The sequence below is a fragment of the Triticum aestivum genome, chromosome 1A (assembly GCF_018294505.1).
Source record: "Triticum aestivum cultivar Chinese Spring chromosome 1A, IWGSC CS RefSeq v2.1, whole genome shotgun sequence".
NCBI lineage: Eukaryota > Viridiplantae > Streptophyta > Magnoliopsida > Poales > Poaceae > Triticum > Triticum aestivum.
In genome coordinates, this window is record NC_057794.1 from 425,201,643 (window position 1) to 425,273,731 (window position 72,089).

A 72,089-nucleotide genomic window follows, 5' to 3' on the forward strand; every position below is an offset into this window, starting at 1 on the left:
GACGGAATTCATCCCAGGTAATCACACGTCCACCTCTGGAATCCTTGTACTGCTGGAACCACTCTGCAGCTTGGTCTTTGAGTTGGAAGGAAGCAAACTTGACAAAGTCCTCAGGCCTGACGTTACTACACTTGAAATGCTTGCACAGATCCACGAGCCAATCGTCAGCATCAGTTGCCTCAACACAATTGCTGAAAGTCTTTGGCCCGTTAGCAAGGAACTGCTTGAGTGTAGCAAAGTGATTCTGATTGTTGCCTTGGTCGCCTTGGTTCGATTGATTGTGCTCTTGAAGAATTTGCATGATCAACTGCGTGTTTGCATTGGTTGCGGCCATCACAGCTTGCCATGCCTCCGGAGGAGGTGGAGGTGGTGGCGGATCAGGATTCGGAGTCGTGCGCGTTGGAGGAGCCATCCTAAAGAGGTTGACATCCATTAGCACATTGATAGACAAATATTGAAGCTGAATCCAACGGAATGAAAATTGCAACGTATAGTCTTCATATCCGAACAAAATGAACGAATGCATTCCACTTGAAATGGTCACATATCCATAAATTGAGAAGCCACTAGGAATTTAGGTAGAGAAATAAATCAACAAGTTACGGATCAAGAACGAATACTCAATATGAAATCCCAATCTCAAACCAAATATCCGTGGAAGAAGAACTAGAGCTACAAGAATTCCCACCTATGAAACTCCCGAACCTTTCCGGTTATGCAATCAGGTGTTGGGGATACAGGGGAAGCATAATATCTCACCCAAATCTAGCAATTCCTACATCCAGCTGTATCCATCCTTCAACACATAACCGAGAAAAACTTTGGAAACCATCTACCTCAACCTTCGAAAAGCATCCGTTATACAAGTTATGGCAATACTCCCGAACTCCCGCCCCAGTACTGGGTGGCGTCGAGGTTATCTCACCAACGAACTGCATAAAAGAGATTTTCTATGTCGGCGTACTAAACTCAGGTATTCCAGAACTGCAACGACAAAATTGTGATGACAACACCTCGGAGCTCAACTCCCAGGAACAGGAGGCACCAAGAACAATGTTCTCGACACAAAACCATCGAAAAGATTCCAAGATACCCGCGTGATCCTAATTTTTTTAGTGAAATTTGAGAAGAGAATAGTCAAAACTCTACGTCAGGAAGCCTTACCAGAGCGATGAGGAGACTGGGAAGTAAAAAGAATTCCTAAACTCTCCGATATATAATTCCTAAATGACTCAAAACATTTTTCTAGACTCAACTCGGTCGCTAGTAAGGATCAAGCAATGGGGCTCCTAAGGTCGGGAAGGCTCTGATTACCAACTTGTAACGCCCTCGATGCGGCTATATCTCCTACGTGTCGAGGCACGACTTAGAGGCATAACCGCATTGAAAGCAATGTCGCAAGTTAGGCAATCATCACAACATCCATGTAATACATAATAAGGGGATAAGTAACATAGTTGGCTTACACTCGCCACGTCACACAAAGTACATAAATAGCATTACATCAACCAATCACTCATGGCCCGACTACGGCGCCAAAATAGAAGATAAACCCAACATACGACACGGTCCCGATCACCCCGACTGGGCACCACTACTGATCATCAGGGAAAGAAACATAGTAACGGCGTGAGTCCTCGTCGAACTCCCACTTGAGCTCTAATGCGTCATCTGGAACGGAGTCGTCTGGCCCTGCATCTGGTTTGGAAGTAAACTGTGAGCCATAGGGACTCAGCAATCTCGCACCCTCGCGATCAAGACTATTTAAGCTTATAGGAAAAGGCAAGGTAATATATGTGGATCTGCAGCAAGCGACTAGCATATATGGTGGCTACCCTGTTCGCAAAAGAGAGCGAGAAGAGAAGGCAAAGCGCGAACGAATAACTAGAGAACAACCTGCGACAAGTATTAGTCCAACACCGTGTTCACTTCCCGGACTCCACCGAGAAGAGACCATCATGGTAACTCACACAGTTGATTCATTTTAATTAAGTTAAGGTTCAAGTTATCTACAACCGGACATTAACAAATTCCCATCTGCCCATAACTGCGGGCACAGCTTTCAAAAGTTCAATCCCTGCAGGGGGTCCCAACTTAGCCCATGACAAGCTCTCACGGTCAACGAAGGAATAGACCTTCTCCCGAGACATTCCGATCAGGCTCGGTATCCCGGTTCTACAAGACACTTCTACAAGTTAAAACCAATCCAGCAACACCGCCCGAATGTGCCGACAAATCCCGATAGGAGCTGCACATATCTCGTTCTCAGGGCACACTCAGATTGTCCAAATTTTCGGTAGGCCAGCCCAGAGTTGCCCCTGGTAGCCACCGACGGCTGACGAGGTGGATCAACACTCAGAGGAGCACTGGCCCGGGGGGGTTTAAATAAGATGACCCTCGGGCTCCGGAAACCCAAGGGAAAAAGAGGCTAGGTGGAAAATGGTAAAACCAAGGTTGGGCATTGCTGGAAAAGCTTTATTCAAGGCGAACTATCAAGGGTTCTCATTATCACCCAACCACGTAAGTAACGCAAAATCCGGGAACATAACACCGATATGACGGAAACTAGGGCGGCAAGAGTGGAACAAAACACTAGGTGAGAGGCCGAGCCTTCCACCCTTTACCAAGTATATTGGTGCATTAAGATAACATGGCAATATAATGATATCCCAACAAGTAAAGTAGTGTTCCAACAAGGAACGGTCTCCAATCTTCACCTGCAACTAGCAACGCTATAAGAGGGGCTGAGCAAAGTGGTAACATAGCCAATCAACGGTTTGCTAGGACATGGTGGGTTAGAAGTTTGACATGGAAATTTGGGAGGCATGGTAAGAAAGTGGTAGGCATCGTAGCATAGGCATAGCAAAAGAGCAAGCATCTAGCAAAGCAAAGATAGAAGTGATTTCGAGGGTTTGATCATCGTGCCTGCTCGTTGTCAGAGTTGACTGGATCCTCGAAAGAAAACTCAACGAGCTCCTCGTTAGTGAACTCGTCTCCCGGCTCTACCCAAACAAGACAAACAAGCAAGAGGAATGCAATCAACCATGTGCACAACTCAAACAACATGATGCAAAGATGGTATGCTATGCGGGATGCGATGCGGGATGCATATGCAAGATTTGACAAGAGATGCATGAACCTGGCCTCAACTTGGAAAACCAAGTGTGCCAGTCGAAAGGTGAGATGAAATCGCTTGAAAAAGATATAAAGATCACCGGAATCAGAGTTACGGTTTGGAAATGGCAAGCAATTCAAATATGGCCACGTTCTGCGATTTACAGCAAGTAGCCAACTAAATGCAACAAGATGAACATGCTACAACACCCAAACATGGCATCAAAATGCATGGCAGGGATCCATTCATGATGCTTAACAAAAGACTAGCACTGAGCTACGGCCAATTCATCCATTAACAGGTTCAAACAAGCATGGCAAAAATGCATTTGGCAAACAGATTTCAGACTTAGTGAAATTAACACTTGTCTGGAATTTCAGATCAGATAGCACACTTTGGAGCAACAAAACTATATGCTACAGGACCTGAACATGGCAAAGTAAAGCATGGCATGGAGCTACTCAAAGAGATTAACAAAAGTCCCTTAGTGACCTTGAGCCAAAAGGGATCAGAAAATACATTTGCAAGCATGTGAATATGGCAAAAACATAATCAGTTCTCAGACTTAATGAAAACTGGGACATGCAAAACAGATATCAAGTAGGCATGTTTACGAGCTCGATGCACTCACTACACAGCATATCATGACAATCTAATCATACACCCATCAAGAAAACACAAAATACAAGCTAGACATGGCAGGAACAATAACATAGCATGCACGGATCAACTACAACATCCTCGGCAAAATCGCTAACAAGTAGACAATCTGCCCAGATTCATGAAATGGCAAAAGTAGAGCTTGATTGACTCAAGCTAGGGTGCTCCATAATTGCAAACAAAGACATGGATGGATAGAGCACTACAAGATTAACAAATCATCCTTACTGATCATCCTCAAAAGAGGCACGGATCACTAGGAAACAACATGAACATATGGCATAATGAGATAAACAGACCAAGGACTTTGTGGAAATGCTAAGTCCCTGAAATCAGCATTAACAAGTGCACCACTTTGGAAGCTTGTGCTAGTCACCACACACATCATAAAAATACATGGATGGCACCACTTCAAAGATGGCAAAACCTATAACAAAACATATGTAGAGCTCATGGGCATAACATGCACACAATAATCATGGCAAAAATGACAAATATCTAAATGGAGCAGCATATCTGACAATTATCTCAACCAGCATACTTCTAACAGCATTTCGGGCATCAAGATGAACTCAAATGAAAATGATGCAGTGATATGAAATGATGTGCTCTCTGAGACAAACATTTTGATATGCTATATGCCCAAAACGAAGCTACGGATGAGGAGTTACAATGCGATGAACATAGCCAAAATAATTAGGGACTTGGGGAAAAAGAGAGAGGTCAACCCCTAGGGTTTCAGATCTGGATCCATATCTGGTCGCACGGGTTACGAGGTTTGCCGGAGAGGGACTTGAAGCTCGTCGGAGTTCGTCGGGGAAGAAGGCCGGGGCGAGGGTGGCCGGAGCGGGGCGCTGCTCGCCGGGGCCTTGGCTGGCGTGGAGGAGGTGCGTTGTCGGTGGCGAGGCCTCAGGGAGGCGGCGGCAGGCGGCGTCGGGTGGTGAGGCGAGGAGGCGCGGCGGCCGGCGACGAGGTGAAGCAGGGCGGCGGTCGGCGGACTTGGGCGGCGGAGTCGGGAAGACGAGGCGGCGCGTGCGGGAAGCCGGTCGGGTCGGTCGGGCGACGGGGAGGGCCGGCGCTGGGCCTTCAGGCCCGCGTCGGTGGCGGCGGTGAAGTGGGGCACCCGCTGCCACGTGGCACGCCCCGGTTGGCGGCGGCGGTTTTGTCCGGTGGGGGTCGGACGTGTCCGGCGGTGGCGGTGGATGGATCTAGGGTTAGGGGGAGAATGGAACCGTGAATTTTGGAGGGTGGTCTTTAAATAGGCATAGGAGGAGCTAGGTGAGTCCAAATGAGGTGCGGTTTTCGGCCACGCGATCGTGATCGAACGCTCTAGATGATGGAGAAGGTTTTGGTGGGTTTTGGGCCAAATTGGAGGGGTGTTGGGCTGCAACACACACGAGGCCTTTTCGATCCCTCGGTTAACCGTTGGAGTATCAAACGGAGTCCAAATGGTACGAAACTTGACAGGCGGTCTACCGGTAGTAAACCAAGCCCGCTAGGCAAGTCTCGATCCAATCCGGAAATGTTTAATCCCCACACACGAAAGAAAGGTAGAAATGACCACCGAAGGAGAACGAAGCACCGGGATGCAAAACGGACAACGGGGAAAATGCTCGGATGCATGAGATGAACACGCATGCAAATGCAATGCACATGATGACATGATATGAGATGCATGACAACAACAACAACAACACATGGAGACAAAAAACCTGAACCCGAGAAAATAAAATAACTTAACGCCGGAAACGGCAAGAGTTGGAATACATAATGGGTAAATCATATCCGGGGTGTTACAACACTCCACCACTACGAAAGGATCTCGTCCTGAGATCTAGGACTGAAAGAACGCCGGGTACTCAGAACGGAGGTGATCCTCGCGTTCCCAGGTGGCTTCACGGTCGGAATGGTGTGACCACTTGACTTTGAGGAAGTCTTGCATTCAGTCTCTTCAAGAATAGCAACGCGGTGCTCACGATAAGAGAGATCTTCTTGGAGCTCAATGTCCTCGAAGTTGACGGTGCGGTCAGGAGTCTTGAAGCACTTGCGGAGCTGAGAGACATGGAACACGTCATGAACATTTGCAAAGTTTGAAGGAAGCTCGAGTTGATAAGCGAGATCGCCTCTCTTGCTGACAATCTTGAAAGGTCCCACGTATCTGGGGGCAAGCTTCCCTTTGATAGCAAAGCGACGAGTACCTTTCATAGGAGAGACGTGGAGGTAAACATGATCTCTGATCTCGAAAGCCAAATCACGGTGCTTACTATCATAGTAGCTCTTCTGGCGCGATTGGGCTACTTTGAGGTTATCTCGAATGACTTTGCACATTTCCTCTACCTCTGTGATTAAGTCATTTCCCAAAAGCTGACACTCACCGGTTTCAGACCAGTTGAGAGGGGTACGGCACTTCCTACCATATAGAATTTCAAATGGGGCCTTGCCCGAACTTGCTTGAAAACTGTTGTTGTATGAGAACTCAGCATATGGAAGACAATCCTCACACTTCATGCCGAAGGAGATCACACAAGCCCTGAGCATATCGTCAAGAATCTGGTTGACACGCTCGACTTGACCGCTAGTCTGACGGTGGAAAGTTGTGCTGAAGCGGATGTTGGTACCCATGGCCTTCTGAAAAGAATCCCAAAACTTGGAGGTAAAGATGCTGCCACGGTCTGAAGAGATCACTTGTGGAATACCGTGTAGATAGACAATCCGAGAGGTATAGAGCTCCGCCAATTGAGCTGCCGTGATAGACTCTTTGATAGGAAGAAAGTGAGCCACTTTGGTGAGTTTGTCGATGACAACGAATATAGCATCATTGCCATGCTTGGACTTTGGAAACCCAGTCACGAAGTCCATCTCAATGTGGTCAAACTTCCATTCTGGAATGGCAAGAGGTTGGAGGAGACCAGCTGGCCTTTGGTGTTCTGCCTTCACTCTTCTGCAGACATCACATTCATTCACGAATCGAGCAATCTCGCGCTTCATTCGAGTCCACCAATAAGCCTGCTTGTGGTCCTGATACATCTTCGTGCTCCCAGGGTGGATGGAGAGGAGAGAACTGTGAGCCTCGTTCGTGATCACTTTACGAAGGTCACCTTTGGGCACAACAATACGATCCTCGAAGAAGAGAGTGTCCTTTTCATCAAGGCGGTAGCACTTGTACTTGGGTTGACTCTTGGCAATCCCAATCTTCACCTTCTTCACCATAGCATCAAGAAGTTGGGCTTGGCGAATCTGATCTTCCAAGGTAGGAGAGACTTGAAGGTTGGCGAGGAAACCTTGAGGAACAACTTGCAGATTAAGTTTGCGGAAAGCTTCACAAAGCTCGGGTTGATAAGGCTTGACAATCAGACTGTTGCAGTAAGCCTTCCTTCTCAAAGCGTCAGCAATCACATTAGCCTTGCTTGGAGTATACTCGATACTCGGATTATACTCTTGAATCATTTTGACCCATCGAGTCTGCCTGAGGTTGAGATTAGGCTGAGTGAAGATGTACTTGAGACTCTTGTGGTCAGTGAAAATGTCCACTTTTCTTCCCAATAACAGATGTCTCCAAGTCAAAAGAGCATGCACAACTGCCGCCAACTTGAGGTCATGAGTGGGGTAGTTCTTCTCATTGGGCTTCAACTGGCGAGAGGTATAAGCAACAACTTTCTTCTCTTGTATCAAAACTGCACCAAGACCTTGGAGAGATGCATCACAAAAGACCTCATACGGTTTGGATTCATCAGGGGGAGTCAGAACTGGAGCAGTGACCAATTTCTCTTTCAAAGTGTTGAAAGCAATGTCACACTCCAGAGACCAAACGTACTTGATGTACTTCTGGAGAAGAATAGAGAGAGGCTTCGCGATCTTAGAAAAGTTCTCCACGAACCTTCTACAATAGCTTGCGAGACCGAGGAAGCTACGGAGTTGCTTCACGTTCTGAGGAGGTTCCCAATTCACAATTGCAGACACCTGCTCAGGATTCACCACAATGCCCTTGGCAGAGATGATATGACCAAGATAAAGAACTTGGCGTGGAACTGGTGTTCCCTGAGCTTATCAAGCATCAAACGCAAATGCTTGGCATGATCTTCCTTGTTCTTCGAGAAAACCAGAATGTCGTCGAGATAGACCAAAACGAAGTCATTGGTGTAGGCGTTGAAGATGAAGTTCATCATGCGAGAGAAAGTCGGAGGAGCGTTGAAGAGGACAAAAGACATGACAGTGTATTCATATGAACCATAGCTTGTCCTGAAAGCCGTCTTGGGAATATCTTGTTCACGGATTCGAATCTGGTGATAACCCATACGGAGATCAAGCTTGGAGAATACTTGGGCACCTTTGAGTTGTTCGAACAGCTCATTGATGTTGGGAAGTGGGTACTTGTTCTTGATAGTCTTCTTGTTCAATGGATGGTAATCAACACAAAGTCGGTCCATTCCATCCTTCTTCTTCACAAAAAGAACACCACAACCCCACGGAGAAGAACTAGGTCGGATGAGACCCATTCTCTCTTGAATATCGAGTTGCTTCTTCAGCTCCTTCAACTCTTCAGGTCCGAGCTTGTAAGGACGTTTGCAAACAGGTTCCGTGCCAGGCTCAAGATCGATGATGAATTCAACTGGCCGATGCGAAGGCATTCCTGGAAGATCTTCTGGAAAGACGTTTGATATTCGCAAACGACTGGAATTTGCGAGATGGCATCCAGTTCACCCTTCTCATTGAGAGAAAACAAATGGATGGTATTATCACGAGCGGCAAAGACAATCACATCCTCAGACGAATGAGTTAATTGAATCTGCCTGGCTGCACAATCAAGCTGAGCCTTGTGCTTAGAAAGCCAATCCATCCTGAGAATAAGATCAATATCCGAGTTACCACGGACCATTGGAGAAGCTAGAAACTTGAAATCAGCCATCATGATAGAAATATCTGGGAACTCGTGGTTAGCGAGCAAACATTTACCCGGAGAGACAACTGCTAACGGTTTATGCATAACTTGGGAAGTCAACTCATGCTTAGATGCAAAAGGTTTCGAGATGAAGCAATGCGATGCACCAGTGTCAAAAGGAACAATTGCGGGAACATCGTTAACAGGAAGGTTACCCATGATGACATCTGACGAGTCCTCTGCCTGGGCTGCATTCATCAACTTGACCTTGGCGTGCTTGGGGTTATGCTTGACCACAGCTGTACTTGCCGATCTCACAGGAGGAGGAGGAGGAAGACGCCTCTGATTGAAGCATTTGTTGGCATAGTGACCCTTCTGTTGGCACTTGTTGCACGTGACCTCTGAAAGCGGACGGTGGTACAGAGCACTCGATCTTGGAGCTTGAGACAAAGTCTTGTTCAGAAAGCCAGGGTTGGGTGGGTGGGAAGATCCACTGCCACCTTTGCTCTTCTGATACGACTGACGAAACGGAGGTGGAGCAAGCCAATACTTCTGCTGCTTGGCCACTTGAGTAGAGGAAGACGGAGTATCATCCCGGACTCGCTTCTTGTATGCATCACACCTCAGTTGAGCAGCTCTTGCTTCAATGCCATGTTGTAGAATTCGTCGTACCTCAAGGGCTCAAAAAGAACAAGAGCTAGCTGGATTTCTTCTCTGAGACCACCCCTGAACTGGTATATCATGCTCTTCTCATCAGGGACGTCCTGCTTAGCAAAGCGGGCGAGCTTTTGGAACAACTTGTTGTAGTCATAGACAGACAAAGAGCCTTGCTTCAGGTTGCGGAAGTCCTGACACTTGCTTTCAACCACGCTCTGAGGGATATGATGAGCTTCTAAATCTTGATGGAATTCATCCCAGGTAATCACACGTCCACCTCTAGAATCCTTGTACTGCTGGAATCACTCTGCAGCTTGGTCTTTGATTTGGAAGGAAGCGAACTTGACAAAGTCCTCAGGCCCGACGTTACTACACTTGAAATGCTTGCACAGATCCACGAGCCAATCGTCAGCATCAGTTGCCTCAACACAATTGCTGAAAGTCTTTGGCCCGTTAGCAAGGAATTGGTTGAGTGTAGCAAAGTGATTTTGATTGTTGCCTTGGTTGCCTTGGTTCGCTTGATTGTGCTCTTGAAGAATTTGCATGATCAACTGCGTGTTTGCATTGGTTGCGGCCATCACAGCTTGCCATGCCTCCGGAGGAGGTGGAGGTGGTGGCGGATCAGGATTCGGAGTCGTGCGCGTTGGAGGAGCCATCCTGAAGAGGTTGACATCCATTAGCACATTGATAGACAAATATTGAAGCTGAATCCAACGAAATGAAAATTGCAACGTATAGTCTTCATATCCCAACAAAATGAACGAATGCATTCCACTTGAAATGGTCACATATCCATAAATTGAGAAGCCACTAGGAATTTAGGTAGAGAAATAAATTAACAAGGTACGGATCAAGAACGAATACTCGATATGAAATCCCAATCTCAAACCAAATATCCGTAGAGGAACTAGAGCTACAAGAATTCCCACTATGAAACTCCCGAACCTTTCCGGTTATGCAATCAGGTGTTGGGGATACAGGGGAAGCATAATATCTCACCCAAATCTAGCAATTCCTACATCCAGCTGTATCCATCCTTCAACACATAACCGAGAAAAACTTTGGAAACCATCTACCTCAACCTTCGAAAAGCATCCGTTATACAAGTTATGGCAACACTCCCGAACTCCCGCCCCAGTACTGGACCTTAACATGGCAAAGTAAAGCATGGCATGGAGCTACTCAAAGAGCTTAACAAAAGTCCCTTAGTGACCTTGAGCCAAAAGGGATCAGAAAATACATTTGCAAGCATGTGAACATGGCAAAAACATAATCAGTTCTCAGACTTAGTGAAAACTGGGACATGCAAAACAGATATCAAGTAGGCATGTTTACGAGCTTGATGCACTCACTACAGAGAATATCATGACAATCTAAGCATACACCCATCAATAAAACACAAAATACAAGCTAGACATGGCAGGAACAATAACATAGCATGCACGGATCAACTACAACAACCTCGGCAAAATCGCTAACAAGTAGACAATATGCCCAAATTCACGAAATGGCAAAAGTAGAGCTCGATTGACTCAAGCTAGGTTGCTCAATAATTGCAAACAAAGACATGGATGGATAGAGCACTACAAGATTAACAAATCATACTTACTAATCATCCTCAAAAGAGGCACCAATCACTAGGAAACAACATGAACATATGGCATAATGAGATAAACAGACCAAGTACTGTGGAAATGCTAAGTCCCTGAAATCAGCATTAACAAGTGCACCACTTTGCAAGCTTGTGCTAGTCACCACACACATCACAAAAATACATGGATGGCACAACTGCAAAGATGGCAAAACCTATAACAAGACATATGTAGAGCTCATGGGCATAACATGCACACAATAATCATGGCAAAAATGACAAATATCTAAATGGTGCAGCAGATCTGACAATTATCTCAACTAGCATACTTCTAACAACATTTCGGGCATCAAGATGAACTCGAATGAAAATGATGCAATGAGATGAAATGATGTGCTCTCTGAGGCGAACATTTTGATATGCTATATGCCCAAAACGGAGCTACGGATGAGGAGTTACGACGCGATGAACATAGCCAAACTAATTAGGGACTTGGGGGAAAAGAGAGAGGTCAACCCCTAGGGTTTCAGATCTCGATCTAGATCTGGTCGCACAGGTTACGAGGTTCGCCGGAGAGGGACTTGAAGCTCGCCGGAGTTCGTCAGGGAAGAAGGCCGGGGCGAGGGTGGCCGGAGCGGGGCGCTGCTCGCCGGGGCCTTGGCCGGCGTGGAGGAGGCGCGTCGTCGGCGGCAAGGCCTCGGGGAGGCGGCGGCAGGCGGTGTCGGGCGAGGAGGCGAGGAGGCGCGGCGGCCGGCGATGAGGTGAAGCAGGGCGGCGGTCGGCGGACATGGGCGACGGAGTCAGGAAGACGAGGCGGCGCGTGCGGGAGGCCTGCCGGGCCGGTCGGGTGACGGGGAGGGCCGGCGCTGGGCCTTCGGTCCCGCGTCGGTGGCGGCGGTGAAGTGGGGCACCTGCTGCCACGTGGCGCGCCCCGGTTGGCGGCAGCGGTTTTGTCCAGTGGGGGTCGGACGTGTCCGGCGGCGGCGGTGGATGGATCTAGGGTTAGGGGGAGAATGGAACCACGAATTTCGGAGGGTGGTCTTTAAATAGGCATAGGAGGAGCTAGGAGAGTCCAAATGAGGTGCGGTTTTCGGCCACGCGATCGTGATCGAACGCTCTAGATGATGGAGAAGGTTTTGGTGGGTTTTGGGCCAAATTGGAGGGGTGTTGGGCTGCAACACACACGAGGCCTTTTCGGTCCCTCGGTTAACCGTTGGAGTATCAAACGGAGTCCAAATGGTACGAAACTTGACAGGCGGTCTAACCAAGGCCGCTTGGCAAGTCTCGGTCCAATCCGGAAATGTTTAATCCCCACACACGAAAGAAAGGTAGAAATGACCACCGAAGGAGAATGAAGCGCCGGAATGCAAAACGGACAACGGGGAAAATGCTCGGGTGCATGAGATGAACACGTATGCAAATGCAATGCACATGATGACATGATATGAGATGCATGACAACAACAACAACACATGGAGACAAAAAACCCGAACCCGAGAAAATAAAATAACTTAACGCCGGAAACGGCAAGAGTTGGAATACATAATGGGTAAATCATATCCGGGGTGTTACAGCGGCCTTGTTGGTGTGGGGCAAGTTGCCCCGGCAAGAATCTTGCCGGGGCCATGAAGGCCACCCCGACAAGGGCCTTGCCGTGTGAGTTTCACCTTGGCCCTATGCTTCTTGTGCCTCCGGCTTGGCGCTCCTCTGGTAGTCTTGTGTCTTTGCTTCCTCCGCTCCGCCAAGCCTGGCCATAGGTGTGTGGCTGTGACTGCCCGCGCACAAGTAAAGAGGTACAAAAGGGACCCCTACTTTTGTACACCGACAAGAGCCCCCGGGCCTGGGCCACATACAAGCATGGAGCGTTATTGGGCCAGGCCCAGAATGGTGCGCGGGCATGCATGCGGTGGAGTTTTACCATAGTAACTCCCTCACTAGTGGCGCTTCCCCACGACCCGCATTGAATGCATGATGTGGGGGTCGCGCGTGGGGCAGTTTGTACACGCCCGCGTCACATCATGGTAAATGATAAAGTGACAGCCCGCGCCTTCCCCATAAAAAGAGGAAAACGCAGGGGTGTGGCTCATTTACCCCCTGTGCCTTCTCCAATCTCGGAACCGCCGCTCCCTTCTTCCTCTTCAAGCTTTCGCCTTTGCTCGCCGCCATCGCGCCCTCACTTCCCTTAATCCTCCATGCCCTCTCAGTTTCCATGGTACGCAAGACGGGCAGAGGCAAAGGGGTGGCCAAGGACATCGGGGAGAAAAAGGCGTCGGAGAGCGAGTTGGCGGTGTTGCGGACGCAGCACGCCTATTTCCCCCCCAACGGTCGATGCGGTCCACCTCAGGGACTACTTCAAGCCCCTGTGGGGGAGGAAGATGATGGGGCACTCTTCTACGCACATCATCCCTGCCGATTTCGCCAAGGCTGGCCCAGAGCGGTACCCCTTCGTCGATTACTTTTCTTGCAGGCTCTGCCCCCCTTTCTCTGATTTCATCAACGAAATCATGCATACCTTCGGCTTTCACCTCCTCGACTTTGCGCCGAATGCCATGGCATGCATGGCCCTCTTCGCCCATCTCTGCGAGGGATTTGTTAGAGTGCTCCCCAGCAGGGCGCTCTTTCGCCACTACTTCTATCCTCGCATCCAGCCAGGGGACGCCATTTCTAGGTGCATCACCTGGACCCCGAGGACCCAGGAGAAGGGCACGTACCCGGAGGGTGCCCAGAAGGAGAGGTGGGACGAGTGGCGGGCTTGATGGCTCTTGATCAAGGAGAAGGATCCGCAGGAGTTCTGCCAAGTTCGTCAGAGCCCGCCAACCCGCCGCAAGGACTAGAGCAACCTCGATGTGAACGACAAGAAGCTCACGGTCGCCACCACCAGCATCCATCGCCTCACCATGGCCTGGCTCACCCTTGAGATGATTAGGGCCTATTTCATTCGTCACCGAATCGTTCCGCTGCACAGCAAGGGGAGGCCGGCCTGGGACTTCAGGAATGCGGCCGATGTCATGAGGCTCCGGCCTAGCCTGAAGCATAACTCATGGTGCTGGGGCATGCCAATTTTTGCCAGAGGCTCTTCTAGCTCAATGTGGATGACAACGGTAGGGCTGAGAGGACCAGCAAGGCCGTCAAGGGGCCCTTGTTTGGGATGCTGGCGGGAGTGGTCCCACTGAGCAACAACTCTCGCCAGTCCGCCATAATCGCCATGATGCCGGACTTCAACACGCACGGTGTTGACCCGGCCTGGGCTAAGCCATCAGCAGAGAAAGTGCAGAAGTTTTTCAACAACTTATCGGAAGGCTATGTCTGCGACGAGCCGCTACTCATCCGCGACACCACCAAGGAGGAGCTAGACTACATCGCTGCCAGGGCGGCGGAAGCGGCGCTTGCCAAGGAGGTAGGCAGCGCCGGCGCCGTGGAGGATGAGGCTGATACATCTCCAATGTATCTAATTTTTATTGTTCCATCCTATTATATTATATGTTTTGGATGTTTATGGGCTTTATTATGCACTTTTATATTATTTTTGGGACTAACCTATTAACCGAATGCTTAGTGCAAATTACTGTTTTTTTGCCTATTTCAGTGTTTCGCAGAAAAGGAATATCAAACGGAATCCAAACAGAATGAAACCTTTGCGAGGATCTTTTTTGGAACAAACGCAATCTAGGAGTCTTTGAGTGAACGCCAAGGAAGCAGCGAGGCGGCCATGAGGTAGGGCAGCGCGCCCCCACCATCGTAGTCCCCTCGCAGCTCCACCGACCTACTTCTTTCGCCTATATATACTCTTATACCTTGAAAACATCCGGGGGAGCCACGAAACCACTTTTCCACCGCCGCAACCTTCTGTATCCGTGAGATCCTATCTGGGAACCTTTTCTGGCGATCTGCCAGAGGGGGATTCGATCACGGATGGCTTCTACATGACCTCCATAGCCTATCCGATGATGTGTGAGTAGTTTCACACAGACCTTCGGGTCCATAGTTATTATCTAGATGGCTTCTTCTCTCTCTTTGGATCTCAATACAAAGTTCTCCTCGATATTCTTGGAGATCTATTCGATGTAATTCTTTTTGTGGTGTGTTTGCCGAGATCTGATGAATTGTGGGTTTATGAATAAGATTATCTATGAGCAATATTTGATTCTTCGCTGAATTCTTATATGCATGATTTGATATCTTTGCAAGTCTCTTCGAATTATCAGTTTGGTTTGGCCTACTAGATTGATATTTCTTGCAATGGGAGAAGTGCTTAGCTTTGGGTTCAATCTTGCGGTGTCCTTTCCTAGTTACAGCAGGGCAGCAAGGCATGTATTGTATTGTTACCATTGAGGATAAAAATATGGGGTTTATATCATATTCCTTGAGTTTATCCCTCTACATCATGTCATCTTGCCTAATGTGTTACTCTGTTCTTTTGAACTAAATACTCTAGATGCATGCTGGATAGCGGTCAATGTATGGAGTAATAGTATTAGATGCAGAATCATTTCGGTCTACTTGACACGGACGTGATGCCTATGTTCATGATCATGCCTAGATATCATCATAACTATGCACTTTTCTATCAATTGCCCGGCAGTAATTTGTTCACCCACCGTAATATATGCTATCTTGAGAGAAGCCACTAGTGAAACCTATGGCCCCCGGGCCTACTTTACATCATATTATTTTCCCGTAAACTAGCTATTTTTGTGGCTGCTTATTTTGCAATCTTTACTTTTCAATATATACAACAAAAATACCAAAAATGTTTATCTTATTTTCTCTATCAGATCTCACTTTTGTAAGTGACCGTGAAGGGATTGACAACCCCTTTATCGCTTTGGTTGCGAGGTTCTTGTTTGTTTGTGCAGGTACTAGGTAACTTGCGCTACTTTGCTACATCACCCTTTCCTCTTCAAGGGAAAACCAACGCATGCTCAAGAGGTAGCAAGAAGGATTTCTGGCGCCGTTGCCGGGGAGATCTACGCTAAGTCAAGGCATACCAAGTACCCATCACAAACTCTTATCCCTCGCATTACATTATTTGCCATTTGCCTCTCATTTTCCTCTCCCCCATTTCACCCTTGACGTTTTATTTGCCTCTTTTCCGTTTGCCCTTTTTCCATTTGTCTCTTTTTGCTTGCCTCTCGTGTGTTTGTGTGTTAGATCGTTTGTTTCATCTTGATGGCGAGCCCTTCTTCTCTTCCTTTGTCTCCCGATTTTGAAATTCTTCACTTCAAACAAAGACAAGGAGAAAACTTAAAGGATGCTTGCTACCGGATGATAGAATCCTGTCGTAATTGCACTATAGGGGGAATTTCAAGATTTTGCTTAGCAATTTTTATGTTGGGCAAACCATGTCCCATAGACAACTCTTGGACTTTTCTGCCAAAGGGAGTTTTATTGACGTTGATCCCAATACTGCGTATGAGATTATATAGGGAATAGTAGGAATACTACCCCCACAAAAGGGACTCCATCATACTCAAGAGGGAACCCAAGTTGTTGAGAAAATATGCGAAGTGACTAAAATTTTGCAAAAATCTCTCGAACCCGTTAAAAATTTTAGTGGGAACCTTCATCGCATGAATATGTTGATCACTCTTTGTAATAAGCGGTTGGATGCTCTAGATATAAAGATCTCCGGGTATGAAGGGAAACGTAAGGAACCTCCCAAATCCGAGCAAAACCCTATTAAAAAGACCAAAGATGATAATACCTAGATCTATTCTTGCTTTTATGCCTAGCTCGGGGCGTTAAACGATAGCGCTTGTTGGGAGGCAACCCAATTTTATTTTTGTTCCTTGCTTTTTGTTCCTGTTTAGTAATAATTAAATCATCCATCTTCTATTATGATTGTGTCTTTAATGTTTTAATTAGTGTTTGTGCCAAGTAAAGCCTTTAGGATCTTCTTGGATGATTGTTATTTGATCTTGTTGGAAAAAACAGAAAGTACGCGCCCACGAGAATAATTTTCATTTTTAACAAGAGAGTGATAAAATACTGATTCCAACTGCATTCGATCAATATACAAATTATTTAGGATGTCCTAATTTATCATGATTTTTGGAGTTACAGAAGTATTCGAAACCTACAGATTGCTACAGACTATTCTGTTTTTGACAGATTCTGTTTTTTGTGTGTTGTTTGCTTATTTTGATGAATCTATGACTAGTATCGGGGGGTATGATCCATATAGAAGTTGGAATACAGTGGGTTTAACACCAATATAAATAAAGAATGAGTTTATTACAGTACCTTAAAGTGGTGGTTTGTTTTCTTATACTAACGGAGCTCATGAGATTTTCTGTTCAGTTTTGTGTTGTGAAGTTTTCAAGTTTATGGGTAAATATTTGATGGATTTCGGAACAAGGAGTGGCAAGAGCCTAATCTTGGGGATGCCCAAGGCACCCCAATGTAAAATTCAAGGACAACCAAAAGCCTAATCTTGGAGATGCCTGAGGGAGTCCTGGACCAAGGGGTCCTCGGGCGTCCGGTCTGTTATTTATGGGCCAGACTGATGGGCCGTGAGGACATGAAGGCCGTAGACTGCACCGTGTCCGGATTGGACTCTACTTGGCGTGAAAGGCAAGCTTGGCGACTGAAGATCCCTCCTTATGTAACTGACTCCATGTAAACCCTAGATCCCCTTGGTGTCTATATAAACCGAAGGGGATAGTCCGGAAAGGACCCCACATATATTCATTACCATACCCACATAGGCTAGACTTCTAGGGTTTTAGCCATTACGATCTCGTGCTAGATCCACTCTTGTACCACTCATATTCATCAATATCAATCAAGCAGGATGTAGGGTTTTACCTCCATAGAGAGGGCCCAAACCTGGGTAAACATTGTGTCCCACATCTCCTGTTACCATCGATCCTAGACGCACAGTTCGGGACCCCCTACCCGAGATCCGCCGGTTTTGACAACGACATTGGTGCTTTCATTGAGAGTTCCACTATGCCGTCGACAAAAGGTCCGATGGCCCCTTCAATCGTCAATAATGATACTGTCTAGGGAGGAATCTTCCTCCCCGGACAGATCTTCGTATTCGGCGGCTTCGTACTGCAGGCCAACTCGCTTGGCCATCTAGAGCAGATCGACAGCTACGCCCCTGGCCATCAAGTCGGATTCGATAGCTTGAAATACGCCACAGACATCCTCAGAGACCTGACCTTCTAGGGATCAGAGCCCGCGGCGATCGCTCCCCCTCATCCCGATGAACGTGACTTAAATCTGTCATCGGATCACACCCAGGAGATGTTTCCTGCGGCTGCAATGACCTTAGGGCCGAAGCATATTGAGCCATCCGAGGCCTTAGAGTCCGCGGCATTGGAGCCGCACATGGACTTGACGCCCTGCAATATTCGCTTCAACGGAACTTCGGACTCGTCTCCGGCTATAAGTTCCGGACTGTGTACGCCCGCGGACACCGAGCTAGATCGGTTATCGATCTTCAAGTTTAGCGCGGTTGACGTTTTCCAGCACTCTCCTTTGGGTGATGTGATAAAATCTTTAAAGAATTTGTCCTTGGAGAAGGACTCCTGGTCGAAGTATGTACGGTTCGAGCTAGAGACGGATGATGAGGAATTTTGTTTCCCACCCGCCACCCACTTCATAGCCACGGTTGATGACTTAACCGACGTGCTTGACTATGACTCCGAAGACATCAACGGCATGGACGACGATGCCGACAAGCAGCAAGTCCAAGACCCACCATTCATTGGATGTTGGACGGCTACCTCTTCGTATGGTGTGTACATGGTTGATACACCTAATGGATTTGGCGATGTCAAATAAGAGTCGGGTGCGAACAAAACCTCTGAGACACAGTCCAAGCGCCGGTGGCCCAAGCGCCGCCCTAAGCCCCATCGCTCAAAGGACGACAACATTGGCACCGGAGAAAATAGTACTCCGGGCGACGCCCAAAACAGTAAAAACCCCGTTGGGGCTACATCCGAACAGGAACACGACAGCAGGCAAGACAACACCGACGAACATGCCATAGAAGATGACCCGGAGGATGACAGTTACCATCCATCCTCCGAGGAGGAGACAAGCCTTTGCAACAAAGACTTCATCATGCCTGAGGATCCTCTCACTACTAGAAAAACCCCTACTAATGGCGCACCTAATATGGCCATTAATGGCGCATCTGTGGTGCGCCATTAATAGCACGCCATTAGTAATTTTTACTAATGGCGCACCACCTGGTGCGCCATTAGTATCTGGTATACTAATGGCGCACCGCGGGTGCGCCATTAGTATAGGCCAGCGTGCGCCATTAGTATGCCTCCCAGGGGCCATGTATACCCAGGTGCTTTGGCATACTAATGGCGCACCACCACTGGATGCGCCATTAGTAACTGCGGCATACTAATGGCGCACTACCCAGTGATGCTCCATTAGTATGCACTGTCATACTAATGGCGCACTGTCATGTGATGCGCCATTAGTATGAATATTAGGTTTTTTATTTTTTCATTTTCTGTTTTTTGCACAGGTTACAAAATGTATAATTTGACAAAATATAGACAGCACACATCAACAACAGATTCATCGAATACAATAGAAGATTAGTCTTTGAATACAATTCATCATATTAGTCTCCGAATACAATTCATCATATTAGTCTCCGAATTAAAAAGACCGAACAAAGATAGAACATTATATTACAAGTCTCGAGACCGCGAGTAGCGAGTTTGTCTTCACATTACAAGTCGATATCGATCATCTAAACTACCATCACATAGAAGAGAGCTACGGTCATCACGATGAGCATCATCACGATGAAACTCGTCTTCATCCGGTTCCTCCAACGCTCCCTCCCCTCTCCCGCTAGATAGCGGGCGTATCTAGATTCGGCGTCGGCCCTAGTGGTGTACCCTTTGTAACTGTTACCGCTGAATCGGTGAACCTGTCTCCGACACTCCTCCCAGTCATCGTAGACTCCGGGAACCTTACCCTTGTACACGACATACGTCGGCATCGCTATGCACTAGCCAAACGAAACGTTAGTACCAATTCACAGACAATACATAAGCAATATATAATTATGCAACAGAACAATCGGAAGAGAAAAGCAAGACATTAATAGCATCGATTACATCTAAGTTGAACGACTCTCGAAACCAAAGAGACATACTACAAGTTCATTAAAGTTTAATTACAACATGAGCCAATCGATGTTTCAGAACTAGACAACTCGACTCAAGGGACCGGAGCGTGGATGAAGCCGCCGTCTATCGTGGGAGTCATGAAAGAACGGGCGTTGTCATCCTGCATTTGTAGCATTGTGTCGACGTCACTGTTGGACGGTTGATTTCTGAGGTAGAACTGCCCCGAGGTACGAAGGACATCTTGATGGATGATTTCCGCAAACTCCGACTGGATGCGAAAGAATTCTTGTCGGAGGTCCGTGTCCTGGATTGCCGACACGCTCGTGGCCCAATCTTTGAGTTTACTCGGTAGCAGAAGTTGATGATGGTCCCGTACGATCGCCCGCATGTGATGGATGGCGTAGTAGGCACCCTTCTGACCGCCAGGCGGCTGCTTGATGCAGCAGAACGTCGTATTGTGGGAGAACACGTGCTTGCCGTACTTACGAATAGGCCTGGTGAAGGTGCCTCCAGATTGGGCGTAGCCGGGGAGAACATCATCAAGAACCTTGTTGACATTTGTGTAGTCTACGTTCGACTGACGGTCCGGGTCGAAATACGTGGCCATGGAATATTTGGGGCTTAGGAGGATGAGCGTGCAACGTGTGTCACTGCAGAAAACACGGAATGTTAAAAGAAAAACGATCGAAATGTAAGAATTCATATGTTACGGGCCGGTTGAGGGGAGGACTTACTCGGGAAAGTAAGGCACGAGGAAGTTATCCTTATCTTGGTTTGCCAGAATGACGCCTTTGAGGTAAGAACTCGCGACTTGCCGGTCCCCAGCGCTGCCCAAGATCTTGGCACGCATGTAGAAGGGGTCGACTATCACGATGTCCGGGGTCTTGTCGCGAATGATCCGCATCTCCATACTCAGCGAAAATAGCCGAACGAAGGTGTAGTGCAGCGGATGAAGGTTCAACATAGCGTGGATGTCATCAAAACGCAGGACGATCGTACGCCCGATGGAGTTATCCACAAAGCCCTTGCCCTCTGGCACCTTGGCCGCGAAAACCGGGTATGCCACATCCTTCTCCCTGAGACGCCGCTTCTCCAAAGCAAGAACACTGTCATGTAGACTCCGCATAGCACCGGTTGCAGCATTGAGCATATTTGTCGGTAGCATCGCCCTACCCGCCACATGCACCCTCCTCGAGATATCCTGCGGTGAAGGTGGCCCGTCCTGAGCACGGATCGTACTCGGTGCCGGCTGGCTCGCACCCGTCTTAGTCTTTCTTTTGCGTGCCTTCTTCTTCTCCTGTAATGGGACCGAGTTCTGCTCACAGACCGCCTTCTTGAGTGTGTTGGGGCTGATAATATTTCGCACCTCGCCTATCTGAGGCTCGGTGAAGTCGGCAGCTGGAGGCGTCTCCTGAGAGCTGAACGCCAGACGGCGCCTGTTGCAACTTGGCTTCTCCGCGGTACGAGCTAGATCACACACGTCTTTTGTTGGGTTTGGTTCTTGAGAAGGAGGCCCCATGAAGTCGCCATCGTACCCATGCTCGGCAAAGTACTGATCGACGTTGCCAAATGTATCATCGTCGTCGTCGTCGTCGTTCTGATCCTGTGCCATATGCATGTTTGGATCCAGTGGCATAGGGATGTCCGGCACCGTTACGGCGGTCTTGCCATGGGGCCGACTTGGCGCCGGCACGACTGGCGGTGTTGTCTTTGGGGTGGTGTCCCCCGCCCCCAAATGAATCTGGCTCTTCGGCCAAAGCAGGGGCCAGCTCAGGCAGGCGCTGAGGGTCATCATGTCTTCATCGTCGGCCCCGACGGGTCGAATCGGAGGTAACAAGTCGTCGCAGCCTGGCAGCACCCGAACCAGTTGAACCCTAAACAAGTTGGGTGGCATCTGGGTACCGTGGAACAAGGGGTTGCCCGGTTGAACGATTTTGCCCTTGGCGACATCGACCAACTCGTTGTTCACGAAGTGGAGGAGAGTGCACGGAACGTCGGCGGCGCCCTGCGAAAACATGTAGGGCGTCAGGGATGCCCAGTCAAAGGCAAGGAGATGAAGTCCTCGGCCGAGAGAGGCTTAATTAGTTACCGTGATGATGGCGTCGAGCTCGGCTAATGTCGAGGCACCGCCAACGGCGGGCGTGTAGTTGACGGAGGGGCCGCTTGCTGAAGAGGTGCCGGCCGGCGTACACCCGGGTGCATTAAGCTCCCGTGCCGGCGTCGGAGACACCAATGCCGCCTCCGCCTGAGGCACCAATGGCCCCGCCATCGCATTATGCGAGTTGCTGGCCGTGAAGCTAGGAATCGGGGGAGGCCCCTGTTGGCCGCCCGCAATCCACGCACTCAACCCCGAGATCAAGGTAGGCACAAGGGCAGTGATCGTCGCTCCGAGTCGTTGTTCCACTTGCTCTTGGACAATCTCCGGAATCCGCGCCACCTGTGCCTTGAGTTCTTGAACCTCTCGCGCCTGGCTTTCCGAGCTGGTCTTTTTCTCCTTTCGCACACCAGCGGTATAGTATGACCCCCATTTTGTCGACAAGCCTTTGCCGGCCACACGACCAGCTGACGTCGGCTTACTGAGCTTATCCTTGTTCTTCATTACATTCAACCCCCTATTTAGAGTGGTGTCCCAAGGGTTGCTCTTAGTCGACTCCGCGCTACTGCTTTCAGTCGCCTACGGAAGGAATGTGAACCATTTAGAAATTTGGCTTCATTAATTAGAATGCAACCATATGGAGCTAATTACGCGGGGGTGTATTCCTTACCAGAACAAGCTCAAGCGCCCTGGTCTTCGGATCCGTGGTAAGCTCCTTTGTTATCGGGTCCTCCTTGTACCGGGCCCTGACATAGTTCCCAGTCTGCTTGTTACCGCTGTATTTCTCGAAGCGGGGCGGTAGGCCTTGCTCGGCACGGTCCGCGTCCTCCTTGTCCCATATAGGCTCCGCCACTCTGTAACCGCCGGGAACGAGTGTGTGTTCCCCTATGTTCAGCTCCCGCATTTGTTTCCCCCACTCACTTGATTGGGAGCTTGCGGTGCTCGAGCAATTCATCTTGAAGTCGTTGTAGTCATCTTCGGTGATCGAAGGATTTTTCTCCTTGATCTTCTGATAACTCTCACCTTTCTCGATCAATCTCTTCACATTGCTTTTCCAAGTAGATAGGGCCTTGCTCATCTTCGTGAGGGCAGCATTGTTCACTTTATTCCCTTTGAGGCTTGTGTTTTCAAATTCAGCGGGGAACTTGTATCGTTCGTGCAGCTTCGTGAAGAGGAGGTGGCGCAAATTCCCTGGGTCAGGATGCCTCAGGTTCTTGGTGTTGATCGAGACGGTGCTCCGGACAATGCACCTGAGCTGAAGCGAGTACCCCTTGACTATTCGTTCGGGCGCCGTTGGATTCCCGTTGGAGTCCACTTCAGTAACTTCCTCCTTGAGGGTGCGGAGCACGATCGGGCGCCGGTCCTTCCGTTGCCTCTTCGGTTGGCTGCCCTCTGTGCGTGCGCCGCCATCATCAGTGGTGGCATCCTCGGCGACACCATCAGTGGTGGCATCAGTGTGGTCATCCTCGGCGGCACCATCTGTGGTCTCAGGATCGGTGGGGAAGGCGGCGGCCTCATACAAGTGAGGTTGTTCCTCCATCTCCTGGGACAGCTCCCAGAATGCCTTGCCGCCCGAACCCCCGGCCTCATCGTTATGGGCCATGTTTCTCTCTAAATAGAAACAAAGTTTGGTCAAAAAGTTGGTTATTGTCAAGGAACAAGATCTCTAAGTTGACCAAATAACCTAATTCTCGAGGAATGTCGCCAAAAAGTTGGTTATTGTCAAGGAACAATTGAGAGATGTTTGTGATATTGCCTAGGTGTTTTGGGATAGAACCTGTTAGTGTGTTGTTTCTAAGGTCCAAGTCCACGTTCTCAGGGCAACCTAGTTCTTGAGGGGTGTGTCTAGAAAGTTGGTTGCTGCAAAGATACAAGGTTGTGAGTTTGGTCAAATTGCCTATGATGTTTGTGATATTGCCTTGGATCTTGAAGGCACTGTTGCATGATGCAGTGGTACAGCCAGCATGGGACCTCATCTTTGCAGGCTAATTTTCTAGATTGTAACACTGGGATTTGTGCACAAGCTAAGCTAGCTAAGACAGTAGCTTCCTTGCAACCCACAAAAGACAAAGGAAAAGGGGTGAAAAGGGGGAGATGGTTAGCTTTGATGAGCAGGCAACATCTTCCTAACCCACTTCTTCTTGTCTCCTCTCACTATCTCTCTCACACACATGGCAAGCAAGGGTGTCTGAGTGTGTGAAAAAAATACTAAACTAATCCAACCACTAAAGCAAATTAATTTTTATTTCGGTTGAGAATCGGGCACCTTCTAGGTTAAGAAAATTGGGCATGACCTTTGCTAATTTTCTTGACCTTGGAGTGCCCCATTTCTCAACCGAAACGGAAATTAATCAACGTTTCACGAGAAAGGGGTCATTTTAGAAGATCACAAGTAGCAGCAGCATCACTTGACAAAATCACAACTAGCAGCAGCAGCTCGCAGATAGCAGCAGCAGCATCACTTGACAAGTAGTACAGCAGCAGCAGCAGCATGCATGCACTGGTCCATGGCACAAAGTAGTACAGCAGCAGCAGCAGCAGTTGCATAAATTGAAAAAAAATTGATCTGTGTGATCTGGGTTACATTATCAGCAACCTTGCATTTCATTTTATACAAAGGAGCTCACAAAGGCCATGTCATGCTTCGCAATATTTGTTTACTGAAACTAAATGAACAAGAGCAAAGATGCACTAAAGGTTCTGCTGGACATGCTTTATGTCTAACACTCCTATGTTTAAGATATGCATAACATTCAATCTGGATCAATCTCACACTATGAACATAGGAAAAATTATCACACCCTTTTGAGTGAATCGAACCACAACAACAAATCAAATCTGGGGCTCACATGAGGAGTAAGACGACGCTTGGGCTTGTCGGAGTCTTTCTTGGCCTTGCTCTTCTTCACCACAAGTCTGCATCACCACAGAAACAATAGCAGAAAAGCGAATCAGAACCCAACATGAAACAACATCAGGAAAACTAAAGCAGAACAACCACCGGAAATGAGTCCATCACCTAAAACCAAGCAGATGATAACATTGAGTAAGAAAGACTGATGAGATGTGCTGGTTTACCTAAAACCATTTCCTTGATAACACTCATTTCCGTCTAAGGTGAAATAAACATATGCATGCCAAGGTGAAATAGTACAAAGAAAGCACTCATCAGGTAGCAGTGCATACAAAATCCCTGTTTTACTAGTAGCAAATACTTTGTGTGTTAGCAGTAGTAAAAACTATACAAAATCCTTGTTTTACTAGTAGCAAATACTCTATGTTAGCAGTAGTAAAAACTCATGGAGTACCAAATTCAAATAAAAAAATGTTGTAGCTAACAGAAGTATGGAAATGTTGTTAACAACTCGAGTCAGAAAAGGTAGGAGTCTCTTAAGAGAGACACAACTGATACTGATCAAATATAATAACATAGCAGAAAAATAGGTAGGTACATTGACTTCTTTAAAGACAATAAGCAGGACCAACAGATTCACATGTTACATCAGTATGAAGTTACAATGGCAGATGCCAGGTGTGAAAAGGATATGGCAAAAAAATTATGCTCAGAACAGAGGATATGCAGATTGGGCCGGGGGAAGCAGAGTTAGCCATATTCAAAAATGAAAAATAGTAAATGGTCTACCTACAGTATTATCCTTCCAGCATGAAGATGTGAGTACATACTAAGTAGCATCGGCACAAGATAAACAGAAATGAACAATCCAAAAGATGCAGTATGAGTATGTACATTACAAGGAACAGTTTTTTGCATTGACAACAGAAGCTATGCTCACAAATTTGTATTGTAGGTACAGGAAATGTGCCAGAAATCATATAAGCATACCCAATTACACACATGGTACTTAGATCACACTGTCAATTCATACTACACGAGTCACTCTTATGAGATAATGGCATGCAGCTGTATGCAGCTACTTGACCATTACAATTTAGGCCTAGTTTGGCAGCGCAGTTTTTAAAATACTGTAGTATTTCAAAACATCGATATTGCAATGCATGTGCAATGAATACTACAGTTTTTAAAAAGCTGCAATTTTCTCAGCTTTAGAAAAACTACCGATATGTTTGGTTGGTGTTGTTTTACTGTAGTTTTGACCAATAGTTACACAACTTTAATCTAGCTTCATACACCTACCGAGCTACACGACCAGATCACTAATGACCACCCGGCTGCATGCAACGTTGTATGATCTTTTCTAGGAAGTTGGAGACTTGATCGGCCGTAGCTAATTACAAAGAATATGAATCAGTATCCTGGTGGTGCATGCCTTGGAGAGGAATGAATCAATACTATGAAACCATACTGCAGTATGGCTAGTTATGGTTACAGACCAAGATGTATGGTAGTCAACGAGTGGATGACACGAACGAGTTTTCCTCAGTTTGAGAAAAAAGAGGTCCGAACCTCTTTTTTTAATACTCCAAAAAAACCACAGTATCAATAATATCTCTGTTTATGAAGCTACAGTTTTTGGTATAGCCAAACACCTCTAAGTATTCTAAACTACAGTTTTTCAAAAAACTGTGGTATTCTAGTAATACTTTGAAAATACTTTGCATCCAAATGGGGCCTTATACTACACGAGTCACTCTTATATAATATAATTGAACAAAACACTGCCATGCATTTACTGGACTATGACCAGGTGCAAGTTGATGAGAATCATCATGCTGAAACTGATACAACCACATCATATCCTTCTAACATTCCTAGTTCACACAGAAAACACTTCACCAACAACACATAATTGCAATCTGGATCAATCTCACACTATGAACATATGGAGATGGGATGGGAGGAGGGAAGGGGATAGGGGTCGGGGCGGTAGCTTGCCTTGGAGGAGCGGGCCGGGGTGGAGGAGGCGGTCAGAGAGGATAAGGATGCTCCGGCGACGGGTGGTGGTGGTGGTGCTCCGGCGACGGTGGTGTGGACGGGGCGGCGTCCGGGCGGCGGGGTCGCGTCGAGGCGGCGGGGCAGCGTCGAGGTGGCGGGGCAGCGGTGTCGGGGCAGGGTCGAGGCGGCGTCGGGGCGGCGTCGGGGCGGCGGGGCAGCGGCGTCGGGAGAGGAGAGGGGAAGGGGATCTAGGGCGAGGGAGAGGGCGAGGGAAAGGGGAGGCGAGGAGAGGGCGAGGGAGGGAGAGGGCGAGGGCGAGGGGCGAGCAGTGGGTCAGGGCAGCGGCGGCGGCGGCGGCGGATCAGGGAGAGGGCGAGGGCGAGGGAGGGAGAGGGCGAGGGAGAGGGAACTGGCGAGGGGGAGAGGGAAGGGGGGACCGGGCGAAGGGGGAGAGGGAAGGGGGGATCGGGCGAAGGCACAATACTAATGGCGCACCTCACGGTGGTGCGCCATTAGTATATCCATACTAATGGCGCACCTCACCGTGGTGTGCCATTAGTAGTTTTTTTTAATTTCAACTCGAGCCAACAGGTTATGTACCACCAGAACTGATCCACATCAAGTCCCCTCTACTAGCTCGACTGGTCAACAACCAGTTCTCACACCAGCAGGTCCTGGGTTCGACTCCCAGGCTCCACAAATTTTTTTTAGCATTTAAAAAGCTGTTTGATACTTATTTGTGTTTAAATATGTTCAAACTTGTTTAAATAATAACAGTAATATTTTTTATAAGACAGTAGCATTTAAAAAGCTGTTTGATACTTATTTTTTATAAGACGGTGCGCGGGGTGCGGGGGGTCGGCGGCGGCGGTTGAGTAGGGGAATCGAGGGTGCGGGGGGTCGGCGGCGGCGGCCGGTGGACTGGGGGGTGCTCGGTGGCGAGGGGGACCGGATCTGGCGAGGTGGGATAGCGATCGAGATGGAGGGGGTCGAGGTGGGCTCCACAAATTTCTTTTAGCATTTAAAAAGTTGTTTGATACTTATTTGTGTTTAAATATGTTCAAACTTGTTTAAATAATAATAGTAATATTTTTTATAAGACAGTAGCATTTAAAAAGCTGTTTGATACTTATTTTTTTATAAGACGGTGCGCGGGGTGCGGGGGGCGGCGGCGGCGTTTGAGTAGGGGAATCGAGGGTGCGGGGGGTCGCGGCGGCGGCCGGTGGACTGGGGGGGTGCTCGGCGGCGAGGGGGACCGGATCTGGCGAGGTGGGATAGCGATTGAGATGGAGGGGGTCGGGATCGAGATCGAGTGTCCATGAAATTTAAAAATATTCATGATAGTTCAAAAAGTACCCATGAAATACAATCGAGAAATGAAGGCTACGATTTAAATACAATCGATCTTAGCTAGCTATCTGTTCACAATCTTCTTGCCCTTCTTTTTCGCAAATGGAGTTCTTCTGTGGAACGGACGTCCTTTAGGTAGGGTGGTCCTGCTTCTTCTTGTGGTGTATGCTGCTACTTCATCATCGTCGTCATGTTCGATCCTCGGGTCGCCGTACTTGTCGAAGTCTTGCTCATTGGCTACTCCATCCATTCCGATGATCTTCCTTTTGCCTCTCCTCACGACAACACGACTGGGCTTTGGCGGGTCGGTAATGAAGAAGCATTGGTCCACTTGGGAAGCCAGTACCCATGGCTCATTTTTCGCGGTGACGTTTGCGCCCGCGGTCTTGGATTTGGCTTCGGGTATAACCATGGTGGTGAAATACCGGTCTTCTTTGATGACGTTCTTGGCCCATCTAACACGGAACATCGGGACCTTCTCTCCAGCGTAGCTCAGCTCCCAGATCTCCTCGATCCTTCCGTAGTATCTGTCCTTCTCGTTACCGGTGTAGGATTCCATCGTTACCCCGGAGTTCTGATAACCATCGCTCTTCATGTCCTTGGCCTCGGTGTAGAATGTGTAGCCGTTGATACCGTACGCCTCATAGGTCATCAGGTTGTGCTCGGCGCCCTGTGACAAGGCTAATATGAGTTGTTCTTCCGTGGAAGAATCCTCATGTAAAGGGTACGACAGAAGCTTCTGCTTGAACCAACGTGTGAAACATGAGTTGTGCTCTTTGAGTATATCTCCGTCCGTCCTCTGTTGGCCTCGGTCATTGTACGTCTTCTTAATAAAGGTTTTGTGCTCTACCACCCAAGGATCGACCACGTCTATGTGTTGTAGCGCGACTAGGTTTGCTCTTTCAAAGTCGGCGAGTCGACCCTCGAAGTCGACATGCATTTCGCGGCGACCCTCACGGTGACCCCATCCAGCGAGCCTGCCGAGGTGCCTGTTGACGGGCAGACCAACGGGGTTCTCGCTGCCTAGATAATTCGTGCAGTAGGAGATGCACTCTTCGGTCAGAAAGCCCCTGGCTATGCTTCCTTCTGGACGTGACATGTTGCGAACGTATCCTTTGATGACACCATTCATCCTTTCGAACGGCATCATGCTGTGCAGGAACGGCGGCCCGAGTTGGATGATATCCTCCACTATATGGACCAGCAGATGCACCATAACGTCGAAGAATGCGGGCGGGAAGTACATCTCAAGCTCGCATAGTATCACCACGATCTCTTCCTGTAGCCTTCTGAGTTGCCTCACGCCAATCGACTTCTGAGAGATGACGTCGAAGAAGTTGCATAGGCCAAATAGCGTTTCACGGACGTGCGCGTCCATGATCCCACGGATTGCAACTGGAAGTATCTGCGTCATCAGCACGTGACAGTCGTGAGACTTCATCCCGCTGAACTTCTGCTTCGCTGGGTCTAGGTATCTGCTTATCTTCCCCGCGTAACCGTAAGGAAGTTTTACTCCTAGGAGGCAGGTGAAAAACTGCTCGATCTCCTCCTGACTTAGAGTGAAGCACGCGGGAGGGTAGTCATTTCCGGTCTTCTTGGCCTTTTTGCCTTTGCGACGACTTTCTGTGTCCTGCTTCGCCTCATCATCATCATCATCATCATCATCATCATCATCATCATCATCATCATATATAGCGTGAAGCTCCTGCCTGATGCCCATTGATTTCAAGTCTGCCCTTGCTTTCGGCCCATCTTTGGTCCTCTCTGGCATGTTGAGCAGGGTACCAAGCAGACTCTCGCACACGTTCTTCGTGATATGCATGACATCAAAGCTGTGAGGCACATGGTGGATCTTCCAGCACGGCAAGTCCCAGAAAACAGACCTCGTTTTCCATACCTTCAGCAGCGGCTCTGGCGCCTTTCGCTTCTTTCCCGGCTCTGGCGCCTTTTGCTTCTTTCCCGGCAGTGGGCAGTCTTTCCAATTTTTCAACAGCTTGTCTATTTCCTCGCCGCTCCTCGTACACGGGCGTTTTCGGGGTTCGGTTTCACCATCGAACAGATCCTTGCGTTTCCTCCACGGGTCATCGTCGCGAAGCCACCTTCGATGTCCCATAAACACGGTTTTCGAAGACCCGGGATCTCTATCTAGCTGGCGATACGTTGTGTCATCCATGCACCTTACACATCCAGAAAATCCATGGACTACCTGCCCCGCAAGATATCCGTAACCGAGATAGTCGTGCACCTTCGTGAGCAGTGCGGCTCTCATAGGGAAATATTATTTCTCTGCGGCGTCCCGCGTATTGGCTGGCATTTTCCATAGCGTGTCAAGCTCCTCTTTCAGCAGCCCGAGATACAGATTGATGTCGTTCCCTGGTTGTTTCAGCCCTTCAATTAGCATACTCATGTGAATGTACTTCCTCTTCATGCACAACCAGGGGGGAAGGTTGTACATCCACACAAACACAGGCCAGGTGCTATGTGTGCTTCTCTGGCTGCCAAACGGATTGACTCCATCGGTGCTCGCGCCCAGCACGATGTTCCTTGGATCGTTCCCAAATTCTGGGTTTTCGAAGTTCAACACTTGCCACTGGCTCGCATCCTAAGGGTGACTCAGCATCTTGTCTTTTTTATCTATCTCCGGATCATTTGCGTCATCTTCTCGCTTCTTCTCCTCCCTATCCGCGTGCCAACGCAGGAGCTTTGCTACCTTAGGATCCGCGAAATACCGCTGCAGACGAGGAGTGATCGGAAAGTACCACACCACTTTTCGAGGAGCTTTCTTCCTCTTCTTGTATCGAGTGACACCGCACACCGGACATATGGTAGACTCCGCGTGCTCGTCCCGATAAATGATGCAATTGTTCATGCACACATGGTATTTCACGTGCGGTAAATCCAGAGGACACACGATTTTCTTCGCCTCCTCCAAACTGGTCGGGCACTTGTTCCCCTTGGGAAGACGTTCGTGCCAGAATGACATGTTCTCGTCGAAGCATGCGTCGGTCATTTTGTGTTTTACCTTCATCTCCAGAGCCATGAGCGTTACTTTCAGGCGGGTATCCTCGGCCTGCATCCTTCATACAATGGAGTAACCGCGTCTAACTCAAGTTGATCCATCTTGGCTTTCTCTCGGGCGGCAGCTCTTGCGTTATCCGTCTGCTTGAGAAGCAGCTCTTGAATATGAGGGTCCTGCACCCAGCCCATCGATGGTCCAGCGTCGTCTGCTCCGCCGGCATCATCATCATGTCCTGCATCTTCTACATGATGACTGTGTACAGCATCACCGTCGTGATCATCTCCTGGGGATTCTTCGTCTTCTCGCCCCCCCGAGCCGCGGTGGTTGTCTTGCTGCCCTTCCTCATTTCTTGCCCGGCCCCCATGGACGACTTCGTAGTCATCTTCATCACCTTGCCACCGATAGCCATCCATGAAACCACGCAAGAGCAGGTGGTCCCGCACCTGCCCGGAATCCGGGTCCGCAATAAGGCTATTCAGCTTGCATCTTCGACACAGACATCTTATCTCCGTCTCGTTCTTTTGAAGCATCTCGGCCTTTGCGGACCTCAAAAACCTATTCACGATGCCTTCGGTCATCGTGCGGACCATGGTCGCCTGTGGGGTAGAGCAAAATGATATTTTAGAACCAAGAAAAAATTTGGCATGACTTTCCCTAAAAATAGGACCAAAAAGAATGCTTAATGCCAAAATTCACGCCGAAACGGAAATGAATCAACATTCTGGCAAAATATTGGCAACTATCGCATTTCAAATACCGGTACACCTCCAAACACAAACACATATGCAACACCACAAACATATGCAACACCACGAACATACATAGATCTAGCTAGGCCATAAAAAGTGCATGTGCACATTGTTGTAGGGAGAACAACATAAATATAGCTTCCCCCCTTACTTACCTAGCAAAACAAGGTAACTTAACCACTTAATTTGAATGAATCTATGGTGGAAATGAGGTGAAAAAGAGGAGGCACCCGAGACAAGGAGGAGGCGGTGGAGAGAATGAAGTGGGGAGAAAGTGAGTGTGGGAGGAGAGGCTGTCCAAAATATCTTGTTGCTGCCCACTTACTAATGGCGCACCAACAACAAATGCGCCATTAGTAATCCAGGTTACTAATGGCGCACCCCCTGGTGGTGCGCCATTAGAACTTTTGCAAAAAAAGGAATAAAAGCAATAATAAAAAAAATAACATTAGTGGCGCACCTTCTGGCTGGTGCGCCATTACTAGTTACAACTAGTAATGGCGCACCACCAGGGGATGCGCCATTAGTATGTTTGGACAGGCGCACTAGTTCAAAAAAATTTGGTACTAATGGCGCACCGTGGTCAGGGTGCGCCATTAGTAGTTTCAACACTAATGGCGCATCAGAAGGTGGTGCGCCATTAGTATATACTAATGGCGCACCACTTGTCTGGTGCGCCATTAGTGTCATTTCCATCTATAGCCCTTTTCCTAGTAGTGTCTCGAGCAGGAGCACTTCAAGCTTCAACTCATAGCCACTGCAAGGAGCCTGAAAAGGAAACAACAGAAGCTTCAAGCTGAACAAGACCTACTCATCGACAGATGGACTGACGTCCTGGCAGCCGAGGAATACGGCCTCAATTGCCCAGCCAAGAGCTACCCGAAACGTAGACTGCTACCTCAATTCAATGAGGAGGTGCCGGAGCATATATCTCCCTCGCGCAATGCGGATCGACCACCACGCGGCCGGGATAGGGCGGTGGAACAGCCAACCCGCGGTCGAGATAAAGCGTCAACGCAGGCAGAACAGCAGACCGCCCCACCACCCCATCAAAATAGGGAGGGAAGATTCCGGGGCCATACATACGACCTCCGACAGACCCTGGATAGTAGAGCAGGACACACAAGATCGATCTACGGATCACGAGGATGTGCCTCTAGGCGCGACGACGGCTACGTATTCGGACGTGACAAACCTAACCAAGCTCGATCCGAATGCCGCAGACGGACTCCTTCAGAGCTCCGCCACGATGCGACCCAATATAGAGGCGCCGCACAACCACTCCGCTTCATAGATGAAGTACTGGATCATGAATTCCCCGAGGGGTTCAAGCCCGTCAATATCGAATCATACGACGGCACAACCAATCCTGCAGTATGGATCGAGGACATCATCCTCCACATCCACATGGCCCGAGGAGACGACCTCCACGCCATCAAATACCTCCCATTAAAACTGAAAGGACCAGCTAGGCACTGGTTGAATAGCCTGCCTGAGAACTCAGTCGGTAGCCTGGAAGAGGCTTTCCTCGAGAACTTTCAAGGAACTTATGTCCGGCCACCAGATGTCGATGACCTAAGCCACATAGTCCAACAACTCGGAGAATCGGCCAGAAAATTCTCGACTAGGTTCCTATCCAAAAAGAACCAGATTGTCGACTATTTGGACGTCGAGGCCCTAGCAGCCTTCAAACAAAGCATCTGGGATGAAAGGCTAGCACGCCATCTCGGACAAGAAAAGCCGAAGTCAATGGCAGCCCTTACGATACTCATGACCCGCTTTTTCCCAGGCGAGGATAGCTGGCTGGCTCGTAGCAAAGCTACATCCAGCGAGGCAGGCCCTACAGAGGTCAAGAACAGCACCGGCAAGCTCCGGTGCAATAGACACAAACATAGAAGCAATGGCGACAACACCGAAGACACCACAGTCAACGCCGGATTCAGTGGCTCCACGTCCGGCCAACGGAAGAAACCCTATAAAAGAAATAATGACGGACCTTCCAGCATGGACCACATACTCGACCGCCCGTGCCAAATTCACGGCACCCTGGATAAACAAGTCAATCATAACAACAAGGATTGTTGGGTCTTCAAGGAGGCTGGTAAGTTAAATGCCGAAAACAAAGAAAACGGGTCACAAAGCGAGGACAAGGATGAAGAGGCCCGGCAACCGAACACCGGGGGATAGAAGAAATCCCCCCCCCCCCCAAGTTAAAATGGTGAACATGATATAAACCACGCACATCCCCAGAAAGGAGCGCAAACAAGCACTCAGGGACGTCTAGGCGGTAGAACCAGTCGCCCCAAAGTTCAATCCGTGGTCATCATTTCCGATCACCTTCGATCGACGAGATCATCCGACTAGTATCCGCCATGGCGGTTCGACCACACTAGTCCTAGACCCAATCATCGACGGATTCCACCTAACACGAGTCCTGATGGATGGTGGAAGCAACCTCAACCTGTTGTATCAGGATACAGTATGGAAGATGGGCATTAATCCCTCGCGGATCAAACCAACAAAGACTACCTTTAAAGGAGTCATACCAGGTGTAGAGGCCCGCTGTACGGGCTCAATCATGCTGGAGGTGTTCTTCGGTTCCCCGGACAACTTCCGAAGCGAAGAGTTAATCTTTGATATCGTCCCCTTCCACAGCGGCTACCATGCACTACTTAGGCGAACCGCATTTGCTAGATTTAATGCAGCGCCACACTATGCTTACCTTAAGATCGAGAAGTACAGTCCACAAGGTGTCATACCAGTCAATGGCAATACAAAACGCTCCCTCCGAACAGAGGAGCAGACCACCGCCCTAGCAGCAGAAGCATAGAGCAGCCTTCTCAAGCAGCATTATAACCCAACTGCCGAACCCCTGGACACCATCAAGCGGGTCCGTACTACACTGCAGCAGGACAATGCGGCTCATCAAGAGTTCGACTAGCAATTTAGCCTTCGTCCCAGCCCTAATAAGGTAGTGGCATTTGTACCACGCGTACACAATTACGCACTCAAAATTCCATGGACATCGACGGAGGCACGAGATACCCGGGGTCCGCAATCCGGCCAAACCAATCCCGGACACGCATACTTTTACTTCTTTTTCTTGTTTCAGGCACCCTTTTCTGCGGGTCTGATGTCAAGTACTTTAGAAGGACTGAAATACAACGGAGGCAAGCAACACAGGTGTGTAGGGTAACCTTTATACGTTCTTCTTGACGGTATTCACACTTACTTCTCAGGACCCGCACGCTGCGCCCTATTGATGCCGGCATGTTAAATGGTTAGATACTTCTCACACCATCTGGACAAGATAAGCCTTGACGTATCCGTCCAGTTATAATAAAATGGTTCGTGGCCCAGTTCCTGTGGTTTTCGCTTCTTACTTCATTTTCATTTTCGATCTGCTTATTTGCTGCATCGACACTCTTTTACATTTAATATTCCCAGGGGCTACCTTTCGCCCCACAATATGGCAGCATAGTCCGAACACTTTTTATATATGTTCGGCACCCCGAATTTAGCATTATATGCATTAGCTCTGAATCATGTCTTTGGTTAATAGTTGGGTTACCCGGCTCCTGTGCTTGCTACCCTACGTTCCACTCCATCGGCTAGGGTAGTAAAGGGAGAACTACTGCGATTGTGCCCTTGCTTCGACCAGACGAGCACCTTAGTAGAGAAAGCCGAAAACTGACTGTCATGATGTGGCGAGAGCCGGTCAGCTACTCGAGGGTTACAAATCGTTGGATATTTTTTCCGTGTTACGTGAGAGATCGGAACTTCTCGATCATATGCCGACAGTACTCTGGATTAAACCAGGGGCTGCGCCCATGCTTTATTATAAAACTCCTATGGCTAAGTGAGGGCGTTAAAGCCATAAAGTCTGATTGCCTTGTTCGTTGCACTAACAACTCCTTCAAGGACCATGTAACTGGATCAAGATTGTTTAGATTCCATCCCGAACACCTCTGTACTATCTACGTGAGGGCAGAGGACGACGACTAGCCAACTGTCACATCCTAGCTAGTCATGCATTAGAATGTTGCATCATGTCTACCTTTCATCAGAAACTTGAATTGGGGAAGACAGAACCCCCAACACCCCCTCTGGAATCAACTAAGGTTTACTAAAAATATTTTCAGTGAACCTGAAATGCCCTTCTAAAAAGTTCACTCTCTTTGTCTTGGGTTAGAACCTCTGGCAAAATTGGTGCACAATTTTCTAGGTCAACAGAAGGTCATTGAATTAAATCATATGTAATTTGCATTTGGGCATTTGAATGCTAGTAAATATTTTAAATGCTCAAATAATTCTGAAGATAAGTGTGGGCTATTGGAAATATTCTAAACAGATCCTCTGATTATTTTCAGGATTTTTAGAAGTGCCTAGATATTTTTAATAAAGCCACAAACCTACAGAAAAAAATAGAAAACAGAAATTAAAAAAGAGGGAGAGAACTTACCTGGCCGCAGCCCATCAGCCAGCCCACCTGGCGGCCCAGCGCTGTGCTGGCCCATGCCAGCCAGCTGCTTCGTCCCTGCCAGGCAGGCAGAGAGCTGACGCCGGCGAGCGCGAGCTCGCCACGGCGCCAGCAGCCTGCCGCGTCACACGCCTAGACACTGGATAGGCTCCACGTCGCCGCCCCGACCCCGCGGACACCTCACTCGCCCCCTGCCTCTCTCCCTCGCACTCCCGCACCATGGCCGCCGCACCGCCGCCGTAGTCGCGCCCTCTGTTGTCCCCGCGCCGAGCCACCGTGTCCAGAAGCTCCGCCGCCCTCCACTCCTTCGAGCAAGCCGAGCCCCGAGCGCTCGCTTGCCCCGCAGCCTCTGCAACAACCTCGCCCGACTCCGCCATCGCCAGAGATCCTCTTCACCGTCGCCACCGCATCAGCTCGTCCCCGACTGCGCCATCCATTCCTACGTGACCCCCGTGAGCTCAGCTACCCCCCATCCTCTCCGTTTGCTTTCTTGTGCACCGTAGCAACTGCACGAAGCTTCACCGCACGCGCCACCGCCGAGCTCGTCGCCGACGTGTCTCTGGCCAACCACTGGCCACACCACCATATTTAGGTACGCCGTGGCCGACACCCTCGTTGGGCTTCCGCTTGAAGGTTGCCGAGTACATGTCGTGTAAACAGCGGTAAGTGGTGAGAGCGTGTATGAAGAAGTAAACCCCTGCAGGGTTAACATCATCTATTCGAATAGCCGCGTCCGCGGTAAAGGACTACTTGGTTGCCTATACAGTTGATAGACAAGTTAATGGATACTACTAAAAGACTCAAGATAAGTGTGAGTACCGAGGATGGCCCTCTCGTAGGATGACGAGGGAGGATCGCCGGTGGTGTATTGTGTTGGTGATTAGTGGACTCGTGTGCGAAAACTATTTTACTAAGTGGTGTCCCGTAGGATAGCTTAGCCAAGAGTCAAAGCTGGCTTGCTACAATAACTCCACCACCTTCTTGAGAATGAGCATGTATAGTAGGTTTTGATGTAAGACTTGCTGAGTACCTTTGTACTCATGTTTGTTTAATTACTGTTTTCAGACGACAACACCGCCCCCTCCGATGGGTTTTATGTAGATCTTGACATCGATGAGTGACTTGCCACCCAGGTGGTGATCCTGGCCATGGAGGGCCCTATGTAGATATACAGGCTTCGAGAAGCCTTCTTTCTTTCTAGTGTCTGTACTCAGACTATTTGCTTCCGCATGTGCTTGTATGCTTGTATGACTTGAGTGTTAGGTCATGTGATCCCTACCTGTATGAACATGTTATGTATGGCTCTCTGGAGCCTTTAAATAAAGTACTTGAGTTGTAGAGTTTTGTTGTGATGCCATGTTGTATTTGCACATATCGATCATATTGTGTGTATGATTGAAATGCTTGGTATGTGTGGGATCCGGCAATCTAGTTGTTTATCCTTGGCATCCTTTCTTATGGGGAAATGTAGTCTAGTGTTCCTCGAGCCATAGTAGTCCGCTACAGCCCGGTTCACCGGAGTCCTGCTAGCCTAGCACTACTGCTCAGGACACTTGACTGGTCGGCATGTGTTTCACTTCGTTCCTATGTCTGTCCCTTCGGGGAAATGTCACGCAGTGACATCCGGAGTCCTGTTAGCCCAGTGCTACAGCCCGGATTCACTCGCTGATGACCGACATGCTCGATGTGATTCATGTATGCCTGTCTCCATAGGTCCGTGCCGCTTTGGGATCTCTACTAGCCATGTCGGCCCGGGTTCTCTGTCATATGGATGCTAGCGACACTATCATGTACGTGAGCAAAAGGAGCAAACGGTCCCGGGCCATGGTAAGGCGACACCCGTGGGGATACCGTGCGTGAGGTCGCAATGTGATATGAGGTGTTACTGGCTAGATCGATGTGACTTGGAATCGGGGTCCTGACAGCGTTGGCATTAGAGCCGGACTGCCTGTAGGTTCGTTGAGCCAAACTGGTCAATGTTGAGTCTAGAAATGCTTTAGTTATATGTAGGGGAATTGATTGTGGGAGGGAACGTAAGGCTCTTTCTACTCCTTTAACTTATGCTCTCTGATCTGAGTCATTCTCTTCTCATTCAACGTGGGTTAAGGACTAGGCTATCTTCTTCTGTCAGGTTCACGTGTTACTAATCCGTAGTAACTTATAGGATTGTTGGTTACCAGCCTTAGTTCAGTTCTACCACTTTGAGTATGTTGCCAGTTGAATCAGAACCTTTATATGATGTTGTTGAGTGGTGTTGCAAACTGTTGTGGATGTCTCAAATCTTTTTCTGAGCATTTACAACTGTTATGCTGTCCAATTTTCCCTAGAAATTCTAATGTCTTTGCATTGTGGTTGTGCTTTCAGATGGCCACTCGTGCTCAAAACCAAGTGGTTCGCCTGACCCGGTGCCTTGATGTGCCCGGTCATACTGCTATGTTAGTCCGGGTAATGATCGAGACGGGTTACCATTTGTATCCCGAATACACTGTCGAAGAGCAATTTCGAGACTTTAATCAAAGCCAATATTTCTGCACTGTCAGGATATTTCCTTCTTATCCTGGATCTACCGAGCCCCTCCACTGTTCCTATGGACTCCGGGTTACTGTTGAGATGGCTGTGCAGGATGCTGCCTATTCCATGATGACCATCATGCGAGTCCGGACTGGCCTGCTTCGAAACACCGACTTCTGTTATATGCCAGCTTCACTCCCGGGAGCGCAAGGGTATCTCCAGGCTATCTATGCTAACTCCACACGTGAGGACTCACTAACTCGCACCACTGCCGAAATGCTTGAGGATAAGGACCGAGAGAATCGGGCCTTGAGACTGGAGCTTTTCAACACCCGTGCTGATCATTGGGCCACTTTGACTCGGTTTGCACCTGCTGTGCAAGATGGATGTATGGATACGAGGGATCTGTATCCTGTGAGATCTGCTCTGCCAGACATGGTGGATTGGCGTGATGTGGGAGGAATCACCCCACCCCGTGGTCCCCGCAGGCCACCGTTTGTTGGTCCAAGACCTCATCCTAGCCCCTTTGGTCCACACGCTCCTCAGGACCGTCTATTCCCGGATGATCACGTTGAACTTCCAGGCTATGGAGGTGACTTCTATGAGGACTACTACAGAGCTGTCTGAGTTAGTACTAGTATCACTAGTATTGTAATAGTTGTATCTCCACTGTCCTGCGTGACTTGTGGAATATGACTTAGTGTGTAATCAATTCCAGAGGTGTAGACAAATAATGTATAGGAGCTTGGAATGCCTCCGATGTGATGTAACGTCTTTCATCATAGTTGTACTGTAGCCTGGGCTTGTACTAAACTATGTATAGTGTGTATGACCGTTGGTATATATATGGCAGTTCTATATTACCATGTCATACAGATGAACATCTCTGCATTCCGTGTTATCCATTACATTCTGCACTTCCTTGCTAAGTTGTGCCATCCTTATCTAAACCGTTGTCTTGTTTTCTCCTAGGATGGTCAACACCCGCAGCAACCCTGCTGCCCCGGAGTAGGGGGAAGCCAGTGCAATTAGGGGTGAAAATCTGCCTCACCCGCCTTCTCTGGCCGAAGTGATGCTGTAGGCGGAAAGAAACAAGTGTGAGACTAACTGATTGCTGGAGCGGATTGAGCAGAACACTGCACACCGTCAGCGAAATGACTTGGTGTCAATCAATGACTTCATCAAGTTGTACCCACCAAAGTTTAACCATTCCGTCGAGCCCCTCGACGCGAATGACTAGCTTCATAGCATCACCCACAAGCTACATTCTGCCAACGTAGCTGAAGCTGATAAGGTTACTTATGCTGCCTATCACCTCGAAGGCCCTGCTAGTCTTTGGTGGGAAAATTTTGAAGCTATGCGCCCGGTCGGCCAAATCACTACTTGGGCTGAATTCAGTGAGGCTTTCCGTGAGCATCACATCCCGGAAGGTCTCATAGATTGCAAGAGGGAAGAGTTCTGCAATTTCACCCAAGGAAGACTGACTATGGATGCATATAGTCATGAATTTGGGAATCTGACACGATATGCTCCTGAAGAGGTATCCACCGACGCTAAGAAGCAGGCAAGGTTCCGCAAGGGACTTAGCCCTGAACTTCGCCGTGATCTTCGTCTGCACGAGTGCACCTCCTTTCAGAAGTTGGTCAATAAAGCCATCAGTTCTGAGACATGCCAGTCTGACTATGATGCTTCACGCAAGCACTCTCGTGATTTGTGCTCTTCATCCGGCTCTGGATCTCAGAAGTGCCGGGTGTGGATTCCACGCATGGCACTACCACCCAGGTTCATTCCAAGGCCATCCTTTGAGGCGCCTCGTCCCAACCAGCAGTTTGCACCGTCCAAGCCCTATGGTGGCCCCGCTGCTAATGCTGCTCCACACCCCAATGTTGTGACATGTTTCATGTGTGGAGAGTCGGGTCACTACAGTCGAGAGTGTCCCTAGAACAACAACCCAGTCAGTCTGGAAAGTCCGTTGGTCGTGGTAAGCCAGCGGGAAAGACATTCTGCGCCAAGCCGGTCACCACTGCACGTGGCCATGTTAAATATGTCTCAGCCGAGGAGGCTCATGAGGATCATAACGTCGTCCTTGGTATGCTCCTTGTTAATTGTCATCCGGCATCTGTTCTTTTCGATACGGGAGCATCTCATTCATTCATATCTGAGAGCTATGCTCGATTGCATAACACAACATTCGGTGACATGCCCACTACCATGGAAATTCAAACCCCTGGCTCTAGATGGCAAACTTCTAGAGTAAGCCATGGGAATGAAATTCTTGTCGATAGACTTGTCTTCCTTGCATCTTTAATAGCTCTCAAGTCCTCAGACATAAACATCATCTTGGGTATGGACTGGCTGTCAGCTCATTATGCTAAGATTGATTGTGCCACTAGAACCGTTCAACTTACTCACCCATCGGGCAAGACAGTCAATGTTTTAACTCGAGTGGCCAAGCACCAGCTTTACTCCCTAAATGCCAACCCCCTTCTAGACCTTGAAGATATTCCGGTAGTCCGGGACTTTCCGGATGTGTTTCCAGAAGAACTGCCAGGTGTTCCACCTGACAGGGATGTCGAGTTTGTGATAGACCTTGTTCCAGGAACCGTTCCAATTTCTAGAAGACCCTATAAGATGGCACCCTTAGAACTAGCCGAGCTTAAGAACCAACTCGATGAGTCCTTGAAAAAGAGTTTCATCCATCCTAGTTCCTCTCCTTGTGCTTGCCCCGTCCTCTTCGTCAAGAAGAAGGATGGAACGGATCAGATGGTTGTAGATTACCGACCTGTCAACTTGGTCACTATCAAGAACAAGTATCCGCTTCCTAGGATCAACGATCTATATGACCAGCTCGCTGGACCCTCAGTCTTTTCCAAGATGGATTTGAGGTTGGTCTACCATCAATTCAAAATCAGAAACGGGGACATTCCCAAAACGGCCTTTGTTACTCGTTATGGCCAATACGAGTACACCGTTATGTCCTTCGGTTTAACCAATGCCCCAGCCACCTTCTCTCGGTTAATGAACTCGGTCTTCATGGAGTATTTGGATAAATTCGTCATAGTATACCTTGATGACATACTCATCTACTCCAAGAATGAAGAGGAACATGCCGAACATCTAAGGCTGGTCTTGACGAAACTTCGAGAGCATCGCCTTTATGCCAAATTCTCCAAGTGTGAATTTTGGTTGCCAGAAGTGACCTCTCTAGGCTATGTAATCTTTTGTAAGGGTATTGCTGTCAATCCCGAGCGAGTTCAAGCCGTCCTTGATTGGACTCCACTTGAGACGGTCAAGCAAGTTCGGAGCTTCCTTGGCTTAGCGAGCTATTGCCGCCGCTTCGTCGAGAATTTCTCCAAGGTTGCCAAACCTCTAACTGAACTCCTCAAGAAAGATAAAAGGTTCGAGTGGACCCCACAGTGCGAGTTCAGCTTTCAGGAACTGAAAAGACGCTTGACATCTGCTCCCGTACTGGTACCACCAGATTTCTCCAAGGACTTTATTATCTATTGCGACGCCTCAGGACAAGGACTAGGTTGCATATTCATGCAAGATCGTCAGGTAATTGCCTATGCTTCACGGCAATTACACCCCCATGAGGAAAATTATCCCACACATGATCTAGAGCTTGCAGCTGTAGTCCATGCACTTAAAACTTGGCGACATTGCCTTCTCGGTAATCGTTGCGAGATCTTCACCGATCACCAAAGTTTGAAATATATCTTCACCCAAACGGATTTGAATCTCAGGCAAAGACGTTGGGTCGATTTGATCGTGGATTACGACTTAGGAATAACTTACATCCCGGGCAAAGCCAATGTCATGGCTGATGCGCTGAGTCGTAAATCTTATTGTAACAACCTGATGTTACAACAAAGTCAACCACTTCTCCATGAGGAATTTCGTAAGCTTAATCTTCACATTGTTCCTCAAGGATTCCTATCAACCCTAGTGGCGAAACCAACCCTTACGGATCAGATCATCGAGGCACAGAAGGTAGATCCGGGAATCTCCCTGTCGGGACCCCGATCCTAAGTCACACAGATCTAGCATGTAACACTTCATATCACTTTGCGGCCTCACGCACGGTATTTCCATGGGTGCCACCTTACCTGGCCCGGGACTGTTTGCGCCTTTTGGCTCACGTATATGATAGTGTCGCTAGCATCCGTATGACAAAGAACCCGGGCCGACATGACTAGTCGTGAACCCAAAATAGCACTAACTTACAGGGACATGCATACATGAATCAACCTCGAGCTTGTCGGTCAACAGCGTATGAATACGGGCTGTAGCACTAGGCTAACAGGACTCTGGGATGTCACCGCGTGACATTTCCCTGAAGGGACAGACACAGGAACGAAGTGAATCACGTGCCGGCCAGTCAAGTGTTCCGGAGCAGTAGTGCTGGGCTAGCAGGACTCCGGTGAACCGGGCTGTAGCGGACTATTATGGCTCATGGAAGCACAAGACTACATTTCCCCATAAGAGAGGCTACCAGAGGTGAACAACTAGGTTGTCGGATCCCACACATAGCAATACACGTTACACGTACACATGACATGCAAGTATGTGTTGTACAACATGGCATCACAACATAACTCAAACTCATATAGATAAAGGCCCAGAAGAGCCACATAGCATTCAATACAAACAGGGGCTTCATGACCCATTATTCAGAGCATAGAAGCAACAGAAGCATTACATGTCTGAGTGCAGACAACTACAAAAGAAAAAGACTAGGAAGCCTGACTAAACAAGACCCTCCCAAGGGTACAAGATCGTAGCTGGGATACAAGCTACTCGTCAAAGTCACTAGTGTAACCAACTGCAAAACATAAATAAGCAAACGTGAGTACAAAGGTACTCAGCAAGACTTACATCAGAACTATCTACATATGCAACATTATCAACAAAAGGGTGGTGGTGGAGTTTTAACAGCAGCAAGCTAGCTTTGACTCAGTGGCTAACCTATACTACGAGTATTAGAAACTTCTTTGAGGTAAGAAGACGCACACGAGTCCACATATTCACCATATCAACACTCCATTATGGATCCGTTCCCGTCTCCCTACGAGAAGGCCATCCATAGCACTCACGGTTATCTTGCGGATTTTAGAGTATCCACTTCAAGTTGTCTATGTACTACATAACTTCTCCAAGTTTCCATATCCGAGGAAAACGACTATTTGAATAGATAATATTGACCCTGCAGGGGTGTACTTCTTCACACACGCTCTCGCCACTTATAGCCCTGTACACGTCATGTACCTCGGCAACCTTCAAGCGGAAGCCGGGCGAGGGTGTCGGCCACGACCTGACTAAGCACACAAGTCTCTCATCCAGGTTTATCACCTATTTGGGTTCCATCCGCAAGGAAATCCGGTCGGGGAGTCGCTCACGGCCCCAAACGATGTGTGCAGGGTTCCCAAGCCCACCATCTGGGTGCCACTTGGTACACCGTGCCATGGTGCCTAGTCTGTCCCAAGCCCGTCCCGTCGGACGCCACCTGGTAGACAAGTAGCACTACCTACCAACGCCAGAAACTAGTTGCAACTCCTGGACAAAGATCAAGTGGATTAATAAGCCGAGAGGGGCCGGATGACCTGAACCCAATGTGTGGTAGTAACTGGACTTGGATAACATACACAGAACTTAGTGCTTAGGGACGGTTCCAATGAGATAACCCACCATGTACTCCTACATGGCCTCTCATCGCTACCTTTACCAAAACGTGTTCACACACTTAGCCTTTACTGGTAGGACATGTTCACCACTCTGATTCATTCCCGATGAATCAGACCTGACACAACTCTAAGCATAGCTGGCATAAAGAAAACAAGCATGGATGAGCAGGCACATCAAGGCTCAAGCAACTCCTACTCATGCTAGTGGGTTTCAACTATTTACTGTGGCAATGACAGGTCATGTAGAGGAATGGGTTCAGCTACCGCAGCAGAAAGTAGCAGTTTGAATCGTTGTTGTCCTAATGCAGTAAAAGGAGCAGGAGCGAGAGAGTGGGATTTATCGAGATGCTCAAGGGGGTTTGCTTGCCTGATAGATTCACGAAGAAGTACTTCTCCTAAGACAGGTACTCGGGACACCTTCCGGAGTAGAACCTATCGAGAATGGACGGTGCCGGCAATCAATAAACAACCATATGCAACAATATGATGCATGAAGATGACATTTCAAAGATGCTATGATTTGCCCTAATGCATCTAGCATCAATTTGGTTGAAGTCCATATGAACCAAGGGTTCATATGCAAACCCCAAATTAAATACATAACATGCCATTATTACGTTTTCACTTATACAGCAAGTATAAGTTGGTTTTCCATGCATGAAACTGGCATAAATGGATTCCTTGCATTTTTATGATAATTTTTCATATATAATTTATTTGATTTGGAGTTACAGTTGAATTACTATGAATTCTAGAAGTTTTAACTATTTTCTGAAATTCTCTGAATTATTTAAAATCCAAAAAAACAATTACTGCGTCAGCGTGATGTCACAGAGGCGTCAGCAGGGCTGACTAGGTCAAACCTGACGTGTGGGGGCCACACGTTAGTGACACGGGGTTAAGCCCGAGTCAAACCCGCACTGACCAGGGTTTGACTTGGCTCTGGGGCCCACTGTCAGTCTCAGGGGGATTAGGCTGTGGGATTAGCGCTAATTAAGCCGCCACGTCAGCCTCGCCGGAGTTCGGCCGGCGACGACCAAACCACGCGGCGGTGCTTCGCCGGAACGGGCTACACACGGCGGCGGGGACTACCAATCGGTAGCCCGCGCTCGACCGCATCCACCTGGGCATAGGGGAAGTCGCGGGGACGGCGGAGCTCGCCGGAGCAGGGCTCGCGGCGGCGGCTGGAGCTCGGCTATGCGCGGGCGGGGTGCTGCAGCTCGAGGCGAGCGAATGGGGGGTGCTAGGCGGCACCTAAGGCAACAGGAGCCCGCCGGAGCAACTAGCAGGAGCGGAGGGGCTCAGGGGCACGGAGCTCGCCGGCCATGGAGGACGGCGGTTTCGGGTGCTCGCGGGGCAGCGGCTAGGATGCAGGATAGAGCACGAGGAAGGAGGGGGAAACGGATTAGAGCTCACAGGGATCACGTAGAGCAGGCCAGCGGGCTCGGTGAAGGCCTGGAGCGAGTGAGGCAACGAGGAAGATCTCCGGCGGCCGGTGATGGAAACGAAGACGGTGGTGTTGCTTCCGGCGTTCCGCGGGCGCGTGACTCGGTGGAGAGAGCGAGGGCGTTGAGGCGAAGCTCGTGGGCACGTCGGAGAGGCGAGGGAAAGGCAGTGGCCGCGGTGGTGTTTGCCAGCAGCGACGGCAGCACTCGGGTACGTGCGAGAGAGAGGACAAAGGAGGGGGAGGAGCGAGAGGGAGTGAGAGGGGGTCGGGGCTTGCGTGGCATCTCCATAGAAGGCCAGGGCGTCGACGGGGAGCGGCAAGTAGGAGCTGGCGAGGCGCGTGGCCAGCGTGTAGCGAGCACGCGCTCGTCCTTCTGTCCGGGGAGGAAGACGACAGCGAGGCTGCGGTGGTGGGTTGGGCCTAGCTGGGCCGGTCCTGTTGGGCCACCAGGTAAGCGCCAGGTAAGTGTTTTCTCTCTTTTTTTTATTTCTGACATTTGTTTAGTATCTAAAAGAAATGTTAAAACATTTCCATAAATGCTGAAAATAATTGTGGCATCTAGATATAATATTCTAGAGGCCCTCACCAATTCCCAACATTTTTGGAGCCATTAAAATATTTATATAATTTAAACAGCTCCAAATCAAATATTTATGCATTGATTCAAAAATCCAAAATGTGTAGCAAAAATGTGCATCACCTCTGGTTGTTGTTCCCAACATTATCCAAAGAGCATGAACATTTTTGGAGAGCATTTTGGGTTCATTGAAATTCCATTTTAAAGTTGAACCTATTGGAAAATACTTTGGTGCTAGGGTTTGCAACTGTCTCCATTTCAAATTCATTTGAAATTTAAACATGATGCACAAAGCAAGCCTAGGATCATACCAGAACTAGGGATGTGACACTCCCGTATTAAGAGAAACATTAAGAAAGGAGTCGCGAATTGTTTCTCCGTTGATGATCAAGGTGTCGTATACTTTGGAAACCGCTTAGTGGTTCCCAAGGCACGAAACCTGAGGCGGCTGATCATTAAGGAAGCTCACGAATCCCCTCTCACCATTCATCCCGGTAGTACTAAGATGTATCAAGACCTACGCCAGAGGTTTTGGTGGACTAGGATGAAGAGAGAAATCGCTCAATACATTGCTAATTGCGATGTCTGTCGTCGTGTTAAAGCAGAGCATCAAAGGCCTACTGGCACCCTTCAACCTTTGGCAATTCCTGAATGGAAATGGGATAAAATTGGTATGGATTTGATTACCGGGTTTCCCAGGACCAAGAGAGGGAATAATGCCATCTTCGTCATGATCGACCGTCTTTCCAAAGTAGCCCATTTCCTACCTGTTCGTGAGAGTATCACCGCTAGCCAGCTAGCTGATTTATACATCTCCCGAATAGTGTCTCTTCATGGTGTCCCATTGGAAATTAACTCAGACCGTGGGAGTCTCTTCACCTCTCGATTTTGGGAAAGTTTCAAAAATGCTATGGGAACTCGTCTCTCTTTTAGCACCCCTTCCATCCTCAATCAAGTGGTCAAGTAGAGCGAGTCAGTCAAATTCTGGAAGATATGCTCCGAGCTTCTGTCATCTCATTCGGAATGGGTTGGGAGAAATGCCTTCCATTCGTGGAGTTTGCTTATAACAATAGTTATCAAGCTAGCTTGGTCAAAGCTCCTTTCGAAGTTCTTTATGGACGAAAATGTTGAACGCCTCTTAACTGGTCAGAAACCGGGGAAAGATAACTCTTTGGCCCGGATATGATCCAGGAAGCAGAAGAGCAGGTTCGCGTTATTCGTGAGAAATTGAAAACGGCCCAATCTCGCCAAAAGAGTCAATATGACCGCAAGCATAATCCTATGTCTTATGAAGTTGGCGAGAAGGCTTACCTTCGGGTTACACCTTTAAAGGGAACCCATCGATTCGGTATCAAGGGCAAGTTGGCTCCTCGTTACATTGGACCCTTTTGCATTCTTGCCCAACGAGGAGAAGTTGCCTACCAATTGGAACTACCTTCGCATCTTTCCAGAGTTCACGATGTCTTCCACGTTTCTCAACTCAGGCGTTGCTTCGTGGATCCTATCCGTAGAGTGGACCACGAAACACTTGATCTACAAGATAACCTCTCATATCGGGAATATCTCGTTCGTATCCTTGATCAAGACGAGCGTACCACTCGACGCCATAATATCAAGTTTCTCAAGGTTCAATGGTCACACCATTCCGAGCAAGAAGCTACTTGGGAAAGGGAGGATCGTCTTCGACTCAAGTACCCCACCTTCTTCCCGAAGGATCCTAAATCTCGGGATGAGATTCGTTTGAGTGGGGGTGAGTTGTCACATCCTAGCTAGTCATGCATTATAATGTTGCATCATGTCTACCTTTCATCAGAAACTTGAATTGGGGAAGACAGAACCCCCAGAACCGCCTCTGGAATCAACTAAGGTTTACTAAAAACATTTTCAGTGAACCTGAAATACCCTTCTAAAAAATTCACTCTCTTTGTCTTGGGTTAGAACCTCTGGCAAAATTGGTGCACAATTTTCTAGGTCAATAGAAGGTCATTGAATTAAATCATATGTAATTTGCATTTGGGCATTTGAATGCTAGTAAATATTTTAAATGCTCAAATAATTCTGAAGATAAGTGTGGGATGTTGGAAATATTCTAAACAGAGCCTCTGATTATTTTCAGGATTTTTAGAAGTGCCTAGCTATTTTTAATAAAGACACAAACCTACAGAAAAAAATAGAAAATAGAAATTAAAAAAGAGGGAGAGAACTTACCTGGCCGCAGCCCATCAGACGGCCCACCTGGCGGCCCAGCGCTGTGCTGACCCATGCCAGCCAGTTGCTTTGTCCCCGCTAGGCAGGCAGAGAGCTGACGCCGGCGGGCGCGAGCTCGCCACGGCGCCAGCAGCTTGCCCATCGCGCGCCTGGACACTGGATAGGCTCCACGTCGCCACCCCGACCCCGTGGACACCTCACTCGCCCCCTGCCTCTCTCCCTCGCTCTCCCGCACCATGGCCGACGCACCTGCCGCCGCACCGCCACCGTAGTCGTGCCCTCCGTCGTCCCCGCCCCGAGCCACCGTGTCCAGAAGCTCCGCCACCCTCCACTCCTTCGAGCAAGCCGAGCCCCGAGCGCTCTCTTGCCCCGCAACCTCTGCAACAACCTCACCCGACTCCGCCATCGCCGGAGATCCTCTTCGTCGTCGCCACCGCATCAGCTCGTCCCGGCCGTGCTGTCCATTCCTACGTGACCCCCGTGAGCTCACCTACCTCCCCATCCTCTTTGTTTGCTTTCTTGTGCACCATAGCAACTGCACGAAGCTTCACCGCACGTGCCACCACCGAGCTCGTCGCAGACGTGTCTCCGGCCAACCACCGGCCACACCATCGTGTCCAACACACTCACTACACCCCCAGGAGGCCGTAGCACCCCTCTGCGCCCCCTGCCGTGCCTCCTAACGCCGTTTCCGTGCACGCCCGAACTCCGGCCGCCGCCTGGCTCGACGCCGGCGTCATCTCCGGCCACCCTCGCACACACCGCTTGCTCCACTCGGCGCGCGAGTTCACCAACAGCACGTAGATGCCCTCCGCCGGCCATTTGGTCACCGGAGGAGGAATTCCGACGCCCTCCGCCGCGTCTGTCCTCGCCGGCGGGTTTGACCCGTTGACCTTGACTGGGTGGGCCCAGGTTGACTCCCCTGAGTCTATGACAAGTGGGCCCCCCCTCTGCTAATTAACCCAGATTAGTTTTAACTAATTTTAGTTAGTTTAAATAATTGCTGACATGCGGGACCCACTGGTCAGATTGACCTGGACGTCCCCGTTGACCACTGATGTCACCCTGACGCACTGCTGACGCAATAACTAATTTCTGGATTTAGTTTTATATAGAGAATTCCAGAAATTGTTGCAAACTTTAAAAAATCATAGAAATTAATCTGTAACTCCAAATGAAAAGATTTATATATGAATTTTGATCCCAAAAATTCAGTCTATCCATTGGTAATGGTTTCATGCATGACAAAACAAGTTAACCTTGCTGTTTAAGAAAAATAAGATAATGCCCTAATATGGCTATGTTAAATGAACTAACATTTGAATCTTTGATTCAAATGGGTTCATTCCTTTCTATTTTAGCTTGCATTAGGCCAAGACACATTCATTTTGCCATGTTATAGCATGCATCATATTGTTGCATATTGTCATGTGTTGATTATGTTCGGTGTGTCTTTCGTGGTAGGTTCTGCCTCCGAGGATAACCCCGAATATCCGTCTGAAGGGCAGTACCCTAGTACCACTACATCAGGCAAGCAGCCCCATTGATCATATCGATACAATCCCATGTTCTCGCCTTTGCTCTCATTTACTGCATTAAGACAACAACGTTTCAAACTGCTGTGTGCTACGGTAGTTGAACCCTTATCCTCTGCATGACCTGTCATTGCCACAGTAACTAGATGAAACCCACTAGCATGTGTAGGAGTTGATTGAGCCTTGTATGTGTTTCCTACCTTGCTATGCCTGCTATGCTTAGAGTTGTGTCAGGTCTGGTTCATCTGGGTGATGGGCTAGAGTGAAATGATTATGTCAGTAATGTGAGGGATGTGTTGAACATGTTTTGGTAAAGGTATCGATGAGAGGCCATGTGGGAGTACATGGTGGGTTGTTCCATTGAGGCCGTCCCTAAGAACTGAGATCTGTATGTGTGATTTTAAGAATCAGCTACTACCATGCATTGGGATCCTTAATTGACCCTCTCGGCTTCTTAATCACCCTAGTACTCTGTCCAGGAGTTGCAATTAGTTTCTGGTGTTTGTAGGTTATGTGTTGGCGGCCGTGCGTAGCGCTGACCCTAGGGGTGGGCTATGTTGCGGTAGATACACCGTGGCCGTGTATGCCGGGCGCCCGTTTGGCGTCTCGGGACCCTGTTCACATCGTTCGGGGCCGTATGTGGAAACCTCGCTCGGACTCCCTACGGATGGAACCTGGATAGGCGATAAACCTAGACTAGAGACTTGAGTGTTTAGGTAGGCCATGGCTGACACCCTTGTTGGGCTTCCGCTTGAAGGTTGCCGAGTACATGTCGTGTAAACGGCGGTAAGTGGTGAGAGTGTGTATGAAGAAGTACACCCCTGCAGGGTTAACATCATCTATTCGAATAGCCGCGTCCGCGGTAAAGGACTACTTGGTTGCCTATACAGTTCATAGAAAAGTTAATGGATACTACTAAAAGACTCAAGATAAGTGTGAGTACCGAGGATGGCCCTCTCGTAGGATGACGAGGGAGGATCCCCGGTGGTGTATTGTGTTGGTGATTAGTGGACCCGTGTGAGAAAACTATTTTACTAAGTGGTGTCCCATAGGATAGCTTAGCCAATAGTCAAAGCTAGCTTGCTGCTATAACTCCACCACCTTCTTGAGAATGAGCATGTATAGTAGGTTCTGATGTAAGACTTGCTAAGTACCTTTGTACTCATGTTTGTTTAATTACTATTTTCAGACGACAACACCACCACCTTCTTGAGAAGGGTTTTATGTAGATCTCAACGTCGATGAGTGACTTGCCACCCAGGTGGTGATCCTGGCCATGGAGGGCCCTATGTAGATAGACAGGCTTCGAGAAGCCTTCTTTCTTTCTAGTGTCTGTACTCAGACTATTTGCTTCCGCATGTGCTTGTATGCTTGTATGACTTGAGTGTCAGGTCATGTGACCCCTACCTATATGAACATGTTATGTATGGCTCTCTGGAGCCTTTAAATAAAGTACTTGAGTTGTAGAGTTTTGTTGTGATGCCATGTTGTATTTGCACATATCGAGCATATTGTGTGTATCATTGAAATGCTTGGTATGTGTGGGATCCGACAATCTAGTTGTTTATCCTTGGCAGCCTTTCTTATGGGGAAATGTAGTCTAGTGTTCCTCGAGCCATAGTAGTCCGCTACAGCCCGGTTCATCGGAGTCCTGCTAGCCCAGCACTACTGCTCAGGACACTTGACTGGCCGCCATGTGTTTCACTTCGTTCCTATGTCTGTCCCTTCGGGGAAATGTCACGCGGTGACATCCGGAGTCCTGTTAGCCCAGTGCTACAGCCCAGATTCACTCGCTGATGACCGACATGCTTGATGTGATTCATGTATGCCTGTCTCCATAGGTCTGTGCCGCTTTGGGTTCTCGACTAGCCATGTCAGCCCGGGTTCTCTGTCATATGGATCGTAGCGACACTATCATATACATGAGCCAAAAGGCGCAAACGGTCCCGGGCCATGGTAAGGCGACACCCGTGGGGATACCGTGCGTGAGGCCGCAATGTGATACGCGGTGTTACCGGCTAGATCGATGTGACTTGGAATCAGGGTCCTGACACCAACCCTCAGATCACACACAACGCTGCTGGACAGGAGGAAACAATTCAAAGCACAATAAAATTACTTTACAAAAACTTGCTTTGTTCCCATAATACAAGACAAAGGCAACATGAATACATTTATTCAAATACAATGTCGTGCGAACATTGTGCCGCTACAAGTCGAGACCCTTCTACAACATCCTAGAAATATCGCACGGGTGTGCGGTGCTCCTTGCCCTCAGGCGGACCGCTGGCGACTTCAACAACGTTCATCTTCGCCCACCACATCTTGCAGTGAGTGAAGGCCACAGCCGGATTATCACATCCTTAATGGCTAGTTCGGCCACCCTATGCAGCTTCACCAGCTGTTTCAGCTGATCGGTGAAGGACACGGGATGCTCTGGTGCCGCATACTGCGACCAGAAGAGCCTCTCCGAAGAACCCCCTCCTTCGGCTCGATAGAATTCCATGGCATCCGATACACTGCGTGGCAAATCCGCAGAAGCCCCTGGGGAACTCCGAACCCGGGTTAGTCAAAGGTACTGCTTCTCTGCATACTTGCTTTGCATCTTAAATGCCTTACCTGTTGTGATCTTCTTGGCCTCCTGGATCTCTTGGAGGACGGCGTGGGCCTCATTCTGTGTGGTCTCTGCGCTCTGACGAGCCTTGGTGAGTTCGGTCCCTCGAACCAACGCATCATGCTCCAAGGCCTCGCATTTTTTCACCGCATCTTGGAGCTCCTGTTGGACTTCTTTGACCCGGACATTTAGCTTCTTACGGGTTGCTTGCTGCTAGACAGCCTGCTCCTCGGCCTCGCCCAAGGCCTTCCTCAAGGCCTCGACTTCGGTAATTGCTTCTGCACATATCACAATACCACTGTCAATATACAATGTTTATCCCTTCCCGAACATATAGCAAGTCTTACCTCACCTTGCTTCTCCTGGAGCCGAACCTTAACATCACCGAGCTCGTTCTCGGTCCGCTCGAGCCTCCGCTTTAGCTCAGAGACCTCGGCAGCATGCGAGGTCGCGGCCAAAAGGGACGCCTGCTTATCAATACATATTCAGTCAGCCTCTTATAATTAAGGATTGATCCCATGTCCGGTCTTCCTCGCCGAACACCGGACAACATCTCAGGGCTACAGACTACACGTGGTTTTTCTCTTTCTTACCTCAAAACCTGTTAACAAGCTGCTGCAGGATTTATTCAGTCCACTTTTGGCGGACTGAACCTTCTCAATCACCACACCCATAAGGATACAGTTGATGTCTACTACACAACCTTCTTCTTTAGACGTTGTTGGGCCTCCAAGTGCAGAGGTTTGTAGGACAGTAGCAAATTTCCCTCAAGTGGATGACCTAAGGTTTATCAACCTGTAGGAGGCGTAGGATGAAGATGGTCTCTCAAGCAACCCTGCAACCAAATAACAAAGAGTCTCTTGTGTCCCCAACACACCCAATACAATGGTTAATTGTATAGGTGCATTAGTTCAGCAAAGAGATGGTGATACAAGTGGTATATGGATAGTAGATAATAGTTTTTGTAATCTGAAAATATAAAAAAACAGCAAGGTAACTAATGATAAAAGTGAGCACAAACGGTATTGCAATGCATTGAAACAAGGCCTAGGGTTCATACTTTCGCTAGTGCAAGTTCTCTCAACAATAATAGCATAATTTGATCACATAACTATCCCTCAACATGCAACAAAGAGTCACTCCAATGTCACTAATAGCGGAGAATGAACGAAGAGATTATGGTTGGGTACGAAACCACCTCAAAGTTATTCTTTCCAATCAATCCGTTCGGCTATTCCTATAAGTGTCACAAACAGCCCTAGAGTTCATACTAGAATAACACCTTAAGACACAAATCAACCAAAATTCTAATGTCACCTAGATACTCCAATGTCACCTCAAGTATCTGTGGGTATGATTATACGATATGCATCACACAATCTCAAATTGATCTATTCAACTAACACATAGAACCTCTAAGAGTGCCCCAAAGTTTCTACCGGAGAATCACGACGAAAACGTGTGCCAACCCCTATGCATAAGTTGATCACCAAAACATACATCAAGTGAATCACGTGATATCCCATTGTCACCACAGATACGCACGGCAAGACATACATCAAGTGTTCTCAAATCTTTAAAGACTTAACCCGGGAAACTCAATCCATTACAAGAGAGTAGAGGGGGAGGAGAAACATAAGATCCAACTATAATATCAAAGCTCGTAATACATCAAGATCGTGCCAAATCAAGAACACGAGACATAGAGATCAAACACATAGCTACTGGTACATACCCTCAGCCTCGAGGGAGAACTACTCCCTCCTCGTCATGGAGAGCACTGGGATGATGAAGATAGCCACCGGAGAGGGATTCCCCCTCCGACAGGGTGCCAAAACGGGTCTAGATTGGCTTTCGGTGGCTACGGATGCTTCTGGCGGTGGAACTCCCGATCTATTGTGCTCCCGGATGTTTTTAGGGTATATGGAGATATATAGGCGGAATAAGTACGTCAGGGGAGCCACGAGGGGCACACGAGGGTGGAGGCCCCCCCCCCGCCTCGTGGCCTCCTCGTTGCTTCCCTTACGTGGAGTCCAAGTCTCCCGGGTTTCTTTCCTTCCAAAAATAAGTTCCGTGAAGTTTCAGGTCAATTGGACTCCGTTTGATTTTCCTTTTCTGCGATACTCTAAAACAAGGAAAAAACAGAAACTGTCACTGGGCTCTAGTTTAATAGGTCAGTCCCAAAAATAATATAAAAGTGTATAATAAAGGCAATAAACATCCAAAGTTGATAATATAATAGCATGGAACAATCAAAAATTATAGATACGTTGGAGACGTATCAACGGTGCTCGTCGACTACGGAGGTGCTTCGTAGCGCCCCCATCAGGTCATCTGGCGCTCCTGGATGGACAGGAGCCACCGGTGGAGCCGACACCCCCCTCCTTCAAAGGGGGCTGCTCGCCCGATTCCGGAGCCATATTGGTCTCCGGAATCGTATTTGGCTGAGGGCCGAACTGGATACGACCCTCTCCGCCAGTCTCCATGGGGATAGACTCCCCCGTGTGTCCGGCAGTGGAGGTCCCGCCTTGAGGCGCCTCCCGGACAACGTCCTGGTCTCCTCTCCTTGGTGCGGTCCTCCGGGATAACACTTCGGAGTCATCCCTGGCCCCGGGGGAGTAAGTAGGTGGTGGCGACATGCTCGCCATCTCCGAGGGAGCCAACAAACCTCCAGATGAGGATCTCTGGATAAGGTCGCGGCCGGACTACAATAATGTGTATTAACCGTATCAGAAATACTAAAAAAGGGCTGCTATGCGCATGAGTAAGCCATGTCACTTACGATGCGGCCTGGGGCCTAGAACGGGGGTGACGTTCCGGACTACTATTAGCGTCCCACGCGGTATTGACCGCTCGAGTGCCCTTCCCCTTTTTGGGCGCTTTCACCTTCGGATGTGCCGAGGCCACCCTATTCTTCTTCTTCTCCTCAGGAGGAAGTTTGTTTCCCTCCTCCTCCTCTTCCTCGTCGTTGTCCTCAAGGACAAATGAATGGGCCTCGTCGTCTGTGGACATCAAGTCCGAAGTGCCCTTGCGATGGGGGCCACTCTTGGCCCCCTTGGCCTTCTTCTTGGCTTTCTTCTCCAGCGCCGTATATGGCGCCGACACCAGCATCTTGGCCAGGCACGGGATGACTGGTTCTTCAGGCAACGGAGCCGGACACTGGATTCGCTTCGCCCTCTCCGGCCAGTCCTAAGGGAGCAATATTAAAATCTCAGACATCATCTCATTGGCGGGGCAGTTACAATTGTGACCAAGGTCTGAGTCCATGGACGGTGGCTTCTCGTTGCCCTTAAAGAGCAACTTCCAGGCCTCTTCGTGAGAAGTATCGAAGAGCCTTTTCAGGGTCTGGTGCTTCTTCAGATTCAATTCCCATAAAGGGCGGCTGCAGCGCTGGCATGGAATAATCCAACGGATTAGCATCACCTGGATAACGTCACCAAGCTTGATGTCCTTGGTCACCATGCTTTGAAAGCACGTCTGCAGCGCTATTAGCTCGTCAGGTGCACACCAGTCCGGACTCTTCTCGACCCAGGAGGTGAGTCGCATGGGAGTGCTGGAGCGGAATTTAACAGTTACGGCACAGGCGGTGCCCGAGGTTCTGTAATATAGAACCACTGCTTCTGCTATTCCTTTACTATCTCGATAAAGGTGCCTTTGGGCCATGAGACGTTGGATAGCTTGCTTACCATGGCCCCTCCGCACTCTGCGTGCTGTTCCTCCACCACCTTTGGCTTCACGTTGAAGACTTTGAGCCAGAGCCCGAAGTGGGGATGGATGCGGAGGAAGGCCTCGCACACAACGATGAACGCCAAGATGTTGAGGAAGGAATTTGGGGACATATCATGGAAATCTATCCCATAGTAATACATCAGCCCGCGGACGAAAGGGTGGAGTGGAAACCCTAGCCCGCGGAAGAAATAGGGGATGAATACCACCCTCTCTGTGGGCTTCGGCGTGAGGACAGCTTGTCCCTCGTCTGGCAGACGGTGGGTGATCTCCTTCGCCAAATATCCGGCCGCCCGGGGCTTAGTAATGTCCGCCTCCTTGATGGAGGAGACCATCCACTTGCCCTGACCACCAGATCCGCACATGGTTGCTTGAGAGGAAAGGAGATGAGAGCTTGGGCGTTGGAGCTTGAGATCGGAAAGGCGGAGGCAGAGAGAGAGAGAGCGTGAGGAGTGGAAGGGGGAATCCTTATTCCCTTATAAAGGTAGTAAATATTAAACGCCTCCTCACTCGCGTTAGGATTCGCCTGTTCCCTAGGACTGTATAAATGACACGGTTGAGTTACCCATGTCCGCATTGATGAGAATCCCGCAATAAGGGGACACGATCTCTGTTTTGACATGACGTGCCAGTAGCAACCACGAATCATATCGTGAATTGGCTGAAGAAAAACGGTTCCAAATTATAACCGGACATACATGATGTCGTGTTCGGAAAAAGTTGTCAACAGATTAGATTCGAGCAAATATTATATTCTATCTGCGGTTGTGTGCGTGACAGGTCCAGATACCATCATTACATCCGAAGACTATCTTGGAGTTGATGTCTACTACACAACCTTCTTCTTGTAGACGTTGTTGGGCCTCCAAGTGCAGAGGTTTGTAGGACAGTAGCAAATTTCCCTCAAGTGGATGACCTAAGGTTTATCAATCTGTAGGAGGCGTAGGATGAAGATGGTCTCTCAAGCAACCCTGCAACCAAATAACAAAGAGTCTCTTGTGTCCCCAACACACCCAATACAAAGGTAAATTGTATAGGTGCATCAGTTTAGCAAAGAGATGGTGATACAAGTGGTATATGGATAGTAGATAATAGTTTTTGTAATCTGAAAAATATAAAAAAACAACAACGTAACTAATGATAAAAGTGAGCACAAACGGTATTGCAATGCATTGAAACAAGGCCTAGGGTTCATACTTTCGCTAGTGCAAGTTCTCTCAACAATAATAGCATAATTGGATCACATAACTATCCCTCAACATGCAACAAAGAGTCACTCCAATGTCACTAATAGCGGAGAACGAACGAAGAGATTATGGTAGGGTACGAAACCACCTCAAAGTTATTCTTTCCAATCAATTCGTTGGGCTATTCCTATAAGTGTCACAAACAGCCCTAGAGTTCGTACTAGAATAACACCTTAAGACATAAATCAACCAAAACCCTAATGTCACCTAGACACTCCAATGTCACCTCAAGTATCCGTGGGTATGATTATACAATATGCATCACACAATCTCAAATTCATCTATTCAACCAACACATAGAACCTCAAAGAGTGCCCCAAAGTTTCTACCGGATAATCACGACGAAAACGTGTGCCAACACCTATGAATAGGTTCATGGATGGAACCTGCAAGTTGATCACCAAAACATACATGAAGTGAATCACGTGATATCCCATTGTCACCACAGATATGCATAGCAAGACATACATCAAGTGTTCTGAAATCTTTAAAGACTCAATCTGATAAGATAACTTCAAAGGGGAAACTCAATCCATTACAAGAGATTAGAGGGGAAGGAGAAACATAAGATCCAACTATAATAGCAAAGCACGCGATACATCAAGATCGTGCCAAATGAAGAACATGAGAGAGAGAGATGAAACACATAGCTACTGGTACATACCCTCAGCCCTGAGGAAGAACTACTCCCTCCTCGTCATGGAGAGCACCGGGATGGTGAAGATAGCCACTGGAGAGGGATTCCCCCTCCGGCAGGGTGCTAGAACGGGTCTAGATTGGCTTTCGATGGCTACGGAGGCTTCTGGCGGTGGAACTCCCGATCTATTGTGCTCCCGGATGTTTTTAGGGTATATGAAGATATATAGGTGGAAGAAGTACGTCAGGGGAGCCACGAGGGGCCCACCAGGGTGGAGGGTGCGCCCAGGGGGGTGGGCGCGCCCCCTGCCACGTGGCCTCCTCGGTTCTTCCCTTACATGGACTCCAAGTCTGCCGGGTTGCCTTCCTTCCAAAAATAAGTTCCGTGAAGTTTCAGGTCAATTAGACTCCGTTTGATTTTCCTTTTCTGTGATACTCTAAAACAAGGAAAAAACAGAAACTGGCATTGTGCTCTAGGTTAATAGGTTAGTCCCAAAAATAATATAAAAGTGTATAATAAACCCCATAAACATCGAAAGTTGATAATATAATAGCATGGAACAATCAAAAATTATAGATACGTTGGAGACGTATCAACATCCCCAAGCTTAATTCCTGCTCGTCCTCGAGTAGGTAAATGATAAAAACAGAATTTTTGATGTGGAATGCTACCTACCATATTTCTCTAAGTAATTCTTCTTTATTGTGGCAAGAATATTTCAGATCCATAAGATTCAAGACAAAATTTTAATATTGACATAAAGATAATAATACTTCAAGAATACTAACAAAGCAATCAAAATAACATGGCCAAAGAAAGCTATCCCTACAAAATCATATAGTCTGGCTATGATCCATCTTCACCACACAAAATATTTAAATCATGCACAACCCCGATGACAAGCCAAGCAATTGTTTCATACTTTTGGTGTTCTCAAACTTTTTCAATCTTCACGCAATACATGAGCGTGAGCCATGGATATAGCACTATAGGTGGAATAGAATGGTGGTTGTGGAGAAGACAAAAAGGAGAAGATAGTCTCACATCAACTAGGCGTATCAACGGGCTATGGAGATGCCCATCAATAGATATCAATGTGAGTGAGTAGGGATTGCCATGCAACGGATGCACTAGAGATATAAATGTATGAAAGCTCAACAGAAGAAACTAGTGGGTGTGCATCCAACTCGCTTGCTCACGAAGACCTATGGCATTTTGAGGAAGCCCATTATTGGAATATACAAGCCAAGTTCTATAATGAAAGATTCCCATTAGTATATGAAAGTGACAACATAGGAGACTCTCTATCATGAAGATCATGGTGCTACTTTGAAGCACAAGTGTGGTAAAAGGATAGTAGCATTGCCCCTTCTCTCTTTTTCCCTCATTTATTTTTATTTTTTTATTTGGGCCTTCTCTTTTTTTATGGCCTCTTTTTTCCTTTTTTTTATTTGGGCTTCTTTGGCCTCTTTTATTTATTTATTTTCGTTCGGAGTCTCGTCCCGACTTTTGGGGGAATCATATTCTCCATCATCCTTTCCTCACTGGGACAATGCTCTAATAATGATGATGATCACACTTTTATTTACTTACAACTCAAGAATTACAACTCGATACTTAGGACAAGATATGACTCTATATGAATTCCTCTGGCGGTTTACCGGATATGCAATAAATCAAGAGTGACACGTATGAAAGAATTATGAGTGGTGGCTTTGCCACAAATACGATGTCAACTACATGATCATGCTAAGCAATATGACAATGATGGAGTGTGTCAAAATAAACGGAACGGTGGAAAGTTGCATGTCAATATATCTTGGAATGGCTATGTAAATGCCATAATAGGTAGGTATGGTGGCTGTTTTGAGGAAGGTATATGGTGGGTTTATGATACCGGCGAAAGGTGCGCGGTATTAGAGAGGCTAGCAATGGTGGAAGGGTGAGAGTGCGTATAATCCATGGACTCAACACTAGTCATAAAGAACTCACATACTTATTGCAAAAATCTATTAGTATCGAAACAAAGTACTACGCGCATGCTCCTAGGGGGATAGATTGGTAGGAAAAGACCATCGCTCGTCCCCGACCGCCACTCATAGGGAATACAATCAATAAATAAAATCATGCTCCGACTTCATCACATAACTGTTCACCATACGTGCATGCTACGGGAATCACAAACTTCAACACAAGTATCTATCAAATTCACAACTACTCAACTAGCATGACTCTAATATCACGATCTTCATATCTCAAAACAATCATCAAGTATCAAACTTCTCATAGTATTCAATGCACTTTATATGAAAGGTTTTATTATATCCCTCTTGGATGCCCATCATATTAGGTCTAGCTTCATAACCAAAGCAAACTATCATGCTGTTCTAAAGACTCTCAAAATAATATAAGTGAAGCATGAGAGTTCATCTATTATTTCTATAAAATAAAACCACCACCATGCTCTAAAAGGATATAAGTCAAGCACTAGAGCAACAACAAACTACTATGAAAGATATAAGTGAAGATCAATGAGTAGTCGAATAATTATACAACTATGTGAAGACTCTCTAACATTTAAGAATTTCAGATCTTGGTATTTTATTCAAACATCAAGCAAAATAAAATAAAATAAAATGATGCTCCAAGCAAAACACATATCATGTGGTAAATAAAAATATAGCTCCAAGTAAAGTTACCGATGACCGAAGATGAAAGAGGGGATGCCATCCGGGGCATCCCCAAGCTTAGGCTCTTGGTTTTCCTTGAATAGTACCTTGGGGTGCCTTGGGCATCCCCAAGATTAGGCTCTTGCCACTCCTTATTCCATAGTCCATCTAATCTTTACCCAAAACTTGAAAACTTCACAACACAAAACTTAACAGAAAACTCGTAAGCTCCGTTAGTATAAGAAAATAATTCACCACTTAGGTACTGTTGTGAACTCATTCTAAATTCATATCGGTGTAAAAACTACTGTATTCCAACTTCTCTATGGTTTATAAACTCTTTTACTAGCCATAGATTCATCAAAATAAACAAACAACACATGGAAAACAGAATCTGTCAAAAACAGAACAGTCTGTAGTAATCTGGATCAAACATATACTTCTGTAACTCATAAAATTCTCAAATAAATTGCTGGACGTGAGGAATTTATCTATTTATCATCTTAAAAAAGGATTAACTAAATAGAACTCACCAATAAAATATGGCAACAATTCTCGTGAGCACTAAAGTTTCTGTTTTTTACAGCAAGATTAAAAAGACTTTCCCCAAGTCTTCCCAACGGTTCTACTTGGCACAAACACTAATTAAAAGCATAAGACCACATCTAAACCGAGGCCATATGAATTATTTATTACTAAACAGGAGCAAAAAGCAAATAACAAGAATAACATTGGGTTGCCTCCCAACAAATGCTATTGTTTAACGCCCCTAGCTAGGCATGATGATTTCAACGATGCTCACATAAAAGATAAGAATTGAACATAAAGAGAGCATCATGAAGAAAATGACTAGCACATTTAAGTCTAACCCACTTCCTATGCATAGGGATTTTGTGAGCAAACAACTTATGGAAACAAGAATCAACTTGCACAGGAAGATAAAACAAGCATAACTTCAAAACTTTAAGCACATAGAGAGGAAACTTGATATTATTGCAATTCCTACAAGCATATATTCCTCCCTCATAATAATTTTCAGTAGCATCATGAATGAATTCAACAATATAACTATCACACAAAGCATTCTTTTCATGATCTACACACATATAAAATTTACTACTCTCCACATAAGCAAGATTCTTCTCATTCGGAATAGTGGGAGTATGAGATACTCGAATACTATAAATTTTTTCCACATTAAAAGGGTAATGTTCAGAGAAAGGGTATTCATCATCATGACAAGTTTTATAAATATAATCATCACTACTCTTTATAGCATATGTATCATCACAGTAATTATCATAAGTAGGAGGCATGCTATCATCATTATAAATTTGCATATCAAAACTTGGGAGACTAAAAATATCATCATCATTAAGCGTAGCATCCCCAAGCTTGGTCCTTTTCATATCATAAGCATAATCACTCTCATCATTAATAGTATAGATAGCACCAATGGTATAGCAATTATCATATTCTTCCAAGCAAGTTCCAAAAAGATTGTCAAGATCATAAGAAGTGTCATTATCTTCCACAATTATATTTTCATGAGGCACAATAGTAATAGGAGCAGCATTATTTGGGGGAGATATCTTTTTACCTCTCTTTCCTTTTATTTTCTTCTTCTTCACCACATCATGTGTGGGTTCAATCCTCTTTTCAGAGCTCCTTATTAATGAGATAGGTTGAATAGGAGGCTCCTCCTCGTTACCTGATTCATCATAAGAAATAATAGGAGGGTATTGGGAAGCCTCTTCCCTTTCATTAGTATTCTCTTCATCTTCTATTTGTTTTCTTTCCTTTATGTAATTGCCAATATAAGGATTTTCAATGCAATTCACCGCACAATACATATCAATCTTCTCTAGATCAAAATCAAGAAATCTATCAAGATTAAACTTTGGAATACCCTCCGTTATACGTTTCATTTCCTCGTACCCCAAAAGAAGACTAAGCTCTTTATGATGCTCAAGGGTAATCAAATTATCACAATTTTTGGATACGATTCGGTCATGAAACAATTTGCATTGGAGATTTAAATGACCATGTTCATTGCAAAGTTCACAAGGGGTGCGAAAAATATTGAATTTTTCAGCACAGTCATCAAGACTTTCTTGCAACAATTTAGTTTCTAAATACTCATGCCTCTTGCAATATCTATCTTCCCTATTTGGTGTGTACTTACAAACCCAATGTACTCCACAAAAATTAACATGTTTATAGGAGACATTATCATCATGACTAGTGCAATCATCATTAGTACCATGGATATTCAAGGAGTTCATACTAACAACATTGCAATCATGCTCATCATTCAAAGATTTAGTGACGAACATTTTAATGCATTCTTCTTCTAACATTTTGGCACAATTTTCCTTTCCATCATACTCACGAAAGATATTAAAAAGATGAAGCGTATGAGGTAGACTCAATTCCATCTTTTTATAGTTTTCTTCTATAATCTAGACTAGTGCTAAAACAAGAAACTAAAAGACTCAATTGCAAGATCTAAAGATATACCTTCAAGCACTCACCTCCAGGGCAACGGCACCAGAAAAGAGCTTGATGTCTACTGCACAACCTTCTTCTTGTAGATGTTGTTGGGACTCCAAGTGCAGAGGTTTGTAGGACAGTAGCAAATTTCCCTCAAGTGGATGACCTAAGGTTTATCAATTCGTAGGAGGCGTAGGATGAAGATGGTCTCAATCAAGCAACCCTGCAACCAAATAACAAAGAGTCTCTTGTGTCCCCAACACACCCAATACAATGGTAAATTGTATAGGTGCACTAGTTCGGCGAAGAGATGGTGATACAAGTGGTATATGGATAGTAGATAATAGTTTTTGTAATCTGAAAACAAAAAAAAACAGCAAGGTAACTAATGATAAAACTGAGCACAAACGGTATTGCAATGCGTTGAAACAAGGCCTAGGGTTCATACTTTCACTAGTGCAAGTTCTCTCAACAATAATAGCATAATTGGATCACATAACTATCCCTCAACATGCAACAAAGAGTCACTCCAAAGTCACTAATAGCGGAGAACGAACGAAGAGATTATGGTTGGGTATGAAACCACCTCAAAGTTATTCTTTCCAATCAATCCGTTCGGCTATTCCTATAAGTGTCACAAACAGCCCTAGATTTCATACTAGAATAACACCTTAAGACACAAATCAACCAAAACCCTAATGTCACCTTGATACTCCAATGTCACCTCAAGTATCCGTGGGTATGATTATACGATATGCATCACACAATCTCAAATTGATCTATTCAACCAACACATAGAACCTCAAAGAGTGCCCCAAAGTTTCTACCGGAGAATCACGACGAAAATGTGTGCCAACCCCAATGCATAAGTTGATCACCAAAACATACATCAAGTGAATCACGTGATATCCCATTGTCACCACAGATACGCACGGCAAGACATACATCAAGTGTTATCAAATCTTTAAAGACTTAACCCAATAAGATAACTACAAAGGGAAACTCAATCCATTACAAGAGAGTAGAGGAGGAGGAGAACCATAAGATCCAACTATAATAGCAAAGCTCGTGTGAAAGCACAAGTGCTCCCTAGGTGGTTTTGATAATTGATGACAACATATCTCTTGTTGGACTAACATTTCTATCTAGCATGTTTCAGATAAGTTCAACAATGGAGTGGCATGGACTAAAGGTTGTGGGAACTCCTTCAAGATGCTAAGGACAAAGGATTGGCTAAAGCTTCAAGCTCAGGACTCTTCATTTTACATTTTAGTGATCCAAGATCACATTGAGTCCATAGGAAAAGCCAATACTATCAAGGAGGGATGAGGTGTTGCTTAATGAGCCTCTTGCTTCATGTGCTTAATGATATGCTCCAAAATCCTCAGCTACTTTCCCACTTCCACATATGACCTAAACCCTAAGCCAAACTCGGTCCTACCGATTCTTTCTATCCGGCGCCACCGAGTTTCACTTGTCTTAAGCCACTGCCAAACCCTAGCAATTCGGTTCTACTGATAGGGATCTCGGTCTCACCGAGATGGGATTGCAAACTCTCTGTTTCCCTTTCGTAACTTTTCGGTCTCACCGAAAGAGCGAATCGGTCCCACCGAGATTGCAATGTAAACTCTATGTTTCCTTTTTGTAACTTTTCGGTCTCACCGAAAGAGCAAATCGGTCCCACCGAGTTTGCCTGACCAACTCTCTGGTTAGCTTATTACCAAACTCGGTCTCACCGAGTTTGTGTAATCGGTCTCACCGAGATTACGTTATGCCCAAACCCTAACCATATCGGTCCTACCGAGTTGCATGTCAGTCCCACCGAAAATCTCTAACGGTCACTAGGTTTACCTTTTCGGTCCGACCGAGTTTGTTGATTCGGTCCCACCGAGATTGGAAAACTGTGTGTAACGGTTGGATTTTGTGTGGAGGCTATATATACCCCTCCACCTCCTCTTCATTCGTGGAGAGAGCCATCAGACTAAGCCTACACTTCCAGCATCCTATTTCTGAGAGAGAACTACCTACTCATGTGTTGAGACCAAGATATTCCATTCCTACCATATGAATCTTGATCTCTAGCCTTCCCCAAGTTGCTTTCCACTCAAACCTTCTTTCCACCAAATCCAAATCCTATGAGAGAGAGTTGAGTGTTGGGGATACTATCATTTGAAGCACAAGAGCAAGGAGTTCATTACCTACACACCATTTGTTACTTCTTGGAGAGTGGTGTCTCCTAGATTGGCTAGGTGTCACTTGGGAGCCTCCGACAAGATTGTGGAGTTGAACCAAGGAGTTTGTAAGGGCAAGGAGATCGCCTACTTCGTGAAGATCTACCGCTAGTGAGGCAAGTCCTTCGTGGGCGATGGCCATGGTGGGATAGACAAGGTTGCTTCTTCGTGGACCCTTGTGGGTGGTTGCTTCTTCGTGGACCCTTCGTGGGTGGAGCCCTCCGTGGACTCGCGCAACCATTACCCTTCGTGGGTGGAGCCCTCCGTGGACTCGCGCAACCGTTACCCTTCGTGGGTTGAAGTCTCCATCAACGTGGATGTAGGATAGCACCACCTATCCGAACCACGGGAAAAACATCCGTGTCTCCAATTGCGTTTGAATTCTCCAAACCCTTCCCTTACATTCTTGCAAGTTGCATGCTTTACATTCCGCTGCTCATATACTCTTTGCATGCTTGCTTGATATGTATTGTGTATGTTGAAATTGTGCCTAAAACTCCACTCAAACCAAAAAGGCCTAAAAATTGCAACTTTAGCACTAAGTGTCTAATCACCCCCCCTCTAGACACATCTACTTCTAGATCCTACAAGTGGTATCAGAGCTTTGGTCTCCATTGCCTTGGTTTAATCACCATTGGAGGAAGATGGATGTGTCTACCTTAGGGAGTCTTAGACATAGAGTGCCTATTCTTGATGGAGAGTATTTTCATGAGTGGAAAAATGAGATGCTTGTAATTTCAATCAATATCATTTGAACAAGTATATTGCTAGCCCTTGTGCACCTCATATTGATCCTTTGCATCCTACCCTAGATGAAGATATTGACATGATTCGCAATCTTAGAACTATTGAGCTCATCATTAGAGGATTGCCCAAAAATTTGATTGCTAGTTTGCCTACTCTTAATTGTGCCTATACTATATGGAAATTTCTTGAGGAACGATTTCCCGATCATTCCTTGAAAACTTTGGATGAAATTCTCCATAAATCTATTGCCTTGAGTAAGATGAACTCTAGTGATCCTAGTTTTGGTAATTGTCTATTTGAACTTACCAATCTTAAGCATGCTAAAGGAGATGTTGGAATCATTAGTGATATCATATTCGAAGCTATAAGAATTCATAAAAGTGACCACTTTGATGATCATTTATCTAATGAATTACCCTCTCTAGGAAATGATGAGTCACAAGATCATGATGAACATGGATACTATGATGATGATGATGATAGTGACTTCGATCTTGATGATGCAATGAGACATTTTGGTCTTATGGCAAATCTTCGGGGATATGAATCAGGAGGAAAGGAATGGGTTCTTGATAGTGGATGTACTGATCATATGACCGGAGATGAAGAGATGTTTCGTGAGCTTGCTGAAAATGACGGCCCTCGAAAATATGTCACCTTTGGTGATAATTCAAAGGGTAAAGTGGTTGGCCTTGGTAAGGTGGCCATCTCACATGATAGTTCCATTCAAAATGTCATGCTCGTTGAATCTCTTGGCTACAACTTACTTTCAGTATCTAGACTTGCTGATTTCGGTTTGAATGTCCTATTTACTGAGGTAGATTGCCAAGTATTTCGTCGAGACAATCATAAAATGGTCTTTACCGGTATGCGTAGAGGTGATCTTTACATTGTCGATTTCTCTAAAAAGGCACAACCTAAAACTTGCTTTATTGCTAAATCCTCAAAAGGTTGGTTGTGGCATAGACGACTAGGTCACGTTGGCATGAGAAACCTTGACAAGCTTATTAAAGGAAATCATATCCTTGGAGTTAACGATGTCATATTTGATAAGGATAGACTTTGCAGTGCTTGTCAAGCAGGTAAACAGGTTGGAGGAAGGCATCCCGTGAAGAACATCATGACCACAAGGAGGCCACTCGAGCTACTTCATATGGATCTTTTTGGTCCCAACGCCTACAAGAGTCTCGGTGGAAATTCTTTTGGTCTAGTTATAGTTGATGATTTTTCAAGATTTACGTGGGTGTTCTTTCTTAATGACAAGTCGCAGGTCCAGAAGATCTTCAGAAACTTCGCTAGGAAGGCCCAAAATCAGTTTGACGTGAAGATCAAGAAGGTTCGGAGTGACAACGGAACGGAGTTCAAGAACGCAAATGTGGACACCTTTCTTGACGAAGAAGGGATTTCACACGAGTTCTCGGCTACGTACACACCTCAACAAAATGGAGTTGTTGAGAGGAAGAACCGGACGCTCATCGAAATGGCAAGAACGATGCTTGATGAATACAAGACGCCGAAGCACTTTTGGGCAGAAGCGGTTGAGACAGCTTGTCACGCAACAAATCGCTTATATCTTCACAAGCTACTCGGCAAGACGGCATACGAGCTTCTCACCGGTAACAAACCCCAAGTTGGATACTTTCGAGTATTCGGCTCAAAGTGCTACATTCTTGATAAGCATCGTCGTTCAAAGTTTGCTCCTAAATCTCATGAAGGTTTTCTACTTGGTTATGGCTCAAACTCTCACACTTACCGTGTCTACAACAATTTCACCCGAAAGGTTGAAGAGACGGTAGATGTGAAGTTTGATGAATCTAATGGCTCGCAAGTAGAGCAATTGCCAATTGATGTAGGAGACAAAGACCCTTCAGAAGCAATCCAAGACTTGTCCATTGGCAAAATTCGTCCAACGGAGGTGAAGGAGAGTACTTCATCCGTCCAAGTGGAAGCTTCTACTTCACGACAAGGTGAACCAAGAATCGACACGGAAGCATCCACAAGTGGGACACACCAAGATGAAGAAGACAAGGAAATGCATCAAGACGAACATCAACAACCTCTTTCTCCACCACGACAAGAGAACGACGACGTCAACAATGAAGAAGGCCAAGAAGAAGAACAAGATGAAGAAGATGTTCAACGAAGACCCAAGCAAAAGCTCTCACGAGTTCGAGCAAGAATTGCCAAAGATCATCCCGTCGAGCAAATCCTCAATGATATACAAACCGGGAGAATCACTCGCTCAAAAACTCGTTTAGCTAACTTTTGTGAAAACTATTCATTCATCTCTAGCATTGAACCTATGAAGGTTGAAGAAGCATTGGAAGATCCGGATTGGATAAACGCTATGCATGAAGAGCTACACAATTTTGAGAGAAACCAAGTTTGGACATTGGTTGAGAAGCCCGACAACAACCACAACATCATTGGTACCAAATGGGTGTTTCGCAACAAGCAAGATGAAGATGGACAAGTGGTTCGCAACAAAGCACGTCTCGTCGCCCAAGGGTACACACAAGTCGAAGGTATGGACTATGGTGAGACATATGCTCCCGTTGCTAGACTTGAGTCCATTCGCATCTTACTTGCCTATGCTAATCACCATAATATCACCTTGTACCAAATGGACATTAAAAGTGCTTTTCTAAATGGTGAAATAGAGGAGGAAGTTTATGTCAAACAACCTCCCGGCTTTATCAATCCTAAGAAACCAAATCATGTTTACAAACTTCACAAAGCTCTTTATGGTCTTAAACAAGCTCCTAGAGCATGGTATAAATGCTTGACCAAGTTCCTTATTACAAGTGGTTTTGAAATTGGTAAAATTGATTCTACTCTTTTTACTAAAAGGGTTAATGGAGAACTATTTGTATGCCAAATTTATGTTGATGATATCATATTTGGTTCAACTAACCCTCTCTTTAGTGAAAAGTTTGGAAAGCTAATGTCAGAGAAGTTTGAGATGTCTATGATGAGTGAACTCAAATTCTTTCTCGGTTTGCAAATCAAGCAAACTAAGGAAGGTACATTTGTCTCTCAAACAAAGTACACCAAGGACTTATTCAAGAAGTTCAATATGCAAGAATGCAAAGGTATGTCTACACCCATGCCTACTAGTGGACATAATGATTTGACCAAAGATGGTGAACCGGTTGATCAAAAGGTTTATCGCTCTATGATTGGTTCATTGTTATACCTATGTGCTTCACGTCCCGATATTATGCTAAGTGTGTGCATGTGTGCACGATATCAAGCTGCTCCTAAAGAATGTCATCTTAAGGCTGTGAAAAGGATAGTGAGATATTTAATCCATACACCAAATTTTGGCATTTGGTATCCTAAGAGGTCTTCTTTTGATCTTGTTGGCTATTCCGACTCGGATTATGCCGGAGACAAGGTTGATAGAAAGTCCACTTCGGGTACTTGTCAATTTCTTGGTAGATCTCTTGTGTCTTGGTCTTCCAAGAAACAAAACTCGGTATCCTTATCCACCGCCGAAGCGGAATACATTGCCGCTGGTTCATGTTGTGCTCAATTACTTTGGATGACCCAAACTCTTAAAGATTATGGGATTTATGTGAAACATGTTCCACTACTTTGTGACAATGAAAGTGCTATCAAAATTGGTCATAATCCTGTACAACATTCTCGAACTAAGCATATTGAAGTTCGTCATCATTTCATTCGAGATCATGTTGCTAAGGGTGACATTGATCTTAAGCATGTTCGCACCGATAAGCAATTAGCGGATATATTTACTAAACCTCTTGATGAGAAAGTGTTTTGCAGGTTGAGAGGAGAATTGAACATCATTGATGCTTCGAACTTGGAGTAGAAACTCCATTGGATACATGCAAGACATGAGCTTATGACTAATCCATGATATATCTCTTATGATAACTATCTTATGTCTTGGATATATTTGTACCTTGCATGTTGTCTAACCCATGTAGGTGCTTGGTTGAATCTAATTCCATGAGATTGCGACTCACTCACATCTTGAGCAATCTCTACATCACCAAGACTCTACACAATGGTGGTTGAAGACAAGGAAGCACAAAACCATTCAAACATATCCTTTGACAAATTCTATGTTGAGCTTCATGATTGTCATTTTTGGATACACAAGTGCTCTTCCTTGCAAGAACTAACCCATGTAGGTAGATGAACTCAAACTCCAAGTGGTGCTCCCAACTCTTGATGAGCTACATCAACCTTGAGCACCCACACAAGTTCAACTACATGAGCAAGAACCACACCACCACCCAAGGTATGTTATTCCATCTTAGAGAAGCTTTACTCCAAGACATGAGTCAAAGCAACTCAACAAGATGTGAATACATCAAGATGCTTAAACGAAAAATGGTAACCCCATTTTGAGCTTAAACGATGAGTATGACCTATGATCAAGTGTTCTCACTTGACTCCTAAGTCAATATACTCTAACATAGGTGACTATGTCACCGCCCAACTCTAGATGAAGTTCTCTTGTGTTCTTTTCTGTGTTATTGCATTGTCTCATGCATGTTTAGTTTCTTTCTCTTTTTCAAAAAAAAAACTTCATCTAGATCTTTCAGTCTCTTCTCTTTTCTTTTGTTTATATGTTCTGCATTTTCTGCATTTAATTCCTTGCAAATCCTTCAGGTAATTCATTGCAAATCTTTGTGAGATCCTACATGTCTAGTGAGCTGAGGTGACAAGTGTTTTTCTCTGTGTGAACTCGGTTTCACCGACTTGTAATTTTCGGTCCAACCGAATCTTTTCGGTGCCACCGAAACATACCACTCGGTGCCACCGACTTCGCAACAGGAAAAACAGTTTGCCACTTGTTCTATATTTCTTCTGATCCAGCTCTACTCAATGAATCTTGTCCTCTACAAGCATCACAGTTTTATCCATTGCTTTGTGCTGAGTCTCAAGGACCAAACCTATACGACGGATTCCAGAAAGCCCTTCTTGGAAATTGATGTCAAAGGGGGAGAGAGAGATCACATCAAAGCTTGTAGGAGAGAGAGATCACATCAAGGGAGAGAAAAAGTCTCAAGGACCAAACCTACAAGAGAGAAAGTATTAAGGGGGAGAGAGAGACTTCCAGGGGGAGAGAATACTCAAGGATCCAGATGTCCCAGATGCTTGATGCTTGATGTTCAAGAGGAGAGATGTCACATGTCTTTTTAGGGGGAAAGACATGTTTCATTTGTAT